This window comes from Ammodytes marinus (genome assembly GCF_949987685.1).
Source record: "Ammodytes marinus genome assembly, chromosome: 17".
Lineage (NCBI taxonomy): Eukaryota > Metazoa > Chordata > Actinopteri > Uranoscopiformes > Ammodytidae > Ammodytes > Ammodytes marinus.
The window spans coordinates 21,135,156-21,207,244 of record NC_137221.1 but is presented as its reverse complement, the minus strand read 5'-3'; the positions used below and the strand labels follow the sequence as shown (position 1 = coordinate 21,207,244).

Genomic DNA, 72,089 nt, shown 5'->3' with positions numbered 1-72,089 from the left:
GAGCATCTGGACTGAAAGGCAATACTCTCCCTTACCATGCCCTGCATGTTTCTGTGTGTGTGTGTGTGTGTGTGTGTGTGTGTGTGTGTGTGTGTGTGTGTGTGTGGGTGTGCGTGCTTGGTTAGTGTCAGTAGGAGGTCAACACCATCCAGTGAGTAGCAGCTGTCCCTCTTTTCCTTCTCCAGTCTCCCAGATTTCATGCACCTGTGGCGGGGACCAGACACCACACACACACACACACACACACACACACACACACACACACACACACACACACACACACGCACTTACACACGCACACACACACACACACACACACACACACACACACACACACACCGATGGGCGGGTCCCAGACTAGGTGACCATTGATCAGTCTGGAAGGTCAGGGTTGGGTGGAGCGGGGGCCGGTTGAAAAAAATGGAGTGAAGGATGACCCTTGTCCTCTCTTCTCTCCACCTCCGTCCCCAGGCCATCCCTCTCTTCTTCTTCTCATCTCCATCTCCATCCCTTTCTTTCTATCCCTCCAATACTTTGTTGCTCGGTGCATTAATCACTGTCCCTTTACACACTCACTGAAAAATGACCTGTTGTGAGTTAATCCTGTCTAAAGATGAATTCATTTATATATTATTTGGTAAGGTGATAGTGAACCACAAAGCAAGCCTCTGAAAAGGTATGTTTGTGTGTTTGTGTGTGTGTGTGTAATTTTTTTTCATGGCACAACATCGTTTCTGAACATCTGTTGTAAATGTGATCAGTGCACACACACACACACACACACACACACACACACACACACACACACACACACACACACACACACACACACACACACACACACACACAGAGACACAGACACAGACACACACATTGGTGTATTCCATCAAACCTTTGTTAATTTATTTTCATATCTACTGCCTTCTCTCTCTCTCTCTCTCTCTCTCTCTCTCTCTCTCTCTCTCTCTCTCGCTCTCATGATAATTGTTCTGCAGTATTGTGTGTGATAAAGTCCTATCCACTTTGTGCTAGTGCTGCTGCTGCTGCTTCGACGTCCCCATGGGGATCATTACAGCTTAATTTAATCTAATCTAACAATTAGAAGCTACCGCATAACATCCAAATGAAACGCGTATACAATGCTATATGATGAAGAGGAGGGCTGCAGGGGAAGTGAGGGAGGACACCGGCAATTGTTGTATGCATAGTGTCAGGAATGTTTGATTTTTTTTTTTGGCAGAAATATGACTGCTGAGTGCCCCACCTTTTAATAATTCCACTAATATGTTGAGGGAATGAAAAACAAAAGGGAAAAGTTGAGAGCGTTATCAGAGGCCCCCAGGGAAGTGAGGTTGTGGATAATTGGGGAGGGGGAGTTTTATCATAGCCGCTGTCTGTTATTAAAGGACTAATTCACCATTGTGGAAAATACACTTATGAAACAGCGTGTGTCTGTAGTGTTAAACAATGAAGGGCTTTGTTCTTGATCAGGGGCGATAAGCAAGAAGTCCTGCACAGGAGCTTGTGTTTTTAGTTTTTTTTTTATGGAACTAACATGCAACTTGTTAATGAGTGAGCTTTAAAAGGTGCATGCAGTCAGATTTCTGTCTGTCTGCACTGACGGAGACAAGGACAGGGAGTTTTTCGCAGTAATTTTTGCAAAACTAAGCACGTTCATGTAGCTGTGACGTTAAATATTAATATGCACAGTGCATATCAACAATCTCAGCTGCTCTTTTTTTTCTGGGAGCAGAAACCAGTTAATTGGTACCTGGTGAGTGGTAACGTTTGACTAATCCTATGAGACTGTTCCCTGCACGTGTCTACTGTAGCCTATACGTTTTATATGGTGAATAAAAATAGAGGGAGACGAGATGAGAGGTTCATCACACATCACAATTCACGCCTCCCATTTTCATGCAAACAAGGCACCGTAATCCATTGCAAAATCACTGTAAATGAGCTATTTACCGCCCCTACACAACCATGTAACAGGATCTGTACGGAAAGGAACATTTTCCAGAATCATATTTACATTCACACATCAACGCATTGATGCCTTTAAATGTGGGAAAGTGCACATTTCTGTACATATCAATGATTTACAGGGTCTGGGGGACACAAAGGGCTATGACCTCATTTACTCTATACTCATGCAATGTTAAAAAAGAGAGATTTCTTTCCTCTTCAATTGAAGGAGCCGGTCCTTGGAACCCCCATTCACTTTTGATGATTAATTCAAAGCGAGGGGGGGGGGGGGGGCAGATTTGGGAATTTTCAAAAGTATGTAACAAGGCAGAAGACAGGGGGAACCAGATAAAAGCACCGAGGAAGAGAGAAAGAGGGATCAGGAGTGCTGAGAGGAAGGAAGTGATATACAGAAGTGGAGGGGGGAGGAAATTGGAAGATTGGTGCTTGTGTTTCCCCAGTGTGTTAGTTCTAGGTGTCTTTGTAGGGCTCTCTCTCTCCCATGGGAGACGGAGGGTATAAGCCTGAAAAAGTCTACTCCTGTTTCATGTAAGGTCAAGATGCTTTTGATGAGGGGTGAATGAGGATAGAAGTGCAAGGGAGGGGGGCAGGGAGGAGTAAAAGTCGGCAGGGGGTAAAATTGAGGAGAGGAGGAGTTGGGTGGGGTGGGGGGGTTGGGGAGGCTGTCTGATTTTGATGGGAAGATGAGGTGGACAGACAAGGATTTCACGCTGTCTGCTTTGCTGCTGGAGGGGGAACTTCAGAAAAGGTGGAGGGGCATTTTAGGAAGGATGTTGTTTCTCAATCGTCCTCCTCCAGAACCAGTGTGCCAAAGTTTACTGCTGCGTAGTTTCATGGCCTCCAAACAAGAGGCAAAAACCGTGACGGTTTCATGTGGCAAGAAACACAAGTGTCAGCAGTTGTTGGTTGTTGTGTGTGTGTGTGTGTGTGTGCAGCTGTCGAAGAGAGAGAGAGAGAGAGAGAGAGAGAGAGAGAGAGAGAGAGAGAGAGAGAGACACACACACACACACACACACACACACACACACACACATGACAAGGCAGACACACAGCGTTGCTTCCATATTGACTCTCCCTCAGAGGGAGGCCCCATCATCATGAGCCTGATATTGATTACAGAGACTGTGGAGATGATGCATGGAAGACATCAGACACTGCGGCCATATGTTCACATGAAATCACACACGCGTGCGTGCACACACACACACACACACACCCACACACACACACACACACACCACAGACACACACCACAGACACACACCACAGACAGACAAAGACACTAATAACTGCTTGTCTCTCCCTGTTGTAGGAAACGCCTTCCTTATTAAACTCTATTTATGCAACATGATAATGACACTCAGGTTTGTGTTTAAATTCTCTCTCAATTAAATTAAGTCAATTCAATTATAGCTTTATTGGCATGAATGTAGCTGATATCGCAACAGCAATAGCAGTAATCAAAACCCAAGCTATAATAATATAATAATAATCAAATTAATATGAAAAGGCCTAATGTGCATGTTACACTCTCTCTCTCTCTCTCTCTCTCTCTCACACACACACACACACACACACACACCACTAACTTCTTATCCATATTGAATGCATAAATGCAGCATGATAAACTCTTACAAACATATATACACACACACACACACACACACACACACACACACACACACACACACACACACACACACACACACACACACACACACACACACACACGGAGGGGGGGTTGTTGTTATCTTTTCCACCAATATTACGAAAGGTGTCACCTTGTGAAATCAGTGTCATATAACCTTCTCTCTCATAACTTTGTGCCTGCGGCGTTATGAACGTAGCCCGGTACACTACTTCTACTACTGCGGCGCCTTTAAACAGCAGGCGTGGCTCTCCTACTACGACCCGCCTCTTATGCATAACAGCCAACTCTCCTTTCCCTGGGATTCAGTTTATAGTGCGGTAGTCGGCAAAGAAAAGTGACCGCAGTGAACGAAAGCAGCGTCCGTTGTCCAGCCCTCTTGAGCTCTGGAGCGAACGCACTCATTTACCTCAACGACTGTTTACAACGTAGGGGTGGGAGAAAGGAGGAAACCAAAAAAAAAGAAAGAATAAATGCACCCGATTGGATTATAGGCCTACGCTATAAGGACGTATTGTGGCTCTGCTTCTTTTTTGGAACACTTTAAATGCGCACGGCGGATCTATGACGACGCAGGAAAGGTTTTCATCCCCAACGCCAGGTAGGCTTAAAAACAACAACACATTGTTGCTGCTTTTTTTTTTTTTAATTTATCGTTTTTTTTAGTCAGACTGCACAAACTTAAACAAGGATGTTAACAGACGGGTGCAGGGGTTGAGGGGGGAGGGTTGCCATATTCTAAATTAGCCGCTGGAAGTTTGAAATGCTCGGTTGCTTTGCAGTGTGTGCCTGCTGGTTGTTGCTGCTGCTTAATTAACTGCGCGCGTTGTGTAGTCGCAGCTGAATTGTCTGAGCTTGATAGGGAAGTTGGAAGCCGAACAAGAGTCGGATTTAAACTACTTTACTCTTACATAGAGGCTATCTCTCTCTCTCTCTTTCTTGCACCGTCTGACCGAGTTCACTGGCGGCCAAGACTTTTAGCCTACATACCTACCTGTGTCGTCTTCTATCCAATTAATCTATTTTCAATCTCATTTAGTCACTCTATTTTCTGCCGGAGCGGCCAGCAGAACACAAACACACCCTCCCTCCCCTCTCCCTCTCTCTCCCTCCCCTCTCTCTGTCACAGTATAGGCTGGCTACTACTAAAACACTATTATGCAATGAAACACTGTTGCGAAACTTGAACTTAGCGGCAGCAGCAGCAGCATCAACACAGACACAAGAGTAGTTTAACTTTAACTTTCGCGGCATTTGATTTGAGCCAGGGATACTTTTTGTGTTTTTGAGCGTAGATAAAACCATATATTTGTAGTTAAATGACTAGTTTGCCTTTTTATAAGAACTGTATTGCGTTGTGCTCCTAATTGGCACACCGTGTTCTGACACAGGTGCTAGCTATAGTTTATCTTGTCACACCTTCACATCAGACGCAGGACTATTAGCATATTTTGCTATAACAAACAATATAATTAAACTACTATGAAGCATCCGAAATAGCTGCATTATGACTCCCCACCCTCCCTCCCACTCAGAGGGCAACACGGACAGGGCTGTGATTCTATTGATTAGAATAATAAGGCTCAGTTCAGATCGGTTCAGTTGAGTTCTCACCCATACAAACAGTTGGCTCTTATCTCTTCCGCAGACACAGGGAACAGGGAGTGATTACCTCGAGTTCCCTCCCCAGCCTGCAGCAGCCCCCATGCCGGGCATAAGCTCCACCGCCGCGCCTCGTTATGAGAGCTGGGACATGGACCACCTGGACCACTACCAGCACTATTTCTACGACGACCACCACGACCCTGACGAGGATTTCTTCAAGTCCACTGCGCCCAGCGAGGACATATGGAAGAAATTCGAGCTGGTGCCGACCCCGCCCATGTCCCCCGTGCGGGCCGCCGTTGAGGGGGCCTCTTCGGCGGGCAGGGTCGGGCTGCTCTGTCCCTCTCTAGGGGACAAGCTGGAGTGGGTGTCTCAGTTCTTGGGACAGGAGGATGAGACGCAGCAGCAGCAGCAACAACAACAACAACAACAGCAGCAGGACTTGGTGCCGTGCAAGCTGGCCACACACACCAACGACTCGTTTGGTAACCTGAGCTCCATCATCATCCAGGACTGCATGTGGAGCGGCTTCTCGGCCGGCCAGCAGCTGGAGAGAGTGGTAGGGGAGCGATGCGGCACCGCCTCGTGTCCAGGGACAGGGGGCTCACCCGCCGCTTCTGCCAAAATCGCGTCTGCTGCCGCGTCTGTCGCCGCTCCATCCCCGGGGAGAGCCCAGCAGCATGCCCAGAGTGCGCACGCCCCCCCAGCCGCCGCCGACGCGTCTGGTGGCGGACTTGCGGCCAACTGCGTGGACCCTGCCGCGGTGCTCACCTTCCCGTTAACCGGGGGATGCAAGAAGCAAGTGATGTCCTCATGTTCGGAGTCTCACACCGATTCATCAGGTCAGTAGCGGATGTATGGAGAGGAACCTTTTGCTGTAATGGCTTTTTCATTTTATTTTACTAGTGTTATTGATTTAATATAGCCTAGGCTATATATTTATTTAAAATGTTTTCTGACTGATTTCTATGATGACTTATTCTCTATCTATCTATCTATCTATCTATCTATCTATCTATCTATCTATCTATCTATCTATCTATCTATCTATCTATCTATCTATCTATCTATCTATCTATCTATCTATCTATCTATCTATCTATCTATCTATCTATCTAAATAGTAAGAGTATAGCCTGTACCACTCAATATATTTTGGTTGCCATAATCGTACCTTTTTAGTTGTCTCATGATATTTTAGGAATATTCCTTCTTGATGATCCACTTTTGAATCACCTCCCATTTGCATGTCCTCAGTCATTCTTCTAAATGTGCCTGGGGGGGGGGGGGGGGGGGTTTCATTCCACCTGTATAGCCCAACATCATGTCCCCCTCTCGCGTGGTTTAATCAATACTCCTGTCTATGATTGGCTATTATCTGGCAGTCAGGGTCGAGAGGAGGCATGGCACATGATGATGACTGCATTGCGTTACCTTGCTTGGTGCATGCAACACATGCTTGGAAGCCCAGAGAGAGAGAGAGAGAGAGCGAGCGAGCAGACACGCCCATTGAAACATCTGCTGCTTGCTGGCCACGTTCCAGCAAACCAGCTGCTCCCCTCCCGCCTGCCTGTTCCTCCAGTCTGACTTCTGATAACAGTATATCCTCCCTGTGTGCACTCCCATTGAATTCACCAAGATCCAAATGGATTGCATTCAATAAGAGAGGTCATCATAGTTATTATTATTATTTGTGTTGTTAATACTGAAAGGGGAGTGTATGGAAAATCAATCTTTTTAAAAAGGCATGTCAAGCCTTTTTAACCCTGCACTCCAAACCTAAAATAAATAAATAGTCAAATGTGTCCCCTGTTTTGTAACCCATATGAGAGAGTCTGGTATGTGTGCTGCTGCCATGTGATGCCGGGCTTTGGACCCCGTGCGTAATGGTGTGTGGAATGTCACAAAGGGGAAACTTGTTGCGGCATTCCTCCGCTGCGCCAATTGTGTCAGTGGGGTGGATTTGGGTCCGAATGGCCGGGCCCCCGGGCTGCTGTGAATAGAGCCGGGGATTAGCCATTTAGGAGGGAGCTCTGACCATTCTTTGACATGAGTTTTTCAGGGACAGCATTTCACACACCGTTTTTTTCAGTGGATAACAAAAGCTCCCATGGAAGAGGAGAATGAGCAACCGTTGGAACTTTAAAAAAAAAAAAAGTCTGCTCCTAAGCTCCAATAGGGAGCCATTATTGGGCTTCACTAATGGGAATTCATTCTGTATGCTGTTGTAATACGAGACGTCCTGTTTTGACCCTCTGTATAAGAATGCTGTTGTAAGTGATATAGGAAGGCGGTATAAGGCACCTTTTTCCTCCTATGCTCTTTGTCCAGCCCCGCCTTCAACGTTGTTGTTCAAAAAAAGAGATTACCGTTATCTGAGTAGGCGAACGCACAGAGGTGCAATTACTTTAAAAGTGTCTGTTCAATTTACAAGAGTGTTTGAACTCTCCCAAGAGTGTACTAGTAGTAGTCGGTTGGCGGGAATGGAGTCGATATGACCTTTCCTCATGTTTTAGTACCCCATTTCCACGCTACTAAATAGAGCAGCGAGTGTGCGTGGCTTTGATGATCAGTCGCTTCATTCTAGGAGTTGCTTCTTCTCCTCCTAATCTGCCTCATCCTCATTCTGTCCACGTGAGTGATGAGGGCATTTCCACTAAGGGGAGCTGACCTCATGCAGTTGATCGTGTGTGTGTGTGTGTGTGTGTGTGTGTGTGATCGTGTGTGTGTGTGTGTGTGTGTGATCATGTGTGTGAGATCATGTGTGTGATCATGTAGATTTCATGAGGGATGTGTGACGTCTTAACGGAAAGATTTGAACGATTTAGAGTGTGTCCTTCTGGGGGAGGGGGGGGGGGGGTGTGTGGTGTAGTGGTTAGAGTCCCCCCCTCCCAGAAGTCCTCGTACAGCAGACACCCGTGTTGGAGTCTGGCCCGGGTCGTCCTCTGCATGTCATTCCCCGTCGCTTCTCTATTTCATCTCTGTCTCTCCAAACTGTCAAAAAAAAGAAAAGTGTGTCCTACTACTTACCATTTTACTAGGTGTTGTGTATAACCCAACACACACTTTTGACACTTTCTCCTCTTTCCCTTTTTTGTTTCAGATGACGACAGTGACAAGGATGATGACGACGAGGAGGAGATAGACGTGGTGACGGTGGAGCACTGTAAGAAGCAGCAGCAGCAGCAGCGCAGCAGCAAGCCGCGCCGTCGGCTGGTCAACCCTCGCAAACCAGTGACCATCACGGTGCGCGCCGACCCCCTGGACCCCGGCATGAAGCGCTTCCACATCTCCATCCACCAGCAGCAGCACAACTACGCCGCGCCCTCCCCAGACACGCTGCCCCCCGCCCCCCAGCCCGCAGCAGAGCCGCCCAGGAAGAGGGTCCGGCAGGAGGCCTCGTACGCCCACACCCACCAGAACACTCACCACCACCACCAGCCCAGGCCAGGTCACGCCCCTCTGAACTTAGACAGTAGGAAGTGTCACTCCAACGCGGGAGGAGTGCGCTCGGAGTCGCCCGACCTCAGCGCCTGCTCTCCTACCTCCTCCACGGCTCCTTCCTCCCCTCCCTCCTCCTCCTCCTCCAACACCTCCCCCTCCCCCTCCAAGGCCCAGTCCTTCTGCCACTTCTCCAGCCCCCAGTCCTCCGACTGCGAGGACACGGACAAACGCAAGGCGCACAACTTCTTGGAGCGCAAGCGGCGGAACGACCTGCGCTCGCGCTTCCTGTCGCTGCGTGACGAGATCCCGGGCCTGGCCGACTGCCCCAAGACGCCCAAGGTGGCCATCCTGACGCGGGCCACAGAGTACCTGCAACAGCTGCACACCGCAGAGAGGCAGAGGGCTCAGGAGAGGAAGCAGCTCAAAGCAAGGCAGCTTCAGCTACTGCACAGGCTGGCACAACTCAAACGATCCTGAGGTGGAAGGGGGGGGGGGGGTCAGGGGCTCACCAACACACACACACACACACATGCACAGAACTGAACAGGACTAAATATATGAAGGAGAAAAAGACACTATGTTTCACTTTGAAATTGGTCACGCTGGAATAGTGCGGGTGGATTTTTTTTTTTTTTTGCTTGTTTGTTTTTTTGTGTGATTTTTCTTTTCCTTTTTTGTGGTTTGCACATTTAGCTTCTGAGTGATTGACGAGGTCGTAAGCCGGTCAGGACAGCAAGCTAGGGACTGAGCTTTGATGGGGGCATCTTAACGGGCAGATTAATATGTCCATGGTTACTCAATATAGGTTTGTCAAACTGTTATATTCCCCTCCCTAAAAAAAAAAAGAAAATGTTCAAAACAGTTGCTTGATATGGGGTTCAGCAGCTTTTAAGTTGAAAAACTGCTCCAAAAGTTGCTGTTTAACTGCTGCATGGTGTTAAGGACATCTCCTGGGTTGTGACAGGGCTCGGTGTGCTTGCTCCTCTTTCTCTATCTGTCATCAGTCTAAAAAGGCTCCATGAAGATTCCTCTGCATTCAAATATCAACTCTGTTCCACGCTCCAGCGCCTTGGCACTTGGCATTCAACTTGTGTATATATATATATATCTTTTCCAAGTTATGCCTTGTCTTTTTTTCAGCTCTTTCATTCCCTTTTCCCCCCATATCTTCTACTCCCTTCCATTCATTTCTTCACACCATGCGGATATACGGTATGTCCTGCGCCTCTGGGATTGAGTCAAGTTGTGTTCTAACTTGTGTGCCTGGCTGCAAGTGTCCATTCATAACAATTGTATTCCTTTGGAGATGTCTGCAGCACCATGCCAACAGTAACGGCCCCCCGTTTTGTAGCATTATTTGGAGAAAATTTAAAAATATGTTGCCATGCAAGCATTGTTTGAGATGTATCCCATTTTGCAAAAGAAAACACTATGAGCATCCTTAACAAGATTTCACTTTCATCTTTATTATTGACGTGCCACGGAGACCAGCCATAAAGGTGAATGTTGGGCTTCAAATGACAAACCAAAAGAAAACTCTTTGAGGATGGCTAAAACTGCCCCCATGTATGTTTTAAGGAACATCGGAAATGCCAAGGTTTGCCTGGAGATGAAGCCCATTCAATTTCCAACTGTACATTTTTCATCTTGCTGTCGGATATATTTGTAAATTGATTTTTTTTTTCTTTTTTGCATTTGGTGTAATGCCTATAGAAGCCTTTGAAGTGTATAGTAGACCACCCTGTTGGATGTCATGTATATAATATGACCCTTACTGTACAGTCCCTTCCAAACCAAAACCAGAGCTGTCTACGATACTACACATCCTACTCTCTGTTCGGGGCCCCCAGCATCCTAAAAGAATGAAAAAATTAAAAAAACTGCGCTCAGCTTGCTGGCTTTTCAAAGATAACTCAAAAAGCTTCTATTTTTGTTAATAAAATGATGATGGGGGAAAAAAGAATAAATAAAATACTCACACTGAACATTGATCACACTAGCCACTTTGTCACCACCTTTCTTTCTTGCAATGCCTATACTTGCTTTTCTTAACTGTTGGTTACTTCTTTTCTTTTTTTCCATCTCTGGGGTTTTTCTTTTATTTGTACAAGTCAAGAGTCGACAAAGTTTTATACTATATATTTTCCTACCGAGTTGTGTTTCAGTGTGAGCTAATGACTGTTTGTGTTATTGCAGCTGTCGGGGCTTTATTGGTGGCTATGTGCTGATTAAATAGGCACGTATTGGTCTGCTTTCTCCCTGTATTCAATGTAAACACTATTAAATCTGGCGCAAGGGGGGGTTAAGAGGATCTACCGATTTATACTTCTGGTGTGTAGCCTTTAGTGACCTTAGTGTTACTGCTTTCTCTCTCTTTTTGTTATCCTGTGCTCCCTATATGTCATATATATAAGCCATGCAACAGAGAACACTGTAGCCCTGGATCTAGTACTGTTAATGACTTGACCGCAAAGAGTAGCACAACCTGCTCTTACCAGCACTCAGGAATCTCCCAAAGTAGCCTGCGATTCTTTTGATGGGGCCAAAGGCTAGGCCTATACGCTTGAGCAAAACAACCCCTGCTATGATATGCTGTAGGCCTGTGTGTATATTTACTGTACATAATGTAACACCAGGCCCTCCATAAAGGGGAAAGCAACCATCTACTGAGAGGAAGCATGATGTGTACTCGGTTGAACAAATACTTTCAGGATATCATCTTTCATGTTTCTTCTTCTGAATCAGCTGTAAAATGTTTCCTGTGTATTCATTCAGCACAAACCACCATTAGCCCTGCTGCTGCTACTGTTTTTTTTGTTTGTTTTTGTTTTTCAATAGGGTGCACCCACAGCAATGGTATGCCCCTTCCATTTTATTTTCATTTTGTTTAGTTTTTTTAATTGGTTTGAGTTTGTTTTGTATTGGTCACTGGTCTCTGCTGTTGGCACAGTCATGGTGTAGCAGTGGACGCTGCCTACCTGCTTTTGGGAGTTCAACTATGGTGATTTTGGAGCCTTGTCTCAGCACTTTGTTTTTTTTTCTGTACCTCATAAGCCTCTGTGTATGAAGAGTAAGTCAGAAAAATAAAAATCATAAACAGAAGCCTTGTCTGCTTGTCTCTTTTCCTCACACACAAAGTATTACACAGCCATTTCTTTGTTGTTCTAAAGCTTGATTTCAATGTTCCAGTTTGACATATTGTGTCGCACGCGTTTCTATTTTCCGTTCAAACCACCTGTGTGAGTGAACACACCTCCCTCCCCTCCCCTCCACCGTTTGTTCTGAGCAGTCTCCAAGGTAACCCATCCTGGCATCTTTTGCCATGGCAACAAGCTTATTTGCTCACTGCTACTGCAGCTCTCCCACAGTTTCCATGGAAACGCTAACTCTTCTGCCATCCTTCCAGTAAAGGCTTTACGCAAACACTGTAAGCTAGGCTACATGGTCCTAACAATCTGATGGGCTCATAGAATCAGAAGAGATGAGTTAGTTCTCTAACACACACACACACACACACACACACACACACACACACACACACACACACACACACACACACACACACACACACACACACACACACACACACACACACACACACACACACACACACACACACACACACACACACCTTGTTATGTTAATCTATGACTGGAACTAGGTTTAGTCCGGTGAGATAATCATAGGTGCTGTAATGCATGTTCAAATAAGAGCGTTTCATTAGCACCAGCGAGGTGATATGATGATGATATCCCAATAATTACATTATTTAGTGTCTTAAGAGGAATTACCTGCGCACGAGCCCCCCATCAATCATATCAACGTTACCAGAGCAACGGCTGCCTGTTGCCTGGTAACAGATAGCCCACCTCTCATCTGCGCGCCCACTGCGCATGCGCTGGTCCGGTCAGCTGGGCGCCGAGGAAAGCGTGCATCATGGCGGCGTCCGCTCGCAGCGTGCAGGGGGTCCTGAGGAGAGCCACCGCACCGGCTCTGGTGGTCATTCTGGGAGCCACCGGCACCGGCAAGTCCAAGCTGGCCATAGAGCTCGGTCAACGGCTCCGGGGAGAAATCATCAGCGCTGACTCCATGCAGGTAAGGCTGTTAGCGCGAGGCGAGGGAGTCCTTGACATGGCAGCCATGACGCTGGAGCAAACATAGCAGGATAAAAACCTCTGCTGTTAGGTTAAAACTAATGTGGAAGCAGGTATAAAGCTAGCAGGCTGTCAGCTCACTGTGCATTGAGCCTGGGTTCAGCTGAATATGTCACTGCGCAGGGTAGCTAGCAGGCGTTAGCAAATAGCAACATGTGAAAACTAGCCTGCAGTCGCCTGTAGTCTTCTGCATTCCGTACCATTCCTCTGCCAGTAACAGTGAAAGGTCTTCACAGGCTCATTGCGAACACTAAACCTTGCATCAGATATGTTGGGACAGCAGAGTGGAGATGTGTCTGATCCACGGCCTGACACAGGAGACATGCCACAGACGTCATTTTACGTAGCCTACATGCAGCGAGGGTCTTCTCCCCCTTTAAGGACAGGCTACATGACATAGCCCTGCCTACACCAATACACTGAAGTCATTTAAAGGATGAGTAAAGTTCTCATTTAAGTATTACAGAATACACACACACACACACACACACACACACACACACACACACTACTCAATAAGGAAAAAGAGGAGGATCAAGCTTGTGTGACTGACAAAGTTGTCTTTCGTCTGGCATGGTGAAGACTTCAACAACACCTCTATAATTCAGTATGTTCTGACTTTATGTGACACCCATTGCAATGTGATATCAAGATGCAAGGCCCTGGTATCTAAATGTTTCACAACAAGCATTATTTATACTTTTTTTGTTGCATTGGAACAAGGTGCAAACAGTTTTAAAGGTGCACTACGCAGTTTCAAGGGAGGGGGATTTGTTTACATTTGCAGGGCCTGAAGTTGGTTTACAAAACATATTTTCTTTACAAATTCTAATATGTTTTATGTATTTTAATCTTGCCCCTGTAAAGCACTTTGAGTGGCCTTGTGTTTGAATTGTGCTATATAAATAAACTTGCCTTGCCTTACATGGAAATCTTGGTTTTTGGATTTATTCTATCATCATAATTCAGCACCTAGCACCAAAAATAAGACTAGAATATGTTTGCAAACCAAACTGTGTGGGCCCTGCTGCTGTAAACCACTAATAGGCCTTTCACACCGCCGCAAAATCGGCGCTAGTTCTGGGCTAGTTCGGAGTTAGAGCCAGTGTTTTGGTTTCACACCGCCAGAAAGCCTGCTCCGGGCCGTAAAAACCGGTTCAACTCATACCCCAGGATTGAGCAGGGTTTGAAGTGAACTGCTTGCGCCAGCGGCCGGGGGAGGGATTATCCTGACCAACCAGACCAACTAAAACCTCATGCCCGCCATGTTTAAAAACACCGCTACTACGAGACGTAAACATAACATAATTACCGAACGTAGCGATCAAATTGACCGGCGAGAATACGCTGTATGGGTCCTGTTTGGTTAAGAAAGCAAAGCGAGAGCTAACGCGTGTAAAAATAAGACGTATTCGCCGCTGTTGTTGTGCTTAGAGCTAGCGGTAGCTTTAGCGTTAGCCACAAGAGCAGCGGCGTCGGGCGACGTACACACACGTTTACAGTGACGTCATGACGTTGCTCTCTTGCCGACTCCATGGCTGTCTCCGGTCAATGTGAAACCAACCGGTTCATAACTGGGATAAGGCTGTAACCAGTTTTGAACTGACCCCAACACCAGCCTGGAACTGACTCTTGGTTCATTTTGGTGTGAAAGGCCTATTACAGTGAAACAGATCACATTTTCCTGTGAAGAAAGTTTGTTTCTAGAGTTATGAGAAAATGTTCACTTCTCTTGACACATACAAAATTGAACACTTTCAGTGGACAGAAGCTTGGTGTGACACAGTGCGTGTGTGTGATTTTGAATCTGGATTGTCAGCAGCTAAAGTGAGTAGAAGACTTAATGCACAGTAAGTAAGTGTAAAAAATACTACACACATTATGATAACCAATGAAGGCATGAAAATAAAGAGTCGACCATAGGTTAAACAATACGTATTAACTTCAATATTTATCAAGAGATATAGGATCAGTAATAGAGCGAGGGGAATATAATATTGCGATAAAATGAGAACGAAAATTGCAGCTGAAGAAAAGTGACACTTTGATGAATGGCATCGGGAGATAGCGATCATATGCTCAGATACTAAAATAGGCCTTTAGCAGCGTGGCTCTGGGTTAATTAGACCAACGTGACAGTGAAAGGGGATCAGACGGGAGTGAGTGGCATTCTGTAAGACTGAAATGTTTACATGAAGATATTTATTGTTGACACTAGTAAAAATGATCACATTCAATAGGAAGCTGTTAGAAGTTCATACGATGAACAGTTATAGGAGTGTGTGTGTGCGTGCGTGTGTGCGTGTGTGTGCGTGCGTGCGTGCGTGTGTGCGTGTGTGTGTGTGTGTGTGTGTGTGTGTTTGGGATGTCCGATGCTCATTAAGCAATCATTAACCGATCAGATTAAATGTAGCCTAACCCTGGTATGGCATTTCAACATTACAGACCTCCACATGTAGACTAATATTCAGTTAAATTATACTGCTGCAATATGAAGGGGAAAAAAAGGGAGATAACGAGAGAGAAAATTGAGACTGTGCCTGTGTTCTAATCCCCATACTTTCTGCGGGCGACCGTGGCTCAGGTGGTTAAGCGGGTTGGCCAATGATCCAAGGGTTGGCGGTTCGATCCCCGCTCTGCCACCTGTGTCATGGTTGTTGTGTCCTTGGGCAAGACATTTCACCCACCTTGCCTCGTGTGAATGTGTATGACTGCTGTATGTTTGAGGTGGTGGTCGGAGGGGCCGTAGGCGCTGAATGGCAGCCACGCTTCCGTCAGTCTGCCCCAGGGCAGCTGTGGCTACTATGGTAGTTTACCACCACCAGTATGACTGTGAATGAATGGAACCTGGAACCCTGTAAAGCGTCTTTGAGTGCCTTGAAAAGCGCTATATAAATCCAATCCATTATTCATTATTTAGTATGCTAGGAAAAAAGATTTAGGTTGTCCCAATTCTTGTGGTCAGATTTAGTATGCTTATTACCTGGATGTCTACTACATCTGGCCGTGATTTTTAGTTTTGAAATCAGCATGCTATTTGGGGCGATTCTGACCCACACTCCACTCCAGTGCGCACCAGAAGTGACATCACATCGACGGAGCCTCCGTATGAAAACAAATCATGCAACGGATATAAAAGCAAGATGCAAGATCTAGGCGCAGTGTTATGATGAAATGAATAAGTAAAAGTATGTCCAAATTGTAGCCTCCTGTATGCCCACTAGATCAGATGTAGTATGTAGAATAGAAAAACGAACGTGTGTGTGTGTGTGTGTGTGTGTGTGTGTGTGTGTGTGTGTGTGTACTACAGTAGTTACTGCAATAAAACCTTTGCAAGTAAAAAGCCAATACTTTTAGCAATACACCTTTTCAACCCGCAGGTGTGATTGGTTATAAGTGTAGACATGCCCCATGAGTTGATGTTTTTTTATGATGATGATCCATGATCATCACTAGTGTATTTGTGTGTCAAAGCAGCAACAATTAAGAAACTCTCAGGCTCCTCTCTCTTTATCTCTCTCTCTCTCTCTCTCTCTCTCTCTCTCTCTCTCTCTCTCTCTATCTCTCTATCTCTCTTAGCCCCATCCTCCCCTTTGGTTCTCAGGCTCTGTTGCCGCAGCAACCGGAGGGCACGCACACAAAAAAGAGGCTGGGTACAGGTTTGAGTCTGGGTCACACCAAAACACACACACACACACACACACACACAAACAACACACACAACACAAACAAACATTCACACAGAGTAGGTGCACTTCATCCAAATCATCGTTCACTCTTTCATCACCTCTCTCTTGTGTCAGCCCCATCTCCCCCCCGGTCCTCTTTGGTGTGCATTGTCCTTGAGAGTGTGTGTGTGTGTGTGTGTGTGTGGTGTGTCCCAGCGGGGCACGCCTCATCCTCATCCAGCAGTCACCTGGTACTGGGTAAACTGGGTTACGCTAATAACATTTCAGCCCAGAATATCTCAACGAGCAGGCAGCTGTGGTGGTGGAGGGAAAACGCTGGCCTAGTTTAACAGCACGACGGCAGCCTGCCCTGGCCCTATCTATCTTTACAAACCCTGGCCTTGTTGCTACCCTACTGTTGGTGTGTGTGACAGCCAGTGAGAGAGAGAGACGTGCATACATGGGAGTGAGAGTGAGAGTGGGAGAGAGACTGCTTATGTGAGAATGAGGCTGTGTGTAGGCTAGAGCCGGGCCTATGTTGTCTTTGGGATAGGAAACAGTCTGGTCTTGTTTGGGAGAAAAGCAGCATTGTGCTGAGCTGGTGCATATTCAGCGGCGCACTACGCCCGGTCCCAGCAGCTGATAGAGAATGGGCACGCTGTGGCCACTGGGAAGTGTCCATTGTCCCGCCGAGAATAGGTTCCCACACTCCCCTAACACTCCTATTGTGTTATCATCATCCCCTCCTGCCCCCCAGCCCACTGGCCCCCCCCCTCCCAAACCCAACCACACACAGTCTATTGGACATGCAGGGGGATATTATTCACTCGTTAAATGGACATGCTATCCATGGCACACACACAAATACACACACACACACACACACACACGCATATACACACAAATACAAGCGCTCTGCTGTACTGTCAGTGAATGGGGAGCTGCCAAATACTGTAAAGCCCTGCGGTTCCCAAAGTTTGGGTCCAGGGACCCAGCGGGGGGCTCCCACGGAGGCTTCCAGCAAAAATGTTACACAGTTTTCTCTCACTATCTCCTTTGGAATTATGGGAAAATGTGTCTATGTCTGTAACTATGGGAAAATGTGTCCATGCCTGTAACTACTGTATCACCTCATGCATGTGTATATAGGGCGACACAGTATATCCTTCTGTTTCTATAATTAGCCAAGTGTTATTTCACAGAGTGAGAGGTGTCCGTGTTCCACATTCACAGCTACATGAAGTTTCCATATGTCGTGCTACATTTAACTCTTTTGCTCATTTTACATTTCATTTCCTGAGCTTCCCTTTTCTCACACTTGCCCATTTTCAGTTTTCTGAAGTATAGTTTGTTTTCCCATTTGTTCTTTTTCCTGTGTATTTCTGCATACAGTAACTTTCTAGTATTTAACGGACATATAGGTAGCAATATAGAGGTCTCCAGATGCTTTTTATTCGGCCCCACTCTGACCCCACTCTGCAGTAGTATCCGTTGGCTAATGTACAGAAAGACATGAATTGAATGTCTAGGGCTGTTTAATGTGGATGGCTTTCTTTTATACATGGAAACATTTTCAAGCCACTGACAGCTGCTCATGCTCTTTGTTATTTTTCGTGTGAAAGTGAGAGTTAAATGATTTGCTGGGGTTGTGTGGGAAAGGTTTACGCTTTGCTCCGCTGGATGAATGGGAACTGAGCAACTTGAAATGTTAAGGAGTAGATGTAACGGCCAAAGTGGACAACTTAAGAAATGCATTCTTTAGATGTGTAATAACACTTCCTCAGGGTATTTAGAGTTGCCGTAGCACCGATTGTTTCGAGATGCGCAAGTTTGTCGGATGTAATTGGTGGAATCGGGCTTCAGATGAGCCCTAATGGACAGACATTTGTTAATCAAACGTCCCCTCACGGGAGAGGATGATTTGTCCCGGCTCCTGCCTGCTGACACCACTTTGCAAGGCATTATTGGTAATAGGAAACACTGGGACATGGGACAGTGACAGTAAAGGGGATAGAGTGAGCGCACTTTAGCCCTTTGATTCATGGCAGGGGGGGACTGCTCGGACTGGAACATTAGAGCAGTTTGTTTACGCTCGGCTGCACGTCACACCAGTGAAATATGCTGTGGACTTCCCCGTCTCACTCTTCATTTTCTGGGCTTGTGCAACAGCCTCTCTGCAGACTGTCTTTGTTTTCATCCATCCTATTGTCTGACGCTTCTTGCACCCTAACCAATGCTGCGACATATGCAGCTACAGTACTCACTTAAAGGTGGAGTCAGTGATTCTGGAGAACGCTCCTTGTCAAAATCACTTTTGGTCGAAATCAGTGGATATCTCCTCACGATACCTGTCCGTACTTTGTGTGCGCTTAAAAGCAAAATTCAGTGTTAATACACAGCTTAGGCTCTGTAAACGGCCGTGTTGCTAGCTACGCTGTGCCCCCTTTGTTGACATACCCTTTGTTTACATACCAGTTTACAGAGCCTAGGCTGTGTATTAACACCAGATTTCCCCTCTGCACACACACAGTCCGGACAGGTAGCGGATTGTGTGGAGACAGTGTTCTCCAGAATTCCTGATTGCAGCTTTAAATAGCATTTTGAGATTTTTGTGTGCAAATAAATTGCAAGTACTATTTGATACAGAACATCGCAATTCATACAATGCGGATTGAATAAGCATCCATTGGGATCCTGCAATATTGTGTCTCTGATATTTTAGTTTAGCCCAAGAAACTTAAACTACAAGGGAGAGTTTTCATGGAACAGCTACATCACTGAACTTTGACATAATGTTTGTTCACTGTCATGGAGTTCCTATCTCAAGAAAAGTGTGTTTTAAGATGACTTACCTGGATTGGTCAAATGAATGGACAACAGGCGCTGCCTTAACAGTAGGAAATGACTCTAAATGGATCGTTAGTGATGCAATGTCTAGTCAAAGTGTCAGCAAAGGGGCTGAATTGCACACAACCACCAGTGTGACATGGATGAATTAAAACCACTCAACACTCCTCCTCCTCCCAAGCAAAGTTTGGGCATGTTAAGACTTTGTGCTTGAGCAGATTTCTCACAGCTGCCCGTTCAATGTGTTAACCAATAACACATTGTTGCCACAAGATAAAATGATTCCCAGTAGGGTGTAAAAAAAAAAGAAGAAAAAAAAAAAAAAAGGTGTGTGTGTTTGAGTGTGTAGTGTGTGGGCGGGGCTGTGGGGGTATCATAGTAAAGGGCCATCGGAGGTCCCGAGGGCCAATTTAACAGGTCACGCACACATGCACGCACCACTGCTTATGGCTAGTGGGCCCATTGGAAGTATTGGCGGCCGCTGACCCGTTGCTTCATGCATGTGTGAAAGAAGGAGCTGCCTATTTTCTCCCACAGGGCAACACGGGCGGGAAGATCGCCACAAAGGAAGACAATTTGTCAGGCTCGTGAGTTTGGATGTGATGGAATGAAAGCTGCCATGTGTCATCTTAAAGGAAAGAAAAAGAAAGAAAGAAGGTGTAATGAATGCAGTATTTCTCTGTGACAACGCCAAGGTCTGATTGGCCTTTTAAGTCGTAAAATATGGAAATGCGACGGTCACGTAGTCAACCGGTCTGACCGCTGCGAGGGACGCTTATTCTTTTTTAAAGGTTATACGCTTCTAATTGGCCAGAGAGGTTTGCTGTGCACGTACGCGCCTCAACACCAACCGCTTATCTACGCATTAAACACATCCTACACTCCAAAACTGTTTAATTATGTGTTATATCCCTCTAATTCACTTACACTCATCCCTCCTCCTCTCTCTCTCTCTCTCTCTCTCTGCATGTCTCTCTCTCTCTCCCACTCCCACTGTCTCTCTCTTTATCTGTCTGGTGCGGCTATGACCTGTCTGGGTTTTGACGTATCTGTTTGTATTGTAGCTTAGGCGATGCTGCCTCCCACATCCTATTTATGATGCATCTTTTTAAGTAATCTAAGCCCTGTGTAGGAGCCAGCCAATAAAAGAGAGCTGATTAACTCTTTATTTTCCTTTGGTGTGTGTGTGTGTGTGTGTGTTTGGTGTATCTGTACGTGTGTGTGTGTGTGTGTGTGTGTGTTGCAGTCTGCGGGTGCGGTGATGCGGTCACGGCTACAGTATAGCAGCGAAGGAGAGGAGGATGGAATAAGGGATGGAGGAGGAGGAGGGGAGGAACAACGCCATGCATGATTTATTAGTCTGGCATTACTGGGCCATTCCCCACAGTGAGACAGAGAGAGAGAGAGGGAGATGGAGGGATGAATTGTTGAAGGATGGTGCCTTGAGGGGGAATGAGAGAAGGGGTAAAAAGAGAAAATAGGTATTCAGGTCCAAATGTAACGGAGGAAAAGATTCAAGTGAGCAATGAAGCGATACAGCGTATAGGTTTGTGTGTACAGGGCCGTGTCCAGGGGGTCAGAATAAGGACGAATTGTCTTTCTCTCCATCCGATTACAACCGACCCCGCCATTGTTTTTCTACTAATCCTTTAGAGCAGGATTTCTTGTTTTCACGTTCAGATTTTGTAATTCTTTCGCCTCAAACTCAAAGTCTGCCCTCTCGCTGAAATTGCTCGTGCTTGCACTCTGCTCCATCTTCTCCAAACTGTATGCTTGCCCCTCAAATAGATTGTTGCTCACACTCTGATATATTGTTTCCCATCGATTTCCGTCAAGGACTTTTATCAACTCAATTTGAAGGAAGTAACATTAGTAGCGCCATTTTTAAAATATCAAATTAAAAAAATAGTGGGGGGAAGAAGAAAAATTTGCCCGAAAGTTTCATTTCCAGTTGAACATTTTGCTTTCCTCACAAACTAAAACCAAACTGCTAAACAACTAAAGCTCTCCATGATAACCTCTAGTCTGAGCCGCTCAGCGTTTCTGGCCTTTTTCTTGTCATAAGAGGCGCTTTGTCCATCCAAATTGACCCAATGTCTCAAAGGATTCAAAAAGTGCAGAAAACCCCACAGAGCATATCTTTATTATCTTTCCTTGTCAAAAAGACATGTGCCCTTTTAAGGGAAATGCATCCTCAAATAGTTACTCAAAGGAAAATGTCCAGGTGACATGAAGCTGTTAAGGTATTTGATATGGTCTTTTGTATAACTCTGTAATGCGTCATCTCTGGACAGAGAAGCACATTTGACATGTATGCTAAATGAAACGCCAATACTGACAAAGCGACACAACTGTGTAGCTGCTAGTGTCAGAGCTCTGCTTCACCCCCCTCTTATCCTCCTCTGGCTTTCTCTGAATCTTATTTCATGTCTGAATGAGTGTTTGTTCACTCTGTTTCTTTCTCTTTTTCTTCTAACCCCTCTCTGTCTCTGCTGCCCTCTTTCTTTCATTGGGCCATGCTCCCCCCTTCCTTACATGGCAGAGGAACAGCTGTCTCGTGCAGGGCGTAAGGTTGGCCAGGCAGGCTGGCTGCAGGCTCTGCAGGGCTCGAACACTGCGCTCATTGTCCCACACACACACACACACACACATACATTCCTGCCTTACTGACACACAAGCCACACGCTCACATCCATTCACATCCATTTAAAGGCGAGACTGGAAGGAGTAGGCAGCTGAATCCACATTGGCTGGGGGCTTCCATTGAAGAGTATCAAGGCCTAGTTATGACTATGGAATCAGGGGAGTGAATTGTTAGGAGCACATCTCCTGAATGTATTTCCTCTGCGACCCCCTTTAAGAAAACATTTCTCACACTTCCTTGTGGTTTTCTATTTTCCGCTGATTCAAAGAAGAAGAATTGACACAACACATTGAGGCCCGGAACATTAGTGGAGAGCAAATAAGACTGCAGGTCTATCAGACTGATGATGAACTTTTACACGGTGGCTTTAACATATCTGTCCACCACTACCTCCCTCTATATGCTGCACATGTATGTTGACGTTTCCATGTTTACGCTGATCCAGAATAACAAAACCCCTTAATGCATTTTCTAGTTTGGTCCTCAGATGGCGTGAAATGTGACCAGCGTTAGATAAAAACCAAGGAGCAACAACTTGTTCAGCACTTATAAATTCTTCCTCCACTTTTTCTGTTTAAAAAAAAAAACACTGTAACACTATCCACGTTACATGTTTCAATGCCTCTTCTTTCCGTTTCCCCCTGAAGACATGATTGAGCCGTGTGTATTTTTCTTTTAATTCCTTTTTACGATGCTGATTTGGAACCATCACTGCAATTTGTATTTCATTTCCACCACCGCCGCCTTGACTGGAAGTCTTAATTTCTTTCTCATCGGCAGCTCTCCGCTCAAAGCATTTCCCCTCTGTATCTTTCACTCAAGTGTGGCTCTTTTCCTTCTTTTTTTCTCTCCCTCCCTCCCCCACACACTCACACTCTCTCCTGCCTGATTTTTTTTTATTCTCGGGTCTCCTTGTCCTCGTTTTAGGAGCGTAATTGAAAGTCATCGCAATCTGTTTTTGTGACACTCTCTCTCGCATGGCAGAAAATACACATGGAGTAGCGGTTAAGTGACCATCAGCTGTGTTCTGTAAGTGGCAGGTAAAGAGGGACTAGGTGAGTGGAATTGTGTGGAGGAGGGAAGAGAGTTATCTTGCACTCTTGCCTGACAGACATAAAAGGCAAGTTTTGGGAGATTCGGGGCTGTTGACCTAAAGTAAGTAAGTAATAAAAGATACTGTACTACTGACTTTTTGGTCCAAAATGCTATCAATCTACCCTTTCAGTGTTGCTTCTTAGTGACAGTCCAAAATCTCACCAGAAGGGTCTTCATTTAGTAGCTGTTCTCTAGCTATCAGTGGTACCACACGGCCCACTGACATGAAGTTTAAACTTTTAAGCCGAGATGGATGAGTAGTCTTTTATGCCTAAAAAAGAGTGTGTGTGTGTGTGTGTGTGTGGTTGTGTGTTTTGTAAGAGCTATTGTCTTTTCACCATGTGGGGAACAAGTGTGTTAATCTGAGAGAGGTGCGTGGCTCCAAATGCACACATGACCCTTACCCACTGAGTCTGTCTTTTGTCTCACTTCCACTTAGCAGCACATTTGGGTAGACCAATCAACTGACTGCAGTGTGTAGCTCCACCCTTTTGGGACCCTTTGGGACTGCTTGGTACTCCTGCGAAAGGGTGATGATGGAAATAGGTACGGGGTGGTTTCGCTTATTTTGGGACTCTTTTCAACTTTTGACTGTGGAAATGCCTATAAATGAGTGCCATACCGAACCACACCGCTCAGTGGAAACGAGGCTTTCCTTCCCTTCCCTCCATCCTGATGTCAACTTATATGTCAAAGCACCCTATCAGTCTTACTCTCCACATCAGCCGTCGTCCTTTTGCTACCTATCATTCTGTACTCTGTGTGTGTGTGTATGTGTGTACTGTTTAGTCAAGGCAAATGAGGTGGTGGTGGATAATGAGTGCAGATTTGTCAGGGAGCATGCTGTCCTCTCTAACAAGTACACAGCGCTCTTCTTTCTCCTCTTCTGTCTGCTCATCTCCTCCTCTCTCCATCGTCCTTTCAAACTGTCTCCTCCCTTTTTCTAAAATAAAAAAAACATTCAAACCTTTAACTTTCTTATTTTCTCTTCATTTACATCACCTATCCATCCATCCATACATCCGTCTTTCTGTCCGTTCATCCATCCATCTCTACCTTGGCCTGACAGTGGTGTCGTGCAGAAGAGCCGTGAATAATTTATCATGCTGGTTTGTTCTGCCCCGCTCCCCACTTTTGGCTTGCCACTGTGCTGGAGAACATTTGGTGGAGTGCACGCAACCCCCCTGCCTCCCACCCACCCCCCACACCACCACACACACACTTTCACAGAGGATATGATCAATAGCCCGCACAGTTGTATTGATTTCCTAATGCATGTATGTTGGGGTTAAACAGCCTGCAATGGAGAAGACTTGAAATATGAGATTTAGACTACTTGAAGATGCACTGCTTGGTAACAAAGTTCGGAGGCAGTCAGGAGGATGTGGTCACCACTTGCACTACAAAATGCTTCCTCTGCAGAAAAAGCTGTGACAAAAGGAAATAGATTGTTCTGACAGGACAGAAATGTAACACAAAATATGTAAAAAAGAAAGACATTCAACACAAACTAATTGAATAGAGGAAAAGTGAAACTGAAAACATTCTCTTAAATTAAGTACTTAAACTAAAGTCATTTAGAAAGGGCTGAACGGACAATAAAGTAAAATGAAAATAAGTCTACAAAAACCTACAAAAGCAAGTTTCCCAGTTCTAGCTGCGACTGTTTTACTTTGCTGGCCAGATATTATCAGCGGTGACTAGCTAGCTAATGTTAGCTTAATTATTAGCTAGCGTCAGCTCCGTGAGTTGGTTGAAAATGACTTATTTGACTGACTCGTTGCAAAATGAGAAACCTGATAGGGTGTCTGACTGTGTTCTTGTTCGCTACATGCCATTGAGCTAAAAATGGCTGAGGGTAAAGCTATGTCCCTGGCTAATGCTCTTCTTTCGCAGTGTAGAGCTTGTTAGTTGTAAAAAAAAATTAAACATGATAAGGATAATATTAGGATAAGACTGGTAGTTTTTGAAAAGGCTAAAAATAATGACACCACAGTCCAAATGCATTCAATTCTGATTAGGGCATTAGCCCATTGCAAACTGCCTTAAGTGTGGAAATCCAAAGCTTGAAAGGTCTTCCGTGTCTCTAGCTATGGTTGCTAAGCTATAATTGGATAGTCACTGTTATGGGTAGGGGGTTTAGTTAACCTGTCAATTCTTGTCACACCAATGAGACTAGATTGCAGCTAGGTGTATGCTTTCAAATTGTTACTTTCTAACAAAGGCTTCTCTAAAACAAAAGATAAATGTTCAAATTCTACGTGTGTTCCCCTAATCTTTACACACCAACGCGTCACAGCTAAGCTAACGTCGCGGAGATCGTACTCCGTAAACTGCCTGAAAAGACAAAGAAGTGGAAAAAAATGTAACTTTACAATGCGTTTGTCTTGACCCGTTCATCAACTATATACACAGTGGGGAAACATATGCTCACGAGTCAAAGGAGACAAGAGTGACTTCACCGATCCATTCTTTCATCACTGTGAAAATAATACATAATACACTTCAGTCCTATATAGCCGGGCGGACTGTTTGTGATTTAAAAAGGCTGGCTTTTCCTACTCCTCGATTGTTGAACAAAAGAAGGCTTCACCAAGGTTGCCTTTTTTTTTCTGCCCGACTCCAACCAGAAGTTTTTAGCCTACAAGTAAAATTGTTTGGGAAGGGTTTGACTTGAGGGGGTTTCATCAAGTTTTCCTGGCAACTCGAGAGCGATTCCCTCGGTGAAGCGCTCAGACATACTGTACTTTGAATGGCTGATTGTAGACTACACACAGATGCTGTGCAGTGGATGGGGCCATAGAGGTGTATTTCCATGGTATACGACGAGACAAGTCATTGCTTGTATTGATAATGAGTTTGAAGTTAGAATACGTCGCCTTTTAGTGTGCGTGTGTGTGTGTGTGTGTGTGTATGACTGAATTAATCAAAGGACTCATTGTAATGCACTTTGTCTTTTAAAGTAGAAATCCCCAGTCTTTTCTGTTGCTGATGTAAACACTCTTCAGTAGGCTGCTGCCAAACCATCCCACTGTGCCACCAAGCTCTGCTATGCTATACACACACAATGCTTGTACTGTAGAATAAATACAGAATGGGCGTAGAGTAGACAGTGTATAGCCTCATAATATAACCAAATACAGTTTCAATTGTTCACATGAATAATGCAGCACTTCTTCTATAACAAACAAGTTTAGCTTTTTCCACCATTGACTTGACTCAGTTCATACACTGTTATCCGGAAAATGCTAGTGTAAATGTGTCTCCAGTCCATACAACAAATGCAGAGAGAGGCATTATTCTTTACAGTGTTTGAACTCCAAAAGGAACCTTATCAGAGGTGGATTTTTCCGAATAATACAATGTGTGTGTGTGTGTGTGTGTGTGTGTGTGTGTGTGTGAGAGAGCGTCTGAGAATGAGAATCATAACGGCCCACTGTATGCCTGACACCGGGCTGTCACATTCCGCGCAATAGGCCCCTCGCCGGGCCATGTAAAATGGAAAGAGGAGTGGTGTGTGTGTATCATAATTTGCAGGAATGGTCGGAGCCATTTCACACGGACGACAGACATCGCTCGCTCCTCATTGGCTCATTCCGTCCTCCCGTTAACGGCCTGCTTCTGACAATGACAAATACACACACGCGCACACACCCTATCTCTCTAGCGTGGATCTCAATCTGCTGCCGTATTTGTTTTATGAGGGCCATTTGTTTCCCTGTTGTCCAGGCTTTTATGCTTTCTAGGACACAGAGTTCCCATTAAACTTCCATTGTTGGGAGTGCTTGGTTGTATGACTTTGATGCAACTGCTGCTACGATGGCTATTTTTCAGCTGCTCCTGCGCATTATCTTATCATTGTAATATACCTACCTGTAGAGCATTTATTTTTAGGATCCTTCTAGTTTACTTCATTAGATGTCTGTGGTTCTTTATGCATCCCCCTCCAGGTGTACCAGGGCCTCGACATCATCACCAATAAAGTGACGGCTGAGGAGCGCGCCCAGTGCAGACATCACATGATCAGCTTCATGGACCCGTTGGTGAGCAGCTACACCGTGGTGGACTTCAGGAACAAAGCCCTGGCCCTGATATCCTTTTCGCGCGTGTGTGTGTGTGTGTGTGTGTGTGTGTGTGTGTGTGTGTGTGTGTGTGTGTGTGTGTGTGTGTGTGTGTGTGTGTGTGTGTGTGTGTGTGTGTGTGTGTGTGTGTGTGTGTGTGTGTGTGTGTGTGTGTGTGTGTGTGTGTGTGTGTGTGTGTGTGTGTGTGTGTGTGTGTGTGTGTGTGTGTGTGTGTGTGTGTTCTTCCACGTCCTCGTTTTGTCAGTGCCTCTCTCGCTGCTGCAGATGTTGCACTGAAAATGAGATGGGAGAGATCACTAGAGATGATATTTATAGAGGAGTATGTAATGCTTATACACACACACACACACACACACGTACGTGATGCTTCAACACACACACACACACACACACACACACTCATGGGCAGTCACACCCTCCCACAGACACCGGCCGTCACACAGATGTGGAGAGAGGAGGCGATAACTAGAGGCGGTATTAATAGATCAGGAAGGCATGCACACACACACGCACACACACATGCACACACACATGCACACACACACACACTCCCCAGTGCGGCGAGGGGATGCGGTAGCTCCAAGAATAGGCTCAGTGCAGAGCGAGCCTGCTGCCGGGAAGAGGAAGAAATGGAAAGAGGAGAATATAGATTAGGAGGGATAGAAGTGGAGTGGAGGTTTTCAAACTGTAAAGCAGGAAAAGGCAGACGACAGAGGGGGACAAAAAGAGAGGGAGGGAGGAAGGGAGGGGGTGTGGTGGAGGAGATTGACAAGCTTGAGATGTTCAGAGACGCATGCAGGACCTAATGATGCATCATCAGCTATCAATCCTTCACTCAACATGGCATTCACATGATTAGTAGTACTGTGTGTGTGTGTGTGTGTGTGTGTGTGTGTGTGTGTGTGTGTGTGTGTGTGTGTGTGTGTGTGTGTGTGTGTGTGTGTGTGTGTGTGTGTGTGTGTGTGTGTGTGTGTGTGTGTGTGTGTGTGTGTGTGTGTGTGTGTGTGTGTGTGTGTGTGTGTGTGTGTGTGTGTGTGTGTGTGTGTGTGTGTGTGTGTGCTAGAGAGGAAGGGAATGAAGACCGCTGATGGGCCTTTTACCTTGTTTGAGTGGTAATTTGATTACACAGGGCACGGGGGGGGGGGGGGGGAGGAGGGAGAAGGGAAGGTGTGGGAGGAGGAAAGATGCGACAGTAAAAAGGGACGGATATATAAGGTGTGGCACCCATGCTCCGTCCGTGTGACCAGCGAGGGCCATTATCAATTCAAATACTTCAGCTCTAGTGTTGATTTAGGAGGTGAACCAAGCTGAGTGGCTGACGTTGAGTTTAGGACAGTATTAACTCCTTTTGTTCTAACTTGTCAATTACAGACTCACCGATTTTGGTTTAAAACATTTTACCACAATTGTTAAAACAGCAGACCCAAGATTGCCCAGCTTTCTAAGTTGGATCATTCCCAACAGTTCAAAATATTAAAATTCAATCCCTATGAATCCCTGTGCAAAATGTATTCAGTTCACTGTGATAATACAATGATTCCCAACCTAGCGGTCAAGAGGACCCCTCTAGTGGGTCACAGGATAAATTAGAGCGGTCATGAGAAATTAATTTTTCTCTCTCCTCCCCGGTTCTTTGTTTGTGAGATATTGCATAGTTGAGGCTCTTTGTGCGCTGCAGCATCTCGCTGTGATTTTGAATTGAAGGCTGGTGATGCATTTTGAAATTACATTTCTTTTGAAAAACAGTCTTGATTGTGGTGCGCTCTTGTGATCAGTTTCCTCCTTAACTCCACTCCAACATTGAGGACATGCACAGCAAGGACACCCTGCCCATCATCGTGGGAGGAACAAACTATTACATCGAGTCTCTGCTGTGGAAGGTTTTGCTGGATACAGGGGTGAGTGCCAGAGATGTACCACACACACACACACACACACACACACAGACACCTGTTTTCATCCTCTTTGTCGCACACTGTTTATCTATTTTTATCTCCCAACTATTTTCAATTATTTCACATTATTTATGAGCCAAAGCTCTGTTCTAACAGGGCGCGTCAATATCTCGAGGATTCGAAAGCAGGTGTTTAAAAGGTGGAGTCAGCGAATCTGGGGATAGCTTGTTGCAGAAATCACTTTTTACCAGAATAAGTGAATATTTCCTCATGATCCGCTCACCTGTCCATAGCTGTGTGTGCACCATAAAACAAAAAGCTGTTGTTAATACATAGCCTAGGCTCTGTAAACTCTGTATAGTACGTTCAGGTAGCGGATGGCGAGGAGATTTTCACTGATTTTGACATGAAGCTAGCAATCTCCAGAATGGCTGACTCAACCTTTTTAAATTTCAAAAGCAGCTTTGGTTAAGTGTAAAAAGAACGTTGCATGACACGTGTCTCGCAGCAGGAGAACGAGGAGTCGGGGGACGGAGGAGACGGCTCTCCAAAGAGGAAGTGTGAGCTGGAGAGACTGGGCGGAGCTGAGCTTCATCAACGACTGGCGGCCGTGGACCCCGAAATGGCCGCCATGTTGCACCCCAATGACAAGCGCAAGATAGCCAGGTGATGCAGCCGGTAATTCATTGGTCTTCATTGTGTGCCTACGTGTTGCACCGAATATCCAATAACATTCATTAGCTTTTTGTGATGTGTTTTCAAGAAAGACTTGTACAAATAATTGTATGAGAAACTGGTCGGTTTTTCAATAGTAGAGCAGCATGAGCATGTGTAGGAAAAGGATGCTCATGCTATAATAAATGATTGCACACAATCCAATTTTAGCATCATTAGCCATAGGTTATTATAAGCCTGTACTGGTACACTGTTGTTGGTTTGTCATAGCAATTTTTTGCACTTGCTAGCTAGTTAGGTAGCTAATAGCAAAAGAAAGCATACGACATTAGCGAAAAGTAATGCAATTTTTCAGTCCCTTTTTTTTTTAAGAACTTTCTGGTGCCTAATTAACAACATAGTCCAAACGTTAGCTGCTAGCTAGAGGTAAAATATACTAAATATATAATAATGTATATACATTCACCAAACTTAAAACATATATGTTAGCTTTAGTGTTTGATATAAAACTTTTTTGACTTGCTTCAAATAACCGCAATTTACTGCTACATGTTTTTGTAATGCTAGCGCCTCTAGCCTCCTTAATACGATTAGCATGAGCAAAAGCCCCTTTCACCTCTTGGGATGGTGTTGTTTATAGTGTGAAAGCTTGTTTGTTTTTTGCTTATTTTTAGTTAATTTTTTTTCTTTCTTTTCTCATGTTTTTCCATGTGACCCTGAAGTGCTCGTGCTCTGTGTCAGGCTGGCAGTCACAGTGTATGGCCTCCACCCAGTCTTCACTGACAGAACTGAGTGTCTGTTTACACACACACACACACACACACACACACACACACACACACACACAAACACAAACACACACACACACACGTAAACACACACGTGCAGCTTGATGAGTAGCAGCGGTCTTTTGTGCGAGCAGGGTTAGTTACCCCGTCCTTCTGGGTGACAGGAGACGACAGGAATCATCTTTTCTTTATAACCTCAGAGTGCAGCGAGGCGCGCCTAGAGAGTCTGGTTTGGATTGAATCACCACATCTCACAATTGTGTGTGTGTCTATGGTGTGTGTGTGTCTATGGTGTGTGTGTGTCTATGGTGTGTGCTCGGTAAAAAAGGAGAGATTTCATTTCAACAGTTTTGTATCTCGTTTCATCATCAGATGTCTTTTTACCCTTCTTTTTTTTTCATGTTGTCTTTTGAAGGTTTTGTCGCTGGTAATCATTTATACTACAGTTAAACTAGACCTTGAATTTGTGCCTTAGAAGTTAGGGGGGGGGGTGGTGGTGGTGGAGGTTGGAGACTTTCATTTACACTGGATTTAACGCATGACTGGATGGTTGACTCATCTGATCTCTTTTTTTTTTAACCGCATCATGTCTGCTTGTGTTTTTTTCAGGAGTCTACAAATCCACCAAGAGACAGGGGTCCCCCATAGCCGCTGGCTGGAGGAGCAGAGAGGGCAGCAGGGAGGGGCTGGGCTGGGGGGACCGCTCAGATACTCTGACCCCTGTATCTTCTGGCTGCACGCTGACATGGACGGTAAGGAGGTGGGAGGGACTGTATAGATTTCTATTTTACAGTTAGGCTTGACGCTATTCATCAAGACAACAGGAATGGCTTGGACGTTAATAGCGTGCCATGACATGTTTATGTGCATTGGACTTCTTTTGCTGCTACATTTGTTACATTAATTTTTTTTAAATCCCCTCTCCACAGCTCTAGACAAGCGGCTGGATGCTCGTGTGGATGAGATGTTGTCTGCTGGACTGATAGAGGAGCTCAGAGACTTCCATCTCCGCTACAATGAGCAGAAGGTCCAGGATGACAGGTAAACAGGTCCACACCCTCCTGTTGGAACAAGCTACTGTTCATCTTGAATGATCTTCTAGTGTTGTCACTGTTTTAAGATTCACCCCCCAAAAAAGGGCCAAAATAAGCAACTGTCCGGCGGCAAACTAACGCCATGAAGAAATCCTACATATAGCGTGCAATTGTTTTTCTTTTAGGTAAGAATTTAAGTGTTGAAAGAAAGTTTTTCTGCTGGCCCACGCAACAGTACACCGCTTACTGCCCCAGCTATGCCTAAAAAAAATACTGAACTATTCCTTTAATGATCCAGACTGAATAATATGGATCCAGGCTCAATAGCGTAGTTCTAAAGATATACTTCACTCACTGGACTTCACCAACAGCTGAAGCAGATACGGGATGTGGATCTCTCCCGGCGAGATTATTAGTACTGTGTGTGTGTGTGTGTGTGTGTGTGTGTGTGTGTGTGTGTGTGTGTGTGTGTGTGTGTGTGTGTGTGTGTGTGTGTGTGTGTGTGTGTGTGTGTGTGTGTGTGTGTGTGTGTGTGTGTGTGGTGGGGTGTGGCTGCGGGGAGTTGATGCACTGGTGGAACGGTGCCAAGGAAGCTGCCAATTTCCTTTCTTTTTTTGTCCCTCAATTCTTTCATCACCCCATCAACCAGCAGCAGCATCATCCTCACTCTCTCTCTCTCTCTCTACCCCCTATCCCTGCCACTATTGCCCTCTCAGCAATCTGATCACCCAAGCACTTTACTCCCCTCCTCCTCCTCTCTCCTCTGTCCGTCCGTCCGTCTCTCTTTCTCTCCGTCCCCGACTGGCTGCTGCGGCCCCAGACATCAAGGTCAAATCTCTCTCTCTTTCCCTCCCTTTCCTCCGTTTTCCTTTCTTTCTCCTCCCTCCATTGACTCTGCATTTCCTGTGCTCCGTCGCTATATTCTCAAATTTCTGTCCCTGCCCGTCTAGCCAGATTTATTTTTGTTATTTCCTCCTCTTGTTTCTGCAAAGTGAGTGTAAGTTATGAAGCAACTAAAATAGCCATTGTAAATGTAGTGTAATGTTTGCTTCAGAAAATAAAAAATAAAAATACAGATTCCCATGGTACCACCATGTGAAGACCGGACTGTGATTTTACTAGAAGAAATAAGATTATATAACACTTTGCAATATTCTTTTTAAATAGGCCTGTGGGGAAATGGCAGAACAGGCTCTGAAGGTTATTTGTACTGTTACTACTGTTTTAGGATGTAAGTATACGCAAACCGCTTCCAGAGTATTCCAGTAAGTGCTTTGATTTGTGCTCCATAAATCAGTTTAGAGAAAATACTATGAACATGCTCAAAGTCAGACTTTTTATTTAGTGTTGATGTAACCCAGCAATGGTGGTCTGTACAGTTTGACCAAGAACGGCTAATGAACAAAGTTTAACATACAGGAGGCTAGAAACCCAGAGGTGTTTTTTAATCCATTTTCATTTGATATATTTTTAGCTAGGATTTTCCCCATAGATAAACATTGACCCTTGTTGCACAGGCATTCCAAAATCCAAATCCACATGTTGTAGTGAAAGGGATATAGATAGTAGCTTTGCGTTAAATCCCTAATATTTGCTATTGTCCATCACACATATTATGTTTTCCTTTTTGCACTACTTTATTGAAAAGTTGCTGTCTTTAGATTATTTTTCAATACTTCGAGTCAACTCTTTTCTTATAGTGGTAAAAAGAAAGAGTGCCAGCACAGCACGGCCCTGCTACTTTGGGCAGTCCCTCCAGAATTCAGTAAAAAGGTTTGGGTCATTGAACTCAGCACGCACACCAATTGCAGGGCTAGTACTTAAAAAGTGGAAAAGGTACAGCCCGGGCTTAGAGCACTGCCCATCTGGGGTGACATGGTGTGACATTGATGGAAACCTTCTGTCTCGGGCCAACCGGTGGGCTTCCTCCAACCACCCTATGTCATTCAGGTCAGGCTCCCGAAAACCCAGACCCCCGGGCCCCCTGTGCCACTGCCATTCACTTTATTTTTGAATGTCACTCTGTCACTTTCTCCCCCCGAGGGGCCCCACATCTGCTCAGACTGATATTCTTTGTTTGTGGATGGAGGGATGGAGGGAGAGATAGTGGAGAAGGTGAAACAAGTCACCAGCGGGTGTCTAGAAATGTCAAGTTGGAGACGCAAACTTTTTTTTTTTCTTTTTTCTCTCCAGTCAGGACTATCAGCACGGGATTTTCCAGTCCATCGGTTTTAAAGAGTTCCACGACTACCTGACCTCTCCTGAAAGCAGCCAGCAGGAGAGAGACGCTCTCAGAGACAAAGGTCAGAGAGAAGAGAGTCCTGCTCAAAGTCAAAGAGATGGATTTTAGATGTTTTAGCGCTCTGGTGGACTGGTTGACTGATCAACCAGAGGAATCTATTAACTGATTTTTTTTTCCTTTTAACTTTGTCCAGGTATCGAAGCTTTGAAGATTGCCACCAGACGTTACGCACGAAAACAGAACAAATGGGTCCGTAATCGCTTCCTTAAACGTAAGCACCCTTCACCCAATCTCGTGTGTGTGCGTGTGTGCGTGTGTGCGTGTGTGCGTGTGTGCGTGTGTGTGTGTGTGTGTGTGTGTGTGTGTGTGTGTGTGTGTGTGTGTGCACTCTCTTTAACAAGATGTGATTCATGCACTCCATTAGACACACAGTGAGTAAGCCTTTCAGCCGCTGTATTGTGTGTTGCAGGTTACATTGTGAAGGCTTGAGTTTTTGTATTCATGCGTCCTTGTCGACAGTCATATTGGGTCCATTAGCGATTATTATTACATGTGGTGACAGCACAGTTTTGTAGACAATCTAAAAAAAGGTAATTCTTAGTTACTCATCACCCCTATTTGAGCTTTTTGTTTTAAGTAGGGGAGAGTGGCCTAAGTTGTGCAACTTTTCACTCAAAGTGACTTTAAAGTAAGGCCTTGACAGTAAAGTCTCCAACTCAAATATGTACATATATTTCAGGGTGTTATGCATCCCTGGCAATAAAAACTTTGGATCTGGAATAAACTGTTGAAGAAATATTAGCTTTCGGAAAAAAAGTTGTCTTGTTGCACAACTTGCCCCCGGTGTGGTGTAAGTTGTGCGGTTGGAGAGAATACCATGGGGTAAATTGTGCCATTGCTATATATCTCATAAACTGTAATGCAAGACAAATCCATTAGACAATCACTTATTTAAGGTGTATTTAAAGTAAATAAAGTAAATAGTTGACAAAGATTGAAGGACAATTTTCTTAAACAAGGCCTAGCAGATCTAATGGTTTTACCTGCAAAGCTCACAATGACAAAGTCACCATCATCATCTTTCTGGCCATCTGAACTCTCATCAGTGGTGTCGTTAAGTGGAATTGAGATGTCACTCTCTTCTGAGCTACTGTAGACAATCACTTTCTTTTGGTGACCAGCTTATACAGCCATGCCACTGGCACAACTCTCAGAAATTTACTTTGCACTAGTTGCTCCGTGCTTGTGGAACCAACTGCCACCTGACAAATGTGATTCCCCCTACATTTCTGCCTTTAAATCAAGGCTCAAAACCCATATGTACACCCTGGTGTTTCCTCCCCATTAACTATCTTACCTCTGCACTACTGTGTTTATGTGGATGTATGGGCTTTACGTCTTTTATTTTGGTTATTGTTATTTTACCTTCATTGTTTACCTACTGAATGCACTATGTACAGCACTTTGGAAAGTGCAAACTGTTATAAATGTGCTTTTATAAATACATTTTACTTACTTACTTACTTATAACTCACCTAGGCCCTTTGGCACAAATCACCCCAATCCCAGAAATTTGGATAATAAGCATGATGCAGCAATTTAGGGCTGACATCGTGCTAACTGTATAGACTCAAAATGTAGCATACCAAAGCAATAAAACATGTGTCAAATGTTTTCAAACTTGTCTATAATTGTTCAGACACAATAATCAAAAAACCTTGATCATGGAAATTTTACTTTGAAAGGCAAAACACAATTTTTTTTAAGCTCAAATGTGCTTATATCTTATTCCGTGTGTCTCCCTTCTTTACAGGATGAGTCAAATAGATGGCTCTTCTTAAATATGTGGTCACATTTCCAATTTCTTCCACGGTTTTCTAGAAACAAGGGGTGGCACAACTTCCAAAATGCACAACTTAGGCCACTCTCCCCTATATTTAAATTTTTAAATTTTTACTTTAAAATTCAAAAGTAAATCCCCTTAAGAGTCAATAACCAAAGATAACTAAATCAGCACCACTGAATCTCACTAATTATTGTTTAAAATCTGGTTTGTTTAACCTGTACAAAAAAGAAGTGTAAAACATTGCTGTGGTGTACATAGTGTTATATGTCCACAGAGCAAATTGTTAGCTAAGCTTACGAACACCAAAGCCGTTTTTGTACACTCGGTATTCAAATTATGGAAATCACCAGATTAATTTATTCACTGGAAGAGGAATTGTATTTGATTTTATGCAATGTGTGTGTGAGAGCTGCTGTGATGTGTTAAAGGGGCTATTGTTACAAAATCTATCCCCGGTATCCACCTGCAGCTTACACTCTGAGAAGTTGTTTTGTTGTAATGATTGCACATAAGTGAACTATATAAGAGAATGGATAAATGGACCCACCGCAGCCAAAAACAACCAGCGTTTGGCAGGTGGCATATTCCCACCATAGACTGTATTTAAAAGATTCCCACCCTGTTTGCAACCCCCAGGAAGTCAGACGTGTTTTCAAATGTATATAAAGGCTGAGTGTGTTTCTTCTGTCCCAAACGGACGCCTTTGCCTGAGTGTCCCACCTGCAGCCTGCCCTGTAGTAACCCGGCCTCCTAATCCTGTTAGGCCCAAATGGCTTAGGCCACACCAGGCCTAAAGCTCAATACCCCTCTTTCTGACCGCCCAAACAAACCATATGGTCTGCAAAGGCACATGCGTTTGTATCTGTCTTCATGCGCTTTTACATGAGCAGTAATCTGTCTGAAGTTGTTGTCTGTGCATTTGCATATGTCTCTGTCTGTCTCTCTGTCTGTGTGTGTGTGTTGTCTCAGGCGATGTAACCCCTCCCCCCCCCCATGCAGGCTTCTCAAATAACCAGTCAAAGCACCATGACCGTGTCTGTATCACGCCGTTTGTGTTCAAAGTCTTTGGGGAAAGTCAGCCATGTTAAAAAAAAAAAAAAAAAAAAAAAAAGCAGTGCATTTGGGGGCTTGTCAATTGAGGTACCAGTGAGACAATAAAATAAGATCGAGGATGTTCTATTTGAATAATGGCTCCATCACTTTGGAGGCATTTCAGCTGCCAGAACACTGTGCTATAGTTTACGTTATTATGATTAAGGTCTTCCTGCTTTGAGAAATTGTCATGGTAACGATAATTTCATCTTTTGTCATGACACTTTCCCTATAAATACAATAACAAGTGGTTTTATGAGGTAATCCTCAGGGAATGTGGGCTCATGCATATTCCATTGGCCAACACAGTGTCTTGCTGTATGACAGTGTTTTTCTGTCTTCCCCGCGCTGAAGTTGTTTAGACTCTGACCTTGACAAGGAATGTGAGCTCTTTACAGTTTCAGAAAAATTATAATTCAAAGTGATGCAAACCATCTCAAACATTTGAGTCCGAGTGAAAGCAAAGGGAGAAAGGATCCCCTCTTAAAACTCCAGGATATCACAGTAGAGAGCTGCATCGCGGGGACTTTTTAGGATGATTCATCATGTTCGAGTTTGTGACTTTTTTTTTAAGAGAGTGGTTTGGATGCTTGGCTCCTTTGCCCCAACAGCCATTATTCTTGCAGTAGTCCATGTAGTTGCCAAATATCAGATTGGACGAAAAGAATCATAGACATGGGGCATGTTCAAATCAACGTATCTGATGTTTGCAGTATATATATTTTTTTTTGCTCTTTAACCCCGTTAATCCCACCTTTACTGGCTGCATTCTCGTCGCGGCCTCACTGTGACTGCTGACCTCTTTTCTGTTGCGTCTGAGCCACACACACACACACACACACACACACACACACACACACACACACACACACACACACACACACACACTGATGCTGTCAGGCCTCAGCTGAGAAGGCTAATCTCTCGAAAGCATTACAGAGCTGCCGGGAATTTGCTCCGACCACACACACACCTCGGGCACCGGGGTCACAGAGCGACTGGGTTTAAAGGCAAGGACAGAATGGATGTGACAGACAGTCGGACAAACACAATGAATGCGGGCTCAGAAGAAGCTAGAACAATGACCTATACATTAACCGTGGATGTAAATACACACAGAAAAGAGGCCTGAATCACATGCCTGGGAGAGACAAGTTTAACCCAGTTTTTACAGTATGTCTGTCATTGGGTGAGCTGACGTGCGTGCTCAGTGTCTTAAGGACTTTTCGGCGGGATAACGTTTGTTCTCCATGAACTCGGGCTAAGGTTGCCATGTCGGGGATTTAAACACCAGGTCAGCCAGCTCAAATTAAATCAAGCTTCATTTGTCATGCCTTTAAGTGCGTCTGTACGTGGGTGGCTGGCTGTGTGCTTATAGGATGAGTGTGTGTGTGTGTGTGTGTGTGTGTGTGGTTATATGGGGGATTTTTTCATTAGTAGATTTAATTACCCGTAAAGAAAATGATTGGTTGAGTTTATATTAATGTTATGCAGAGGGGGCCGCTGCCCTTAGACTTTGTTGTTGTTGTTGCTTTTCTTCTTTTCTTTTGAGAGACGTGCAGAAAGGCGCACACACACACTCTACCTGTAACCAGGATACGCAGGTGTAGTCTGACCGAAGCCCTGTGAGTGTTAAGTAACAGGGATGTAGGTGTCTTTCAGTCAGTCCCCACCAGTGAGTGAGTGAGTGAAGCATGGATGCAGGGAGACAGAGCGAGAGAAAGGGGCGACACATGGGGAGCTTGGTTGGATGGAGAGTGAAGGTAATCTGATCCAGCTGGGCCAACAGGTGTGGGGCGAGTTTACACCACACACACACACACACACACACACACACACACACACACACACACACACTCACACACACACACACACACACACACACACACACACACACACACACACACACACACACACATGTAACCCCCCACCCTGTGGAGCGGAGCCAAGGTTGTTGTTGCCACAGAAACCTCTGTGTCACCTCGACCGGATGGAGAGATACGAGAGAGGGCTGGAGAAGATGAGAATAACCCACAGGGGTCAAAGGAGACGTTACATTTATTTAAATTTCATGTCGTTGGCGATGCTATTCTTAGCTCTCAGGCTCTCTCAAGCTGTGCTCTTACACATATACAAATGGATGATAAATCAAAGCAGAAAGCAACATTAAGTGTCTTAATGAGGCGTTGGACCACCACTTCACGCCACAACAGCTACTATGCACTTTGGCTTTGATTCTCCGAGTCTCTGAAATATTACTGAAAGGAATGAACACATTTCCCAAAGATGTTCCCTTATTGGTGTTTTGATGATGGTGGTGGTGGAGAGAGGCCTTGGCATATGATGTTTCATCGCTGGATAAGCGTGATCTCTCACAACAAGTTTGTATTGACCTGCAGTGACCCTTCCCTCTATGGGGACAAGTGGATCCAAGCCGTGCCAACACAACAGAGCCACCGGATGCCCTCACTGTAGGGCTCCAGCTTTCAGGTCTGTTCTGTTCTCTGGATGGACACACATGCACTCATCCACTTGGGGTGAATTTGGTGAAAAAAGGTGGCAAGGTTGACAAGGAAGAGAAGAAAGGCCACTGTTGGAAAAGCTTGGCACGCATGTATTTGCGTTTACACTGTCAAAAGTTAGAAAGGGTACCAAGAAAAGCCAACCCTGCCAAACCTATTTCTGTGGAGCTATACACTGCTACACACTTCTCTCTTCATTTATATAATCAGTGGGCTACACTGTGTCCTGCTGACTCATAGACTGTATAGACCATCACCGTCCGGCATAGCCCCCGCCTACTAAGTATGGCTACTGTCGGCAGTGGGAACGCAAGCCGGATCTAGGGTCACCATGCCCTGCCGAACCAAATTGTGCTGTCCAGTGGAAACGAGGCATACATCTCTCCAGAATCCTGCTGCACTATGAAACAATACTATGAGAGCAATGAGAGTGAACCACAACAGTAAAGTTGCGGGCTGTTAAAAGCAAAACAATCAGCTAAAAGAGGCTACTGTGAAGGCGGGTTATCATTCCCTTCATGCAACTCTGTCATGTCCATGAAGTCATTTGGTTGTTGGTAATATAGAAATATTGTATTAGAGCAAAGTTGAAAAAACTCTGTTATGGAGGGTTGGGGTTGAAAGCACAGAATATAGATCTGGGGATTGGTTTTTCTTCCAGTCGCAGACCAGCAAACAGCCAGATAACATAAATCCAAATCTTGTTTTTTATGTCATAAATCGGGGCCATATCTACAGAGACACACTCGATTCCCAAAATACTTGACCTGGGACAGAAATGTCAAACGTGAACAACAGAAGGAGGTGACGGAGACAAAAAAAAGTGGAAGAGGAACTGTAGGAAAGAGGAAGGAGGCTGCTGTTGAGAGAATAGAGGCAGCTGTGGTGGAGGCCAGCCAAAGGAGCACAGCTGGGAGGTGTGAGGGGGGGGGGGGGGGGACGCCAAGCCTGCTGCTGCTCCTAGTGGAGTTTTTATAGCAAAGCATACGCACACACACACACACACACACACACACACACACAAGGCGCACATCCTCACTCAGCAAACAGGAGGATAACCCGGCAAATGACTGCTGGCCCATTTGTTGCAACAGGTGGACTACTGTTTCAACACACACACATACACAAACACACACACACACACACATACACATACACACACATACACACACACACTCTCAACACTGGCAAGCAGCTGCCCGGTGACGGGAGATGGTCTTTCTTGTTGGCAAAGTTCCCCCTGTGTACATGAAAGGCATCGCTCACAGTTTGCTCACAATGTAGCCCGACGTGTGTGTGTGTGTGTGTGTGTGTGTGTGTGTGTGTGTGTGTGTGTGTGTGTGTGTGTGTGTGTGTGTGTGTCTGTTTTTTTACCACCCCGCTCTTTGTCCCTCCAGCATTTATTTCTTATCAACCCCTCACTCATTCACTACAGAGTGGATTAAAGGAGTTCAATTTCACCAGATCCCAAAACAAGAGAAGGTGGGTTTGCAAGCCCAGCATCTGGCAACCCAGCGTACATGATCTCCCTTTTATTTGCCAACACTTCAGTCTGCCCAGGGGGAGGCTGATGCATGATAAGGAGGGGGTCGGGGTGGGATATGGTGTTGAGAGAGAGATATAAAATAACAAAGTAAAGGAGGGAAGCGATAGCAGCAACAGGAGGGCGGCAGGCGAGGTGGAGTGTCTCTGAGATCACCTAAGGGAGATAGAGCTCCACTGGGCATCTGGTATAGGTATGTCATGTGACTCCCCCCCGCCGCCACTTGCCTGCTATTGTGCTACAAACACAAAAGACTTCCCCTCTGACATAGACACACACACACATATACACACACACACACACACACACACACACAGACGCAGTAAGCAAGCCAGTGAAACCCGAGGCTTTGATTAACAGTCACTACTGTTTCCACCTCCCCCCCAAAAAAAAAATACACACACTGACAAATTGACCCACTGTATAAACACACATGGCCGACAGAGCTCTGGGATTGGCACAGTGTGTGCATAGAGAAAACAGAGAAGACACACACACACACACACTGTAATGGTCAAATGATGCAGGTGCAGTAGTGCTCAGAAGTTCAGAAGGATCTCTGTGTGTTTACTTTGCCTTTTACACCCATAGTTTGTCAGCTATTCAATTAAACAAAGCCGGGGGCCTCGACGGGAAACGCATAAAACACAGCATTAGTTTAAGTGGCTGACAGTAAATTCAGCCAACAGTATGCAAATTCAGAGCAGAAGGCGTTGAAATGTGACTTGTGCCAGGCCACCAGTTAAAAGTTTGTAGGCTAGCTCTCTTGGTGAGGCTGTGTGAAGACTCGTTGTTCACACACGCACAGACACACACACACACACACACACACACACACACACACACACACACACCCTGCTACAGCTCTGTGTTGCTCTTTAATAATGGAGTCCCAGACAGTTCCCAGCAGAGATAGAAACGTGGCACCGTCCACTTTCGGTGTGTGTGGAGAAGGATTAAGCCATAATTGAGTTGGCTAACTTTGCCTTACAGGTTAATGGGATTCGTTGACATGAGTATGTTCTATGTGCGCTGCCCACATCCCTGACGAGATCCGGCTTTGCTTATTTCAATGTTATTTTCTACACATTAACGGTCCCAAGAGGGTGATACACTGACTTCTCATTTATCGCCACCATCACCTCAAACTTAAGAGTTCACATATTATGCTCATTTTCTGGTTAAAATGTGTAATTTGGGTTTCTACTAGAAAAGCAGCTGTGCTTGTAACAGGTGGAGGTAGTGCAAAGTTATGTTTGGGATTGAGGGGGAGTGGTGTCTCCCCTTGTGACATCACAAGAGGAAAGAAAGTTATCTTTATTAGTCAATGGTTACATTGAAATTCGTCTTTTCGCATATCCCCTCACAAGTTACCACACTTCAGAGGGGGTCAGAGCACAGGGTCAGCCATAGTACAGTGCCCCTGGAGCAGTTTGGGGGTTAAGTGTCTTGCTCAAAGACACAATGGTAGAGATGGTGGGCACCGTAGTATGACACACCAGCAACCACTAGTGTTACTACTAACGCCCATCTGTCCAGTGCCAAGGAACAAACCAGGTTTTTGAAAAATAGGTTTTCAGAAAGGTTTAGGTGGAGAAAAAGGGAGAGTGTTGTTTTTTATTTTATTTTTTTTGTCTGTATTTGACACTTGTTTTTTTCCCTGTATTTTCTACACACATATTTTATCCGCTTATAGTTATTTTAAATTATTACATATTGTAGTCGGCGGGCACTCTATATTTATCGTGTGTGCATAAAATTTGAAGTTGCAGTGGTTTTGAAGACACTTTCTCTTTTACGAGCTGCACACACACACACACACACACACACACACACACACACACACACACATGTTAATTTCCTGTGCGTTTTCAATCAATGCAGTGCTGCGGCTCTTGATGCAGACAGGATAGCAGATAGACAGACAGATAGACAGACAGACAAGCAGGGCAGGGACCCGTGCTGCTGTTTAGTGCTGAGGCCTGGCCCTGCAGACTGCTGACTGATGCAAAATACAAACACGGGGGTGGAAGAGTTCGAGGGAAGGAGAGAAAGAGAGAGAGAGATAGTGAGTGAAAGCCCAAGCGAGACTGATGGAGAGAGAGAGAGATATGGTGCACAAGAAGAAGAGAAGGGTGGGAGGAAGGAGAGAGAGAGAGAGGGAGAGGGAGAGAGACATTATCGAGCCAGTGTGAGTCAGCAGGTTGACAGAGCTTCAGGGTGCGGCTCCAGCACATCACTGCTAAACTGTAAATTTCCCGCTTTGTGGTGGCTCCCCATAGTCCCCCTTATCCACTCCCATACAGTTTAATGTCCCTCTTTTTTGAGTGTTTCTTTACTATTAATGTTAAATCATGTCCATAAATCAAGTCAATACATCTCACCACGTGGAGAATCTAATATGTTTGTAGCTGTCTGTCTTTTTTGTATGACATTATGAGTGTAATCAGGCATCAACTTAAATACTCACAGTAAAGAGATATTGTCACTAACACATTTTAGTGGCGGTCGAACAATGCTGTCAGGAGCTTTATCACAAGTCCAATAAAAACAAATGTGCAAACGCTGAATCCAAAATATTGGCCTTGACAAGCTTTCATTACATTTATTAGCAGCCTGCTTGGTCTTGTAAAAATGTATAATGTGTGTGTGTGTGTGTGTGTGTGTGTGTGTGTGTGTGTGTGTGTGTGTGTGTGTAGGCCCAGGGGACAATGTGCCAGCGGTGTTTGGTCTGGATGTGACGGACGTGTCGCGGTGGGAGGAGACGGTGCTGAACCCTGCACTGCAGATACTGGACAGTCTCCGCAAGGTGGGGCCTCCCTTCCTTCTTTTACAACCTTTTGTTGTTCTCTCCATCCCTTTGCTTTCCCTTCCTTTCTGCTCCTTTCCATTGCATTACTTGAGCATTTTAATTTTTTTGTCCTCCTTCATCCTGATTGTTTTTATCCTGCCATGTTTTTTTTTCAAGTACATTTTCCAGTGAACATATTTTTTTCCGACAGCCCCACACTTCATTGTCCAACTCTACCAACTTGTCCTTCCCATTCTTTCCTTACTATTAACTCATTATTTTCTATCTCCGTCGTCTTTTCTTCCTTCTCTTTTCCTCTTTCATTCTCTTAGCCTATTCTCTCCGTTTTCCTCCCTTCCTTCCTGACTCTGGCTGTGCATTATTTTCTCATGAATCCTGCTCCATGGTTATTACTAAATAGTCAATTTCAGATTCTATTAAAGAGAGCCCTGTGGCGCTTTTGACTACTAGCAGGAGTATGTTTTTTTTTTTCTTCCACAAATGAATTTCTGTTTCGTTTGTAACGTTCACACAAAGCTGCAGGTGCATGTGCATTAATTCACATCCCGCAGCCAGTTCTGTACTGTTCTGCTGATTGGACAGTTTGTGGCGGTGACATGCCAACAAAAACAGCAATGCACCATCCAAGGCAATGACAAAACAAAACCTTTAGCTGTTAAACATATATGTTAAAAGAAAGCACAATTTCTGTATAGTAGAGTACGCAATGTATGATGTTCATTTCAAATTATCTATTATTTTTGTTTTTCAGTGTTCATGTTTGTATGTTAAAAAAAATGTTTTATAAATAAAGTATTTAAAAAAAATATATAATAATAATAATAATAATAATAACAATAATAATAATAATAATAATAATAATATATTCTGTATATATATTTAAATCGGCTTTGTAAAATGTTTTGAAAATATGTTGCTTTTGTGAGAAACTCTGAAAGACATGAAAAACTCATTTAAGCCCTCGAATTTAAAAAAAATAAAACATGTTCTCAAATCAGGGCAAGGAGCCGGCTATTGCACCAATCAGAGCGGAGGGGGCGGAGCAGAGGAACAAACGCAGCCGCCACTCATGTGACCTGTGTGACAAAGTCATCATCGGTGACCTGGAGTGGACAGGTGAGGCTGTCGGACCACACCTCACACAACATAAAAAAAAAAAAACTTAAACTTTGTAGTTCATACCAAGTTCCTCCATTTTTCCTGGGCGTGACTCCTTTTTCACTAATTTTATCTCATTGTCCTCTTTGTTTCTCTGTACCTGCAGCTCACCTGAAGTCTAAAAAGCATCACTACCACGTGAAGAAGAAGAGGAAGACTGATCCAGGGTCTGATCAATCCCAGGTGAACACTGCACCTCCTGTCCTCTCAGATGACTCCAGTGCTGTTGCCGCTGCTGGCCCGGGCTGCACTCAAAGCTCTCAGGAGTCTACTCTAAACACCAGTACAACACACACGGATGTACCTGTGACTTTTTAACAATGCAGAGGACTACAAACATTCAAGTCTAACAGCTGGACGTCTCCTTATATGGTCCTTATAGGGCTACTTTATTGCTTCCAGTATCGAGCCGAATTGAATAATTTTACAATTTTTTTTGTTGATAATTTCTGCCCAGTCCTCTTTTGAATGTGATGACTGGCGTTCTCTTTGAAGCGTCTCGTATTTGTATTAGAGATGTTGAGGGGGATAATTAAACGTTGTGGACTCAAAAGGATACATCTGGAGTTTTGAATCATTGAACAGAGCGAGTGGCTGAGAACGATGACGTCGAAGTCGCGCTCCAGTTTCAGTTGAATGCTGCGCTCATTTACACCTGTCTGTGTTCCAGTGCATCTGCTCGGGAAAGTATGGACGCCTACAACCTTTCTTATCCAAATAACTAAACGTTAGGCTCTAGCAAGTTACCGTTGCCAGGTACCGGTAGATCCATAGACTACAATATGTAGTGAAGTCGGAAATTTCCGAGTTCCATGTACAACTGGAAGCCGGCTCATGATATACGTCAAGACCAAACGTTATGCGATTGGTTGGCTAATCCAGAGTGGCACTGGGCAGATCCAATAGTTTTAAACTTCAACAGACACCCGCCTCCAAGTGAGTGAACGTTTGCCAATTACAGCAGTTCCAGACCTTCTGTACAAATGAAATGAAGTACGATGGTCTGGTTGGACCAGGCTACCAAAATGCTACATTAATTTGGAATTTGTTTTCTAACTTCCTTGACATGTTAATTTGTGAAAGAAAAGCTTATTTTCGCTGATCGGTCTTTCACACCGTCGTTCCCAACCAAAGATCTCCCTGTTTCGAACACGTTAGTTGACGTTTCCCATCAAATAGTTTTTTGAAAATGTCCAGTAAACCAAGGGGGTCTTAAAGTTCCTCAACCACCGTGTCACTGAAGTGAAAAAAGGAAAAGAGGTTTTCACGTGACATCAGAGAAAGTTTCATCTCAGCGACTTTCTCAGTGGCATGCTTACACAGCTATAAGTACTGTGCAACGTGAATACCTTTTAGTAGCCCTTTGTTTGATAATGACTAGTCACCTGATTTGTGCTGTTGTCTTTCAATGGAACTTAGCTGAGCTCATTCCTGCCCTGACAGAGGGACATAAACCAACCCGGCTCCGACTGTGAGGAGCCGGTGTGTTCCACAACAGTAATTTAACGTTTTTTTCTGTGCCTGGCGCTGTGTTGTACCCCTTTTCAAAGCAAGGTGTGCCTGCCCTGCTGTAAAGCCACTTACACAATACCTGGCATCGCTCCAAATGCCCCCTCGTTGGCGCTCCTCTTCCCTCTCTTCACCTGCTACTTTTTTTCTCATACACACACACACACACACACACACACACTCACTCACTCCCCATTCCTCTGAATCATTTGTTCCGCATTCCCCCCGCTCACACTCCCATCGTCTCTTTCTCCAAGCTTTCAGTCCGAGTCCAAGACGTATTCTCTCATTACAAGTTCAGTTCACAGGCTCCCAGTGTTTGACCTCATCCACATGACTAAAAATATTTCAAGCCATATAATAGCTGGAAGTGTGTGTGCGTGCGTGCGTGCGTGCGTGCGTGTGTGTGTGTGTGAGAGAGTGAGTAAGAGTGTCCCACATTCTCTCTTTCCAAACTGGGTCAGGCCTCCAGCTAACTGGGGCCTTACCATACAGCATGAGAGATAGCAAAGGTCACTGTGCAACTGGTGTCCGCTTTTTAGGACTCTGTTTGTTTTTCCTTTCCTTCTGTTGGACATTTTTTCTAATCAAACTTAACAACTGCTTTGTTTTCTTTCCCTTGCAGCTTTTCTATTTTTAATTGTTTTCATCTTCGTCCATTGCAAAAGCAGAAACAATGAGAACGATGTTGGAGTCAGATATATATAAAAGAAATCCTCCTCAGTCATATGACACATCTTTATGCGCAGTATGTTCTTAGTTGGGCCTTGCACCTCCAGGCACGGCTGGAACGCGCCACGTTGAAAGAAGGTAGCTTGCGCAATCGAATGACATAAGGCCTCAGCAGCCCCCTTGAACCACACACACACACGCACACACGCGCACACACACACACACACACACTCTTAGAAGTGGAGAACTGGGGCAGCGTCCACGGTCAGAAGGCTAATTAGAGATTAGCGCACCGCGACCCAGTGGATCATCTGTGGACGTAGATGACTGAACTCATTGACTGCAGACAGTGAGCACATAGAATCCACGCGGCAAACAAGCTTTGAAATGGGAAACATGCTGCGACTATGGCCACACACACACACAAGTGCTCTTGAAGTGGAGCTTACTACTTTCTAGAGGGTTTTTGATTTGAGGACTGCTGCTGCTTGTGTGTTTGTGTTGTGTGTTTATATGTTTGTATGCATAGCTGCGTCAGTCAGCCGCACAATAATTTACCCAGTTCTAGCGCTCCATTCCTCTCTCTCTCTCTCTCTCTCTCTCTCTCTCTCTCTCTCTCTCTCTCTCTCTCTCTCTCAGTGCAGTCCTGCCCCTACAGTGCATGGGCTCAGTAGCTGTGTATGTTCACAGAGCAAACACTGTCCTATACATGGGGGCCCTGTGTGGGGGGAAGTACAGGCTGACTTATGCAACACTCGCTGTGGCCTATAGATGCTTGTTGTCTGTGTCTGGCCTGTTTGCCCTGTGGAGGTTTGGCTTCTGGCGCTGGCTTGGCTGAATGTAATGCATCTGATGGCAGTGCTAATGATTATGTTTGGCTCAATGTCAATTTTCCTATTCTCCGTTTAAACAGTGACCAGTGATCTCACCAAGCCCGTACTGTGGTGGATATATTTATGATGTTGGTGTCGTTTTGGTGCTGAAAAGATTAGTGGAAGGGAAATGAGTAGGATTTTATGATCAATGTACTATTTATGCCATTTATTGAGACCAGTTTTGATTTTCAGACAGGAACATTTAGCCTATGGCATTGGCAGCCTTGTGTTTAGTGCTGACCAACAAATGTTAGCATGAATAACGTAACCGCTAAAACATCAGCATGTTAGCGATATTATTATGAGCATGTCTGGCATGCTGACTTTGGCATGTAAACTCAGCACCATGTATTTAGCCTCACAGAGCTGCTAGCATGACGTAGACTTTTAAGACTTGTTCATATTTTCTTCACTAAAGGTTTATTGGAAACATAATCGAGAAAGAAGAAGACAGCAGCTAGTTTTCAGGTAGGCTGCCTGGCTTTGTCCCAATTTAACAAAATTAGGCTGCCAGCACCACTAATTATCTAATTTGGTTCATTTGTGTAAAACTATGAAAAGTAGGGTAGCTTCACTCCCCCTGTGTTCAGTATGGTAAGCTAATTAGCTTAATGTTCAGCATTCAGATATGAGATTGGTAGCCAGGCAATCTTCTCATCTAACTGTCAGCAAGAAAGCAAGTCTATTCCCAAAATGTCAAACTACTCCTTAATATAGGCTCCTCATTGTTACTACACTGGTTATTTATGAGCATAACATAGCCTATAGCGGAGGCCTACTGAGTTATTTTTTTGAGCCAGTCCAATTGAATTTATCCCCCCCTGTAGTGTATGCTAATGATGCTAAACAGTGCCGTTGAACCCTCACCACCTTTAGAGCTCTGCTGTAGTAGTGTCATCCAGTGACTGTGCAGCTAGGTAATTTGAAGTCCACTTAATCCTAATCTCTAATCCCATTTGACTAAAACATTCTCTGCCATCTGGCCCTGGCGAGACAAAAAAGAAGAAAAAAAAACTCACACACACACTTGCATGCACCTACACACACACACACGCGCACGCACACAGAGACATGCACGCAGCTAATCAGATAGAGCCGGTAGCTTGCGGTTCGACGACACAAGTTGACTACCAAGAAGAGGAGCTTTTTTTTTTTTTTTATGAGAAATACCTTTGTGCTAATGTTGGGCTGTTTTGAGTGTTTATAAAGATAACACAGAAGGCCAAATCTGTGGATGTGGTAGAACGCTAGACACCACACTTAATCCTAATCTCCAGAGTAGAAGTTTTTGGAACGTGAAGGTCTCGGGGAAGAATGTAAAACTTGTGTGTTGGTCTCTGTAGTTCAATACAGTGACGTGCGGCTAACGGTCAACTATCCAGTGTGCCAGCTGCTGTGTGCATGAATTTATTTGATCTCCCCCTCCTCCCCCCCCCCCCGGGTATACAGTGCCCTCTAACATTATTTATCTCATTAACAGTCTTTCAGCGATGTGTGATGCGCTTCTCCTCAATGCATGCGTCTTCTGTTCAGGGTCAGTGTTATGGCTCAAGAGAGGACAAAGACAATTCAAAGCTGTGGTGTTGCGTAACCCCAGCGGTGAGAAACACAACACTGTCAGGTGTGACTCACATCAGATAAGGAAGCATTGTGTTTTCCTGTCCGTGCGTTACACACATAATAGTGAGCGCTCTGGCTGATTCTGCTAGCTTCATATTAGCAACATAACCAGAAACACACACACACACACACACACACACACACACACACACACACACACACACACAACAGCTTCTCAGTGCTTGTGTGTGTTTGTCATTACTTCTACATAAGTGGATTGGCTGTGTGTTTGTGTACCTATATGCATTATGGATAACACAACCACACACACACACACACACACAGGGCTAGAGCTGCACAATGACGGATGATCATTGCGGCCTAATCCTGCCAAGAGAAGATGTTTTTAATGTTTCAATGACCAGAGCCCCCAAGTGCAGACCATCTTTTATTGATTTATTGTGTGTGTGTGTGTGTGTGTGTGTTAGTGTCTATAAGGGACAAACAAGGTTCACTGAGTCTATGCAGGCCCCCCGCTCTCTCTTTTAGTCACGCTGTCTGGTTCCTGTACTAGCGGCCGGGCCTCCGTATAGAGACAGAAGGATGGGTAGAGGAAAAGATGTGATTAGATTTGGAAAAAAAAGCCTCTAAGGGAAGTGTCATGAGTGCAATGTATGCATATCCTATAGTCTCTCTCTCTCTCTCTCTCTCTCTCTCTCTCTCTCTCTCTCTCTCTCTCCCTCTCTCTCCCTTTCTCTCTAATGCATATTTCCTGCCTGGTTATGTAATGCGGGGGCCGCTCGGAACTCCCCCCCCCCCAACACACACACACCATCCTCTCTCTCTCTTCTTACCCTCCCCAATCCAGAGCTTGACATGCCTTCCTGTTTTTCCAGCGACCCTGTGAACTCTTTTCCCAGGGCAACACTTGGGAGGGCACACACACGCACACACACACACACACACACACACACACACACACACACAGCACATGCTGTTCTTGTCACATATTGCAAGTAATGTGTGCTTATTTTCAGAGCTGCTACCCTTGGTGCTTTGTTGTGTCTGGTATAGGCTACAAAACATAGGCCTACATGTTATTGTCACTTGGGGGTTGGATTGGGTGTGTGTGTGTCTCTCTCATCTGCCTTCATCATATCATAACAAACCCTCTCTCTCTCTCCTCTGTCCTGCTGTCCATTTCTTCCTACTCACCAGTCTGCCAGTCCTACTTGTTTTCACCTTTGCTCTACAGGCAGGAAATGGGTGTGTGTGCCTGCCCATAAAGTAGCCTAATAACAATGTCGCCCAACTGCTGGTGTGTGTGTGTGTGTGTGTGTGTGTGTGTGTGTGTGTGTGTGTGTGTGTGTGTGTGTGTGTGTGTGTGTGTGTGTGTGTGTGTGTGTGTGTGTGTGTGTGTGTGTGTGTGTGTGCGTGCGCGAGAGAGATAGCATAGCCTCTGTGTGTATAGTTTCTGTGCTTTTGGTGTAATACAGTGTACAGTGTGTGAGACAAAGAGTGTGTGTATTCGTGTGTGTGGTTAGTTTCTCCATTGTCAGAGGCTTAAGCGCCGTAGCCGGCTCTTTTCCCGCCAGTGCGGTGTTTTGTGGGCGGGGTTTTGGCTGGGCTTCAGCAGCTCAGCAGCAACAAAGAAGTGAGATTCGCGCCCGTTATGCAAATAGAGCCAGAGTGGGAGGAGCAGGGTGCCTCCCCTACTGCAGCACTTAACCCTTTCACTGCCCGGGTGGAAGGCAGTAGATAGCAGGCGGTTTGTGTGTGTGGACTGTTAGCCTAAATGTGTTCCTTCTTGTTCTTCTGTCCTCCTGAAAGGAGAAGAGCAATGTAGAAGGTCTAAAAGAAAGCACAGTTGACGTGGAATGCTTGCCTTGAGTATCCAAGTTGGACATTTTTTAGTAGCATACTCGGTTGGGTTTAGATTAAAAGTGCTACGAGGACATTTTAAATATTTCTGATACATTCAAATTTTTCCTCTGATGATCATAAATAACATGTAAGCGCAAACAAGACCATAAGTGCAAGGAATGTTATTTTTATATAGGCTAGTTGTTCTTAATGCCTTTGTCACGGGTATGCTCACACAGGAACAACTGCTGGGTTTAACACAAACTGAAAGTTCCTCGGAGCACCTTTTAAAGAAGTAGTAGCCTATCCTATGCACACATTGCTCTAGCCTATTTGCCATTTACACATTTCCAGAGGCTACTTTGGCAGTAGTTATGCAAAAATCCTTATGGCCACATGAACCTGCTCTGGTCGATATGACCTTTGCTGTGTGGATATTTGATTAAACATAAGTGAATGTATGGACATTTGCATCTAGCAGGCAGAATATTCAAATAACATCAAACCTTAACCCCTGGATCTGGCCTTGGGGGAGACCCTCTTCAAGGCTGGGCTTAACGGTGAGAAAATAAAGCCGTCATCTTGAATCCATCAACAACAACAAACAAAAAAATGTAATTTGAGCTACTGACTTCTGCTCCTCTTGCTGTGTTTCCATACAGTTTAAAATAGCCCACAAGAAAAGTAAAGGAGAAAAAAAAATCCTCCAAAGAGTGTGAACATGTGGCTGCACACCTGAATTTAGACAAAGTTTAACTGTGTCACTGATACTTCACTTAAAACTCTCCACCATAGCCTAACCCTTTAATGGGTATTTTAAGAACAGATGTGTATGTGTGTGTGTGTCTGTGTGTGTCTGTGTGTGTGTGTGTGTGTGTGTGTGTGTGTGTGTGTGTGTATCCACTTGAGTGTACCAGCTCATGGCTCGCTCATGTTTTAAGCGAGTTATGTAACCCAACGCAACATTAGATGGCATGTGATGTGAACCAATAGCAGCTGTTGTACACACACACACACGACGTACACGTACACACACACACACACACACACACACACACACACATGTGCTGGCGGCGCACACACATCCTCTTCCTCCCCATTTCCTCACTAAGGGCCCTATTATATGAAGAAGTTGTGTGCTTCAACATGCTAAGCAGCGGCATGCAGGCAGGATGGAGAGGCAATGATCTCCAACACCTCAAACAGTTGAGAAGATCCCTCACTGAACTCTCCTTTAGTGACTTTCTTTATTACAAGATATCACTGGAGTATTTCTGCTGCAGGATCTCGACAGTCAATGCACGAGAAACTTTAATTTTACGATAGCAGGAGTACAACATATGTGATCGTTTTTTTCCCAAGAAATGACGTATGTAATGTCCTCTAGTGATTCTTTAACGAGCGTAGTCTCTTGAACGTCTTGTATGAAGTCAAAGAGCACGAGATTATGAATTCTACACATTTGTCAAACAGCACTTGACGCGTAACACTGACTGAAAAACAGTGAGGGGGTGTATGATTATTTTCTCACAGAGAATACAGTGTTGTTTTCATTATTCCTACTTCAATACAGTGTATGTGTATACAAGAGGTCACATCCATGCATGGCTGGCTCAGATGTATTTTTTTCTAGGAACTTCCTCAGAAAGATGTGACCCTTAAATCAATAGCGCTGTGTTTTTTTTAAATGGTTCATATGGTAACATGCTGCTGAGCTTCAGGCATATGGTGTAGGGATTTTTTCACCACTTCACCTGCGTCCAATGTGTATTGGGAAGAAAACAGGTCTCACACTCCTTCGTTACATCACACTGATGAACACATTAAGTTAAGTGAATCTATTAGTTACATCAAAATTGGTCTTTTTTTTTTTGCATACCCCCTATCAAGTTACCACACTTCAGAGGGGGAAAGAGCGCAGGGTCAGCCATAGTACAGCGCCCCTGGAGCAGTTTTCGGCGTTAAGTGCCTTGCTCAAGGACACAATTGTAAAGATGATGGGCACTGTAGACGTAACTCCCTCCTGTCCGGTGCCGGGGATCGAACCAGCGACCTCATGGTTAGTCGGCCCCCTTTCATCTAGGCCATCCTACCACCCTTTTGGTCTCAAAATAAAGCTTGTGTTGTGTTGCTGGAGTTTTAACCTTGTCTTGTGATTTTAGACTGATATTAACAAAGGGGACCACAACATTCTTTTGACTTTGTTTTGTTCTCTTTCTCATAAGCAACCAGACAGCCATCTTTCGAAGGAAAAATGTGGCAACATGTATGAAAATGACCCCAGTGTCCTTGATTTTAAAATGATTAGAAAACCTTAATGACACAGCTCCACACAGAAACATATACAGAAGCACACAGGCATCTTTCTCAGCACATTTGTACAGTGCAGGTTGTGCAGAGCAGCAGTTGGTATAAACGGCCCTAACGACACCCGGCGGATTTACATTGTGGCTGGAGAGACAGTGTCCGTCTGCTGATATGAAGTACACTATAGGGCTAGTGCGTTCATCAGTTAGGTGTGTGAGAGGGAGACACAGGGAAAAAAGTTGTGTGTGTGGGGTGAGTCAGTGTTCTTTGAAAGGCGGGAGCATCGGCGTCGGCAGACCCTTTTCACCGGGGCACGTGCCCCGTTGTGGATCTGCGGTGCCTGGGTATGCCTGGGGCACTGATTTTTTAATTAATTAATTTATTTATACCTTTAATTTTTTTTTTTTTAAGTCTGACTCATCTGGCAATCTACAGAATGCATGCTTGCATTTTTTTTTTCTTAAAATAGGCCTATATGCATGGTGCCCCCCTCATTGGCCGGCCGCTGCAATGAAATGTACGTGACGAATGCACACACTGAGGAGAGAATCATTCTCCTTGATATCGACTTTTTGAACCTGTCCAGCACAGCGTCAGCGACCATTCACTCCGGCCGGCGTGAAGTGAAGTAAACAGTAACGGCCTCCACACACATCCTGCGTCTACCTCTGGAGCGCGTCGCGTTACCTTACTGCTGCCTCTCTCGGACTTTTCTCGGACACACATCGTCTCAGCAGCTGCTGCGCTGCTTCTAAAAGCCCTATCTTTCTACATAGAGTTTTCATAGATAATTCCCATTAAAAATGAAGTTATTTCATGTCATCTATGATGCATATGATTTATATTGAGTCTGGACAGTAATCCGTTCGCCCCATTGCCATTTAAAAAAATGTTTTTTGCCATATTTTCGCTTGTTGGAAGTTTTATTTTGAAGGGGACACACCAGGAAATGGTGAAACTACAGCGAAAGCTGCCAGTATGAAGTCAATATGACTCTCAGCAGAGTATTTCAAAAATCACTTTACTGATTTATACGGGAGAGAGAGAGGGGGGTGTGGTCGGGGAAGAAGAAGGCCGTAGACACAGATAGAGCAACGGAAAACTGTTGCGCTCATCATGATCTTTTTTATTTCTTCACTATATTGGATCTCTATATGTGTCATTTATCCAAAAATGAAATGCCAGAACTAATTGAAAATTAGGTTTTAAATCCCTCGGATTTTGATTGCACAATTAAATCGTGAAATAAAGGGATTATTCGCGTATACGACTGAGGGATGTTTTATTTTGAAATAAACACACCGGGTAAACGTGTAACTAGAGTGAATGCTGCTGGTATGACTGTCAGCAGAGTATTTCTCTATCAGTTAAAGCACAGAGACGCGAGAGAGACGCGCTGCTCTCAGAAAAAAATAGGCGAGCCTCCTGAGGTGAAGGGGAGCGTCGCTGCAGACGTGCCTCCGACGCGCCTCAGCAGTGCGTCTGAGGTTGGATGTGTGCTCGCTCTACGTTGATTTCTGTGACAAAAAGTCAGACGCAGACGCGAGGTAGACGCGCAGTAGAGGTAGGATGTGTGTGGGGCGCGTTACATTTTTATCCTCTGGAAGCATAGAATGTCTAACAGCTGCAGTTGTGAAAGGACATTCAGCGTACTGAGACGCCTTCACACTTGGTTGAGGAGCACAATGGGGCAAGATAGGCTTCATCATCTTGCCATCATGTCGGTTGAGCGAGGAGAACTCTCCAAATTAAGCCAGTCACAATTGATCGACAGCTTCGCAAAAATGAAGCAGAGGCGCTACCGTTTACTGTTAAAAAAATGAACAGCTCCCCTATCTTTCTGGCCATGATATACACACCTCATAGGATCATCACCATCACACCATCATAGGATGGTCTGAAATAGAAATGATAAACACAGACATGTATGTATGTAGAGGTGTTTTTTTGTTTTTCCTTTTACAGTTGCACATTTCAAGTTTTCAGTTTTCAAGTTCATGTTTGCTGACAGATATTTAATGAAGATACGCTTTATGATAATAAATAAGTGCTATAAAATATTTGCTCGCGTGCTTGCATTAATTATCTGTGCCCATGCTTTTTTTAAATAAATAATTGCCCAAAATTTTCTTAGCTCGCGCGCTTCGCGCGCTCGCATTTTTTTTTGGTGCCCTATTGTGCCCCTGTATGGTATTGGGTGAGCTGACGCCCCTGGGCGGGAGGTTAGGCTATAAGCCAACAAATTTGTATCACACACACAGTTTGGCTGATAAGGTGTTTCTTCCACAGAGGCAGTTAACGGTTCGTTGCTAATCCGTTCAGGAGGGAAAGCGACAAAGCTAGAGGGGAATTTGCAAAACGGTTTAACTTTATGATTATCATAAATGTCTTGTCTGTTGCAATAATAATAATAATACAAAAAAAATCCCCAACCATGACCCACCCCGTTTGCTTTGCAGGAGTTTTGTTTTGTTACAACTCACACCAAACTGAATTTTTTTTTTTTTTTTAAATAAATATTCTCATTATTTGTCTATTGCTGCTGTGGTGGAGCTGGTGTAAGAAGCCTTAACTCTACAATGGTGTTTTGTATTTGCATGTTTAACATGATCCTCATTTTCATTTTAAAATGAGTTGCATATGACCTATGTGTACAACACACACACACACACACGCACACACACTCACTCACACACACTGGCTTTTAATGAGTTTTAATGTCCCTCGATGGAGGCACAATGGGAATAAAAATCCTCAGAAAAACACTTACAGTATCTCACAAAAGTGAGTACACCCCTCATATTTCTTCAAATATTTCATTATATCTTTCCATGGGACAACACTGAAGAAATGACACTTTGATATAATGTAAAGTAGTCAGTGTACAGCTTATATAACAGTGTAAATTTACTGTCGCCTCAAAATAACTCGACACACAGCCATTAATGTCTAAACTGAAGGCAACAAAAGTGAGTACACCCCTAAGAAAAAATGTCCAAATTGGGCCCAAAGTGTCAATATTTTGTGTGGCCACCATTATTTTCCAGCACTACCTTAACCCTCTTGGGCATGGAGTTCACCAGAGCTTCACAGGTTCCCACTGGAATCCTCTTCCACTCATTCATGACAACATCACGGAGCTGGTCGATATTAGAGACCTTGCGCTCCTCCATCTCCCGTTTTAAGAAGCCCCAAAGATGCTCAATAGGGTTTAGGTCTGGGGACATGCTTGGCCAGTCCATCACCTTTACCCACAGCTTCTTTAGCAAGCCACTGGTCGTCTTGGAGGTGTGTTTGGGGTCGTTATCATGTTGCAATACTGCCCTGCAGCCCAGTTTAAGAAGGTTGAGTGCACGTTTTCAGCGTCATACCAAGAGGTTGGCTTTGGAAAATTGACGTATGAGTGCTGCCAGCATTGCTGCAGGTCTTGAAGGGGTTGGGGGTCAACCTGTCAGTGCTCAGACCATACGCCGCACTCTGCATCATACTGGTCTGCATGGCTGTCGTCCGAGAAGGACGCCTATTCTAAAGATGATGCAAAATAAAGCCCACAAATAGTTTGCTGAAGACAAGCAGACTACGGACATGGATCACTGCAACCATGTCCTGTGGTCTGATGAGACCAAGATAAACTTATTTGGTTCAGATGGTGTTAAGAGTGTGTGGTAGCAACCAGGTGAGGAGTACAAAGACAAGTGTGTATTGCCTATAGTCAAGCATGGTGGTTGGAGTGTCATGGTCTGGGGCTGCATGAGTGCTGCCAGCACTGGGGATCTACAGTTCATTGAATACCAACATGTACTGTGACATACTGAAGCAGAACATGATCCCCTCCCTTCGTAAACTGGGCCGCAGGGCAGTACTGCAACATGATAACGACCCCAAACACACCTCCGAACGACCACTGGCTTGCTAAAGAAGCTGAGGGTAAAGGTTATGGCCTGGCCAAGCATGTCTCCAGACCATCTTTGGGGCTTCTTAAAACAGGAGATGGAGGAGCGCAAGGTCTCCAGTATCCACCAGCTCTGTGATGTCGTCATGAATGAGGGGAAGAGGATTCCAGTGGCAACCTGTGAAGCTCTGGTGAACTCCATGCCCATGAGGGTTAAGGTAGTGCTGGAAAATAATGGTGGCCACACAAAATATTGACACTTTGGGCCCAATTTGGACATTTTAACTCAGTGGTGTACTCACTTTTGTAACCGGCAGTTTAGACATTAATGGCCGTGTGTCGAGTTATTTTGAGGGGACAGTAAATTTTAGGGATGTGAACAATGTGTCGATTCTCGGCTCGATTTTCGACACGTGCTCAAGACGACTCAAAAAATAGAAATCGATAAATCGGGTGTTTCACTTTATTAGATGTTTTGGGGACATGGGAGACGTCCGTCATGCGAGTTCACGAGTGGTCGCGAGCGCGCGCTGCAGGTCCGGTGTGTGTGGGTCAACAGTGCAGTGCAACATATGCAGCATAAAGTTAAATTAACATCACGGTCGTAGACGAATATTAAAACGTTATGCTTTATATGTTGCACTGCACTGTTGACCCGGGCCACACCAGATGTAAATCACCTTCACTCAAAGCCTCCGCCCGAGCAAAGCAGCGAGTAGCGCTGCGACGGTGACTATCACCGGGAGACCTCGCAAGGCGCCGTGCAGAAAAACTCTGTGGTTTGATGGATAACAACGGGAACGGCTTCCGCGATCTGTTTTTATGTACACAGATCCATGTCTGCAAGCTGACAGCGCGACTGAAGGGACTGTACAGTGAGCCGTCTCCCTAGTTTCTGTTTTCAGCCGAGTAAGTTACATTCACCTCCGACGCATGGACAGCGTTTTTAAAATTAAAGCCTCTCTTTATTATCAAAAAGGCTTTGATGCAGATGAAGTCTGAACACACACAGCGGGCGGCAGCAGTGTTTTTTTTAAAGGAACAGTTTATCAGCACCACAACTACGTGCTGCCGCAAAAAAAGGCACACTGCCCTTTTTTTTCTTTTTTTTTTAATGGCACAGTAAATCGATCGATTTGTCGATTCATGCCTCCGACACGTCGACACGCAAACAATGAGTCGTTTAACATCCCTAGTAAATTTACACTGTTATATAAGCTGTACACACGCTACTTTACATTATATCAAAGTGTCATTTCTTCAGTGTTGTCCCATGAAAAGATATAATTAAATATTTGAAGAAATGTGAGGGGTGTACTCACTTTTGTGAGATACTGTATGCTATGATGACATATCGTTCTTTTTGGCACCAAATTGAGAACTTAAAGTCAATTTCCTTTATGTTTTGACTTTTCTGTCACTGTGCTGATTTAACACTCTGTTATTTTGTGCTTCATACTGTCCACTGAAATACAGTTAATAACTGAGTGCTTGTCAGGCTCGGGAGTAATGCAGTTTTGGATTTGAACGCATGCCATTAGGGAAGTGAGACATTGGTTCCTTATTTATTATGTGTCAGATAGAGCTCAAAGCCAAAGCCAGGCACGTGGATACAGGCCTGCACCACACACACACACACACACACACACACACACACACACACACACACACACACACACACACACACACACACACACACACACACAGCACTCCCACTTCCAAACTATGAGATACCATATTTGCCTATAACATCATTGTCGTTTTATGTCCAATTCAGACGGTATCTCGGTATCTCTCTCTCTCTCTCTCTCTCTCTCTCTCTCTCTCTCTCTCTCTCTCTCTCTCTTGTATAAGCCGTGGTTGCATTTTGCACTATACTGTATATACTGATAGGCCTACACTATCTGGCCGCTGCTCTGTTTTCCATATATAACTTCTTCTGACAGGCTCTTCTGTGTCCCCCTGGCCTACTTTACACATTCCAGCAGCACTCACACTGTACAGTATAGCCTACAACAGGAAAGACCCTGGAGCTGGCTGGGACTGAAGCCACCATGAGTAGGTCTAGTGATACCCCAAAACTGGTGCTTTAGCTTTAGCCTATATAGATGTTTTTAAAGTTGTTTCATTTATATAAAAACCATTGTGGCTTAACTGAGATCAACTCCCACCGTTCATCATTCAGTATTTTATTCCAGTGCCTAAGTGTCAGAGAGTTTCTTCTCATCTGGTGAAGTAGACCTCTTCTCTTTTGATCCCATTAAAGCAGGTTACTCCCACGTACTTATCTTAATTGGTTTGGTTGTTGCAGTGTGGTGGTTAATTGATCTTTTGCTGCCTCCTTGTGGCGAGATGAGGACTGTGCATCGAAACCGCACCCTGACGAGAGGTGTGGGGGGGGGGGGGGGGGATCTCTACCCTCAGATTGGATGTTTTACATTTTACCTTAACTATCACCCTAATTTAATTTAATTGTTTAATCACGATAAATACTTAGAAGAACAGTACAAGGATGGTTTTACAACATTTCTAAAAGTTTCTCTTAACAGCTGCCAGGTGTCCATATTTACACATAAACAGGGCCGCCCATAAGGGGTAGAAAGTGGGAAGGCTTTCTAGGGCCCAGCCACTTGGGGGGCCCATGGTCTTTGGAAGCCAAGAACCTAACTAAGATAAACTTTATTTTTAGATATTTATGTCAATATCTATTCAAAGTTGGGTGTTTACACAGAGTCGCGGCTCCGCTTACGGCCATTTAAAAAGCAGTAGAAAAGCAGAAATGTTCAAAATGTTTCAGATTGAGCACAGCGGAGTGTAACTGTTTCAAACATAATCCATCCTACCCTTTGTGTGCCAAATGGTGACAAGATTGGGTTTTGATATTAAACAGTTTTGGCTGGATTATATTTCCTGAGTCGTTCCTGCTCACGGAAAACACATACCTGCTACTTGTGTCTATGTGTCGTTGTGAAAAGTATTTGGACCCCATGAAAAAACAGGTTGGGTACCTTTTGTAGTTCTTCTACATTAGTTACTCTGTAATTTTCCTGAGTCTACAAACTAACGTACATTCTTGTGAAAAAGAATTTCCCTTTGGGGACTATAACTTCTAAAGGCTTTGACATAAGTCTTCAGGTTGACACGGCCAGCCAGGTCTGACCAGTTTTTCAGAAACCTGGCCAATTGACCAACCAGACGGGTCATACCACAATGAAGCTGACGAGCAGCATCATCCTGTTTTCATTATTGCCATAACCACCAAGGTCCTGCTTTCTGTATTGTTTCTAAAAAATAAAAATTGACCTAAAAAAGTTCTTAATGCAAAGAAAGACACAAGGCACAACGAAGTTGGAAATAATTGAAGGAACAGATTTGAGTTCAAAGATTAAGAACTTTTTTGTAATGATTTCAGTGCTTTTGCAGTGCTGAGAGGAGAATGAACTAAGCCTAAATGTTGCAACCAAACATAGGCCAACTTTATAGTTTTGAGGGTAGGTTAGTTTGGTTATTCATGTAGAGAACCGCCTTTTTTCATTTGTGTGTGAAGAATTTGTTGTTGATGTTGTTTTTTAACTGTTATTTATTTCAACAATACCACCAACAGATTTCAAATGATTTAATGTCATGTGCAGAAATACAAAAAAGTGCAATATTTGGTGCAGTCAATTAGTGTAAATGTATCTTACCAGAAACTAGTAGCATAGAAAACATGCAAATTGTGAAAAAACTGTTTGCTTTAGTGAATACTAAAGAAGAACAATGTCTCTGTGTGAACTGATTATTTTGTAGAGATCTGTTGATCTGTTAAACAATTGTGAGTGTAAGGGAATCAAAATAAATTGGTAGGTATGCTGGGCTAAGTCAGAAATGTGCTACTATTTTAAAATAATAATGAGCCCTTGCTCTCCCAACTGTCCCTGCAAGTCCCTGGTTGATAGTTAGTCTCTCTACAAATACATGTATGTGTTTATTGAGGGATGAGCGCACTCACTCATTGTTGATAGGAGTAATGGGTAAGGGGGCCCATTGACTGGAGGTTTTCAGGGGCCCAGCCATTTGTGTGGGCAGGCCTGCACATAAACAAGTTTTGCTTATTGGTATAATCCCTTCTGTTCATAACAAGCATACAAAAGTACTAACTCTTGGCCTTATTTAGACTGATCTCGATTATTACAACATTGCTGGCAAGAGATCCCTTCCTCATGCAATATCCAGTGGTAGTGAATGGGGACAAAGCTACAATTGAGAATTTACTTTTTGTGTTTTCTGGACAGTTTTGTCACTGATCTACAGTGGAGGGACCCTAACATAAAGTAGATCTCATCCCCCATCACTTACACTGGAATCTCTGAAACGGCCATGAAAGAGCCTTCAATTTAACAAAGACACAAAATGTAACAAGGACGCCGAAATGTAATTTTAACACAACAGAAAGTAATTACTGTCGATCATTTAAAGAGGACCTATTGTACTTTTTCAACTTTTATGACCTGTAAATGATGTTATAATGATTTATAGTCATGTTTAACCATACTAAAGTATCAAATAATGACGTACATGCATTTAGACGTATTCCCTGCTGACCGTCTGGGGTGGCTGTGCAGAGCGCTAAACACTAGGAACGCCGGTCGAGAATTCACTTGTTCAAAATCTACATGGTTTTTTGTGCTGTGATTCGTGTCAGGTTGCTCTATAGGAGTCAATAATGAGAAATTAAGACCAGAAAAGTAGTAGGCTATAATAGGAGATCTTTAACAATATGCTGAGAACAAAACCTAATAACCCTTTGCCCAAAATGCATTGCAACCTATGACATTTTGGGTCACTTATTACATTATGGAGCGAGAAAAATATTTATTGTAGTGTAGTATAAAAGTTTGTGTATAGGAACACTTTGAGCCTTGAATTGCATTATAACTATTGAAAGAATGATTTTATTGAAACTACATTCCACATTTGAGCATTTAGCCCTTAAACCTATACATAATTGACTCACTCTATAATGTGATACCATTATTACACTTTTAGGAGAAACATATTTTTGCTTGCTTCATAATGTAAAAAGTGACCCAAAATGTAACAAGTTGTAACATTATGGGCAAAAAGTTATAACATTATGGGCTCAGTATTTTGCTACATTACATTCCTACCAGTATGAGTGAGGAATGTTACAGCAAGCAGAACCAGTGTCCATATGGGGCACGTGATTATTTTTCTAAGACAGCCTTAAAATTGTGAGGGTTTCCTTTGATACTTTGTATGTATATGTTGTTGGCAGAGTAAAGTGTGAGTTAAGTAAATATAAGTATATGTTCCCGTTATCGTGGCAGCTTAGACCAACTTATTTTTGGGGGACTACTGCCTCATTTCATGGTAAAACGTAAACGCGGGAATCAGTGTTGCATTGAATAAACCTAATGCGTCATGAACTCAATGTCGCGGATGGAGGTTCCAGAGCACTATACAGACACAGAACACCAAGGGTTGAATGTAATAAATGACAAGTTTATTGTTGCACAAAATGTACAAAATAACAAGCAAATGGACAGGCCCCCAGCACCCTCCCCCCCACAGAGTCCCTCCCCTGCCCTCTGGTTCATTCGCCACAATGAAGCTGAACTTCTGAAACCTATGACTACGGCAAGTCCGATGGTCCAAGCCAAAACGCATGGTAATTCTGAGAGACAACACACACCCAATCAAATTTTTCAGCGTCACTGAACAATTAAAAATGAATAAAAACACCTTATTTACACATTTCTGTCAGAACTTTTACAACATGCCATCTATATATTTATACAGAATATGCTTGTGCACATACCCCTGTATAGAAAATATATTATAAGATCAAATCAAATTAGACTAAGGGCTATAGACATCCAAAGTACAGCACTTATTTTTAATCTCCCTTTTGAATTTTTTTCATTTTCATTTCCCCACATTTGTTCAACTACTTTAGTACCTCGTACGAAAAGAAAGAAGTCTAGTTGTATGCAGATGATGTTGTTGTGTTTTTCCTTGAGGACCCAAGCTTGACCATGTAGATGCCTGTTTAGAAATGCCTCACATATTTACACTGGTAACGCTCAAATTTCTCCCATTTTCAAATGCTCGCGTGTCATTTCATGTTGACTGCAACGCCCCTTGAGAGCATGGCTTGATGGCTTGATGATGTAATAAAAGCAAAAAAAACAATCAGCTTTGGCACTAGGTGAAAGAAGTAAGGTGTGCTGTGGTTTACCTGTGACATGGCCTTCACTTGGATCTTACAGGTCGCTCATACCAGTTTGTGCACTAATGTGAAATCGCAGACTTTTTCCCGAAAGCAGACTTGATATTCGACATATAAGCGCAAACAAATAGGGTTGAGGAAGCCATTAAAGCTAGTACTGTGATATCTAAACCACGTTAGCACCATGGAGAAAGAGAGAGTGTGTGTTTGAATGACATTAGGACAAGTAAAGCCAGACCACTCGCATGATGTTTTGTGCTAGAAACAATTACAGTGTCAGGGGCGTACCAGATGGATCAAAAAGACACGTATCCAATGAATGGATGGGTTGGTGGGTGGGTTGGTTGGTGGGTGGGTGGGAATAGGGGGGAGGTTAATTGGCAAGAAAAACAAACAAAAACAGGCAGAAGCAAATCTCCGGAGTGTATCCATCACATTGCTCCATAAATCAACCTGTAGAGTGGAGAACAGTGCAGCTGGGTTATGGGCTTGATCAGCTTGGGTTTGGGGTTTTTCAAGGCGAACGGATATGGCGTTGTTTTCAAAGTGTGTGTGTGTGTGTGTGTGTGTGTGTGTGTGTGTGTGTGTGTGTGTGTGTGTGTGTGTGTGTGTGTGTGTGCAAAAATACTTGTCAGACTTACTGCTGAAAAATGAACCCTTATTACTATTGTTTTTTTTTCCCTATTAATTTTCATTTCGTACATTTTCCCTTTTGCTTTCAGTTCGGACCTTACATTTTTTGCAATATAGCTTCCTCTTTTATCCTATACCTACTTTTCTTCACCGGCTGCTTGTGATCACGCTTCTTTTTTAATATATATCTATATTTTTCTTTTCTGGCTTTTTCTTTTTTCTTACTTTACAAAATGAGAGACAGAATGATGGACAGCTGACAATATATATAATTAATTTTTCCTCTTATTATTATTATCATCTGGTCGCTTTTTAACCCCCAGGAGATGATTTTTTTTTCTTTGTTCTTTGTAAACAAACTGGTTTTATCAGCCACTGGCGTTAGTTTCCTCTCCTTTTTTTTCTTTCCTCCTTCAAGTGCACTCCTCCTTTCTTCCATCCCTCGCTCCGCTGCTCTCCTCTCTATCTCTCATTGCAGGAGGGCCCGGATTTGTTTGGAGGTGCTGTCATCATTTAGATGCCGTGTCGTGTACCTGAAGAAGAAGACCAAGTACACAGATGTTGAAGTCAGAATGTGCGTCATGTCTTTTGTGTATCTCTGAAACAAGCACACACACACACACACACACACACACACACACACACACACACACACACACACACACACACACACACACACACACACACACACACACACACACACACACACACACACACACACACACACACACACACACACACACACACACACACACACACACACACACACACACAAACACGTCCATACACACCTCAGTGCGTTCAGAAGTCCCTCCACACTGTTGGACGGCTGCTCTTTCAACACCTTGATGCAGCCCTTCATCTGCCCGGCACAAAGACAACACAGGGTGTTAAGAGAAAGGTCAGCAGCCTCAGATCCATCTCAGTCTCACCCACCTCCTGCTGCCACACACTGACTCAAAAACACATTTATACATCTGACTGATCTCAACAGTGTAATGTCATATGTATATATTGTATACGTAGATATAGGCCTATAGATTGTTCTTCTATATAAGTTGTGTGCATAAGCGTGTGTGCACTGTCCTTCACAAAGACCTGTGTTCAAACACTGTTAAACACTCCCTTAAAATCTTTCTACTTTATTTAATTATGAAAATGACAAAATGGTGTACAGAGGGATACCTACAAACACAATGTTGCAGTGCTCACTGGGAGGCAGAAATCCCAGAAGAGACCATGATCTGCGTGTATACTCACATCGATTTTGGAGGTCTTGGCGAAAGCCCCGACAGGGTGGACATGGTCGTAGAGAATGATGACCCCCACCATCACCCTCATGCAGAACAGCATGGTGTCTGTGTTGGTGAACCGACAGCGGTACTCACTGGATGGGGACAGAGAGCCAGAGTTAGCGCACAGTGACAGTGAGATCATGGCCACTGTTACTTGAAGCACTTTCGGGACTGCCTTGACTGAAGCTGCTGATGGCTTCTTATTCGCAATAAGACCTCAAATACAAAAAATTGCTGCAAATTTAGCACAAATGATTCACTGCTGGAGTAAGCGTTATTCACTTCTATTGAATTAGTGGCTCCAAAAACTTGAGAGGGGGGCATCTTTTGTGGGTTCACTTTGTTAATTAAAACTTCTAGATTCCTTCTGACCTTTCGGCAAGGAGAGAGATAGATTGAGTGAAGGGATGAATAGAGGAGGAGGGGGAGGAGGAGGAGGGAAAGTGTAGAAAGCACTCACGGAGTCTCCAGCATGACACGGCACACACAGGCCATGGTGCTCAGGCAGTCTGTGGTGTCCTCGATGGGCAAGGTCTTGTTCTGGAGGACGGAGAGAAGAAAAAAAAAGAGAAATTAGCAACGGGGGAATAGAAGCCTCTCTGACTCAAAGCAATACGGATTAGATGATGAATGCTGAGAATGTTCATCCCTTCCCCTCACTAACAAGGCACGGACAAGTGTTCTGTTAAGTCTGTGCACCAATTGAGCGAAATGTTCTAACCACAAGGTGGAGACAAAGGCACATCTAAAGAGTTTGGTAATCATGACCAACAAGTCCTTGGAATTTTTCCTAAGAAATCTTTCTGTTTCTGTTTGTTTGACAGTGACTCTGCCAAACTAGTCTTGTATCAGTACCACTGAGGACAAGCTATATACTCTATGATGCTATTTAAAGAGATATTTGACACTGTAAAAGCTCTAATTTAAAATGGTTCTGTGGTGATGTGGTTTAAATTGACTTCATTCCTTTCAATGACCATTGGTTTTCTCTCAAATTCTAGTTTTTGTATCTGACTGACTTGGGAAGAATTGGAAATCTACCTCTGAAACAAACTTGGTGGTGGCGTTGCTCAGAGTCTTCAGCATTGGTGTTGCTTCGGCGTAGAACAGGGACATCCGATTGGCCATCTCGTTGTTCACCTCGTTCTCCGCTTCCAGCTGTGTGCCAATACAAAAACAGATGCCACATATTATGTCTTTAAGAAGAATGAATCATCAACCGCACCTGGTCTACTGTGTTTAGCTCAAATAGCAACTTAAAAGTCATAGTGTGTAACTTTTTCAAGATAATGAATGTTGGTTACATTCAAGCCATCGCCAAATGAGTTGACACAAAATTGATTATTATGCCTATCAGCTCCACAAAACTCTCTCTGTATTTCTCAGCGTTTACAAACTGCTGTCGCCCATTGATAGCGGCGCAGGAGCTCAGAAGTTATGCACTATAACTTTAAATACTGCATGTACATGTCTTTGTTCTGTTTCGCAGGAAAGGAAAACCTCCACTTCCGCTCATTAATGATTTAAAGAAAGAAAGTCAAGCCGGGCGTGTTGCTTAGGCTAAACATTCACTCATGTACTCATGTGTAGCTTAAAACAGGATCCAGATCAGGTCCCCTTGGGCCCCTCACCTGCTGGTTGTTGAGCCTGTTCCTGCTTATAGTCCTCCTGTAGTAGCTGAAGTCATTCTGAATGGCTGGATTCGTCATCTGCATGGTGAAGAGCAGAGGTGATTTTAGAAAAAGGCAATTCAAGGAAGTAAGTGACTATGTTTACATGCACAGCAATAACTCTGTTATTAACCCGGTTAAGGTCATATTCAGAATAAGACATCGTCATGAAACAATAGTTCTTGCTCTACTTGATTTAGAACAAGCTCATATTCAGAGTAAACCATAACCCGGGTTCAGACACCTGGAGTATTATGATCTTAATCACATTATTGTGCCATGTATACACCTGAATCTGAATAAATATTCCGATCTGTGTTTCTGCTGCATTTTTCGGCATTCGCCGCAGTTTGTGACCCATGACTTTTACGCATAATTTTTAAAGTTAGTAGTTACAAGTAAACAGGTAAAGTTATCGTGTTGCTGTTACACACGCAACAAGGCTCCTTAAAAAAGCCGTAATCATTGTTGACGTATAAAACAATGGCAGACAACGCTAATGACATAAAGTGAGTTCATTTTCCATGGATGGGACAGGAATCATTACATATACTGTATGCTGATTGACATGTAAACCGGAATATCCCCATAGCTGCTGCACATGTTCACACCTTATTTGGAATATTATCTTAACCGGAATATAGACCTTAATCAGAACTTGCTGTGCATGTAAACATATAGTCATTGATTTGTCTCTTCAGTACTGTAAAGGTCAGTCTCAGAGGGCAATAAAAAAAGGATTCCCCTTCTTCACCTTTAGTTCGTCGAAGCTGAGTGTAAAATGCAGGATCTCAGCAAACTGTTTGGCCAGCGCCTGCTCTCTCTCCAGGTGCTGCATGGGAGCGTAGGGAGGGCTGGTCAGAGCCTCCAGAAGGCTGCGCAAGGCGTTCTCTGTAAAACATTATGAAGAAAAAAGAAAAAAGGTTTTCAGAAATGTATCTGCACAAGCTGGAATCTGCATACGTCACACTGCTGATGCCACTGTACAGGTGTGTATCTCCCTGTGTTTACACTGCTGTAATTCTCTATCATCTGGCCTGGATAGGATGTTTTTTATCATGTGACCAGATTAGCAAAAAAAATTAATAAATAGGCCTACGGTACATACGGCAGCAACAGGATTTAAACTGGTTCAAACGGACAAAATCACAAGTCCAGTTGTGTCACCTCCTCACTGGATGGCACTGGATACCTGCTGGTCTGTTAGAAATGGACCCAGCACTTCTTAAGTACAGTGGAATCTGGCCCCGGGCAGTATAACACACCTTTTGATCCTCTCTGAGAGCAGGGCTCAGGTTCTCAAACAGGGATCCTCTGGCTGGGATATGGCATTTAACGTGACTAGAATGTACAATTGCTGTGGAACTATACATGTCTGTTAATGTGTAGGTTCCTGGGACGGCCATATTGGTCTGTGGGTTGATCGGTCCACCACTCTGGTCCAGACTTACTCTACCGCGACTACAACTTCATTGGATGGCAATTAAATTTAGTATAGACATTCATCTTCCCTTAATAATCCTAAAGCCGTGGTGATCCAATGATATAGAACTGCACTATATTAATTGTTGGACTCATGGAAATTAAAAAAGAGATATCATCATCTTCTTTACCTGGCACCTACATTACCCACAATGCAACTCATGACATTGCCCTCAGCCTCAGTAATTTGTGTTTTTGTGCTAATTAGCAGGTGTACACGTGCTAATGCTCTAAAGCGAGTCAGTGAGCACAGCAAACGTTATACCTGCTAAATATGCTAGACATGCCATTTTGCCTGCTGACATTAGCATTTAGGTCAAAGCACTGCTGTGCCTACGAACAGCCTCATAGAGCTGTGAGCATGACTGATTTACCAATAGCAAAAACACACAAAAAACACTAAATCAAATGACTTGTTAAAATGGGAAATTAACTGAATGGTAGAATGTGAAAGGTTTACCACCCTCTTTCAAAATCTTTCTTTCCTTTTCTCTTCATCCGTCTCACTCTCTTACACACCATTCAGTCCAAAACGCAGCGTCACAGAGCCCCAGGCGTAGCTGATGACTTTTAAGTCTCCTTGCGACACACTGGCTTGGAGAATAATGATGACCTTTTACTAAAGGTTCAGCAGTTAAGCATCTCTCCTTTTGCCCTCCATGGCCACGGGCATGACTAATAAATATTCACTGGACAGGACACACCAAAGGTACATATGCTGTAAGTGGTCCCTCCATAGAGATCACACTGTGGCATAATAACATAGACTGAGTGTCCTGGTGGACAGCGTATCAGTGACCAAACATACCCTCTGTGTCACATTGGCTATTGAACTTAAGCCTTGTTATTGCTTTGCTGCCTCCGACAAATCAGACACCAGAGCTGGACCTCAGAGGCTGTGTGTTAGTAATGCCACAGAAGCAGAGTCTCCTGGGGCCCCATCCCTTCCTCTGCATCAAAAATGCATAAGGGCCTTCTATAAATACAGCAGTGGAGTGTTTCATCTGAAGGGCCTGGGCACAAACCCCACTCTCCCTCCCGCTGGTATAGCACATACTGAGCAGCACTGATTCCTCTCCATCCAATCTGTCAGTATACATACTAGATTGAATAGAGAGACACTACAGCTGTCTCTATATGGTTACATTTTTATTGTCCCCTATGTACTCTGCAAGTCACAGATATCGGATCCCTTTCTCTCCATAAGAGGGTTTGGAAGGCGATGTAAGGCAGGTATCTGTTGTACTGCCTCTCGTATGGATACATTAGCGCTTGTACATTATCATGAATAATTAGTCAGCCCTCTTTCTATGGTAAGCTGAGAACACCATGTCCGTGAGATGGAAGTATTATTGGGAGGCAAAGCAGAGGCGGCGGCCGAACTCTATTCCTGCGCTCTTACTTCTCTCACTCGCTCTCTCTCTCTCTCTCTCTCTCTCTCTGACACACTCTCACTCTCTCTCTCTCTCTCTCTCTCTCCCTTTCTCTACTCTCTGTGTGCTGGACATCCATATACCACTGTTTCCTTAGCAACGGCTGCCTGGCTGCTGCTAGGTCAGGATGCTGCGGAGAGAGATGGCTGAGAGGACATTCATAGTGTGTGTGTGTGTGTGTGTGTGTGTGTGTGTGTGTGTGTGTGTGTGTGTGTTATGCCTGTGTTTAGGAATGCTGCCGGACTGAAATTGCATGTAAAGTCACAAAGGTGCTACTAAGCAACATGGAGTGGAACTGTGAAGCAACACTGACAGAACAAGATGAGCTTCTCCCTCATTTCCAGTGAGAATAACAATCCAATTGCCTTCATATGAGTCTAATATATAAGGTGTTCACCGTATTTGTCTGGGTCACAGTGTACTACCAGTGACCGTCGACTGCCACATACAATGCATGATGTCACACACAACTTTCACATCCTGTAGCTGTTGATGAGTAGCTGTCAAGAAAGACAAAACAACAGCTAGTGTTACCAAGCGTTAATAATCTTCTGCAAGACCATTGTGGAGCCCTATACACCTACTCTACACTAATATGCACAACTAATGCTAAATAACCCACAGCCATTTCAACAAAAGCTCATCATGTCCTGAGTAAAAAGACAAGAGCATGAATGAGCATGCAACCTTCACTCCATTTTCTACTGCTGTTATATCCTCTCTTCCCCTGTTGACTCTATACCCATACAACACTTTCAGATGTAGGCTACCTTTTGTCAGCCATTAGTCAAGGTCTTGCCTCTGATAACTGACTGGATGACATTAAGAAGGCCAACATAGATTTAGCTAATAGCTTCTTCTGCTATACATCTTCCAATATGGCCACCAAGAAGTGTGTTACATCACCTGCAATTACCTTATCTGTGTGTGTGCTTGAATGTAATAATAGCCATGCTCACCCAGTCGGAGGGAGAACTCGTAGAAGCGCTTGAGCTTGGCCACCAGGGGGCAGACTGCGTTCCAGGCCTTCTCCTGCAGAGCGAGGTCGCCTGGGTTACTGATGGCCTGTGGGGCAGAGAGCGGCGGCAGCACAGATGTTTGTTACCGTCCTCCGTCAAAAACCATTTAAAAAGCCTCCCCACCTCTTCCATCCTGTCTTCCTCCAAGCAACGTTTCACCTCAGTGAAACATTTACACTTCCAACTTTGATGGTTCTATATCTGTTCAGCAAAAAGTGAGTACTTTGCCTAGTAGCCTATCAAAGGGCATTGTATTGAATGTCATTTAGCTAGGCCTACCTGTACAATTACTCAATTAGTTTTATTCACATGACAAGAGACACCGTATCCACTTAATGACACTGTTTTAATTTAATATTCGAAATGATGAGTGTACATTATAGGCTACGTAGTCCACCGCACAACAGGAAAATGTTAGGCTACACAAACAGGAGTGAATAGTAGCCTACATTTGTTGGGGACTATTTTCAGACATGGATTGATACACATTTGTGAGTAGCCTATTTACAGCAGCGGGAGAGTGTGAAAAAGCTCAAGATGAACTACCATGTTAAACGTAATGAAGGAACTACCGCATAAAGGGAAAAGGTAGGCTGCTGGGGCAATACTTATATAGTGGGATCAATTCGTAGGTGGTTTTGGTCTTTTGGGAGGATTTATCGGAGAGACACAGACTATTACGTTCATCCTTTGTCCTTTTATGCTTTCTGTGATAATCACATCCTTTTGAGGAGATGCATCCACGCATGACGGGGCAATATTTTGTAATTTTCTCCTTGGTGGGATTAATTAAACATAAACTATTCCCACGGTGTGGCCTTAAATGTCACGCTGCCGTCTGAAATCCTCTGCAGGTGCACATTTT

General features: G+C 44.2%; 3 protein-coding genes across 4 annotated transcripts in view; 2 read left to right on the top strand and 1 right to left on the bottom strand.

Annotated features, from left to right (window-relative positions):
- Positions 1-4,019: 4,019 nt before the first annotated feature.
- Positions 4,020-9,162, top strand: myclb (MYCL proto-oncogene, bHLH transcription factor b; the record flags this gene model as incomplete). Its single annotated transcript, XM_080045234.1, has 3 exons — positions 4,020-4,238; positions 5,286-6,084; positions 8,345-9,162. Exons 2-3 carry the CDS (start codon positions 5,343-5,345, stop codon positions 9,160-9,162), a joined length of 1,560 nt encoding a protein of 519 aa, XP_079901360.1. The 5' UTR covers positions 4,020-4,238; positions 5,286-5,342.
- A 3,459-nt stretch (positions 9,163-12,621) lies between these two features.
- On the top strand, positions 12,622-45,303 carry trit1 (tRNA isopentenyltransferase 1; the record flags this gene model as incomplete). 2 transcript variants are annotated; one of them, XM_080044973.1, is made up of 11 exons in its annotated part: positions 12,622-12,780; positions 27,044-27,186; positions 28,977-29,073; positions 29,582-29,736; positions 31,143-31,285; positions 31,463-31,574; positions 33,761-33,870; positions 34,003-34,080; positions 43,512-43,621; positions 44,623-44,740; positions 44,889-45,303. In XM_080044973.1, 11 exons carry the CDS (start codon positions 12,622-12,624, stop codon positions 45,098-45,100), a joined length of 1,437 nt encoding a protein of 478 aa, XP_079901099.1. In that variant the 3' UTR covers positions 45,101-45,303. The 2 variants fall into 2 exon arrangements, with proteins under 2 accessions (XP_079901099.1, XP_079901098.1); XM_080044972.1 differs by having other exon boundaries at positions 29,579-29,736.
- A 17,758-nt stretch (positions 45,304-63,061) lies between these two features.
- fam49al (family with sequence similarity 49 member A, like) overlaps positions 63,062-72,089 on the bottom strand; it is a 17,819-nt gene continuing 8,791 nt past the window's right edge. Inside the window, exons 4-11 of the mRNA XM_080046101.1 lie at positions 71,165-71,270; positions 68,045-68,181; positions 67,252-67,329; positions 66,662-66,778; positions 66,081-66,160; positions 65,586-65,712; positions 65,117-65,187; positions 63,062-64,858 (exon numbers count right to left, since the gene is read on the bottom strand). Of these exons, the coding sequence (XP_079902227.1) occupies positions 64,795-64,858; positions 65,117-65,187; positions 65,586-65,712; positions 66,081-66,160; positions 66,662-66,778; positions 67,252-67,329; positions 68,045-68,181; positions 71,165-71,270 (780 nt within the window). The 3' untranslated portion in view covers positions 63,062-64,794. The remainder of the gene's footprint in view (positions 64,859-65,116; positions 65,188-65,585; positions 65,713-66,080; positions 66,161-66,661; positions 66,779-67,251; positions 67,330-68,044; positions 68,182-71,164; positions 71,271-72,089) is intronic.